Below are 72,089 nucleotides of genomic sequence, written 5' to 3' on the forward strand. Positions count from 1 at the left end.
ATGAAGGTTGGGAGTCGGAGAACACTTCCAGTAGAGGAGTATACAAGCTACCCCATCAAACCTTTGACCAAACACAATAACCTGAGACTTTTTTATCCTTTCCTTACTTAACCATTTCCCAAAGATAGCTTTGATCTTGGCACTTGTCAAATAGCTATAATTTATTGAAGGGTTAATATTGTAATTAATTCTTTGATATCCAATGAACTCTAGTTTTATGATTCGTCTTAATTGTAAAACCATGAAAGTGGCAACATTTTCAAAACTTCTGATTAAACATTTTTCGAAACTCTTTTAATTGATATTTTCATAACTTTGAAAATAAAAGAGAAAGAAAAACATTTTCAAACAAGACAGTCTCTCTAGAGTGGATCTTGGTAAATGACATGTGACTCTCAAACACAAAGCTCATGCTTAGAATCAATGATGAAGCAAGATATGAGGAACATTTGAGGCATCTTTGAAGATTCAACATCAAATATTGGGGCATTTTTGGATATTGGGGCATCTTTGGGGATTCAACATCCTAATGCGAATTATCATACATTTTTCAGGAGATAAAATATAACCAATTCATGTTACATGCATCTTATGCATACATTTACAGCGTCATATTTATCATTTTTTTTCTACATACATAATTTTTACAGCTTTTAGAGCCAAGTTTCGACTTCAAGACGAAGGATACTCGATTCAAAAGCACCTTTAAATATTGATGTTGGTTGCTTAACTCAGCAGCAAGAAGCTACACTTCAACCAACTCGACAGATTGAAAGATCGAAATTCATTTTCAGATTCAACATTTCCAATATAAATTTTGTCTCGCTTGAGACAGTCTCATTTAATGCAGATGATTATCTCACTTGAGATTGCTTTTCTTAAAACAGACTTTGTCTAACTTGAGACTGTTTTACTCGAAAGAAGATTTATTTCATTCAAAATTGTTTTTCTTAAAACAAGATTTTTCTTGCTTGAGACCGTTTTCACTAGAAAGAAGGCATTTCATTTCACTCAAGACTGTTTTTAAAGAAGATTTTATCTCGCTTGAGATAGTTTCCCTTGAAACAAATTTTGTCTCCCTTGAGACAGTTTCTCTTGAAACATAAACTTTGAAAACAATTTCCCTTGAAACAAAATCTTTGAATATGTTTTCCTTCAAACAAATTTTGTCTCCCTTGAGACAGTTTCTCTCGAAACAACACAATTTGCTCGAGAGTATATTTCAACTTCACGACGAAAGATATCTAGCTCAAAGCCAAACTTCACAATAAAGGGGTCTCCACGGTTTCAACTTCACGGCGAAGGGAATTGTGTCCACCCGCAACATACAATACTTGGATTTCAACTTTACGAGAAGGATATTCAAGTCAAGGCTCAACTTCACAACGAAGGGGCCATCCGCGATTTCAACTCCACGACGGAGGATATCATGCCACTCGAGACAACACAAGTTCAACTTCACAACGAAGGGACGACTGGTTGTCAACAAATAATTTCCCAATTTCGGAGCCAATTTCAACTTCACAGCGAAGGATATTAGACTCGAGACAACACAAGTTCAACTTCACAACGAAGGGACGACTGGTTGTCAACAAATAATTTCCCGGTTCCAGAACCAATTTCAACTTCACGGCGGAGGATATTGGACTCGGAATAATACAACTTACTTGGATTTCAACTTCACTACGAAGGATATCCAATTCCATACTCAACTTCACGACGAATGGGTCACCCGCGGTTTCAACTTCACGACGAAGGGAATCGTGCATACAAGCAGCACCCATCTTTAGAGTGGATTTCAACTTCACGGCGAAGGATATTCAACTCAAAGAAGGAGTGTCTGTCAACACACTTTCCAGTTTCAGAGTCAATTTCAACTTCACAACGAAGGATATTGGCCTCGAAACAACGCAACTTGCAGATTTCAACTTCACGACGAATGATATCCAATTCTCAGGCTCAACTTCACGACGAAGAGGCCATATACAATTCCAACTTCACAAACAGATTGACCCAACTTCACAACGAATGAGTCATCTGTAACACAGCAACACCGAAGTCTTTGGGACAAGTTTCACCTTCACGACGAAGTATCTTGAGCCAGAAGACGATCCAAGAGTTACTTTTTGATACTCCGAGTTCGATCTCAACTTCACGACGAAAGATTTCGTGCTCAGAATTTTACAGTTTTTACTCAACCTCACGACGAGGGAGTCAATTCGTGTCTTAAATTGACAATACCAGCCTTAATATCGGATTTCAACTCTACGACAGAGGATATTCGATAGGGACGAAATTTGTGTCTTGTAGTCTTTGCTCTATTTTCGTTATACGATAATGAGTAAAAAGGGGCAACTATCGACACTCATTTTCGTCCGACCACATTATATAATATATTATAAACGTTTCATTATTATGTAAACATATTACATTACACATATTATTATAGTAATGTTTATTTTTGTTTTGGTTTTTATCAGGCCCAACCCGCAACTCTACTGGCCAAACAACCATGCCAGTACGTGTGCAACCCTAGGTAAGTTTGGTTTTTTCTTCTGTTGCCCTTCAACGCCGTACAGTTAGCATGGAAGGGATGAACCACCGTCCAAACTGAGGACTCTTGAGAGTCCTCATGGCAGCTACAACCAATTCACGCTCCGAATCATCCGGCGTATCATGGGTTTCGTGAACCAAATAGACAAATCACGTAGCATTTCAATCCCATCAAAACACTAAAACCGAACCAAAAATAAGGGATTCCTATGCTATAAATTACTGCAGAAACAAGGCAATTGGGGTATAAAAACCACACTGAAAAATATGGGGAAAAAGGAATTGAAGGGAAACAGGAAGCGTTAATTCCAGGGCTACCCGACGAGATCGCAGAGCTTTGTCTTCTTCATCTTCCATATCCATACCAGTTGTTGGCACGATCAGTGTGTTGCTTCTGGAACAAGATCATAACAAGCCCCAGCTTCCTTGTATGATACAATGGCAAGTGATAGACCCGCGATCAAACTGTTGGTTTGTATTACCTTCGATGCCTTGTCCCAAGGCTGTGTGCCCACCGGGGTTTGCTTGTACTTCGAATACACGTCAAGGCCAACTCTACGTTTTAGGCAGTATGCGATCAGACACACAAACTTCCATAAATAAAACGATGGTTTACACCGCATCCTCAAATCAGTGGTCCATAACGTCTCCCATGGTGACCCCATGATCTTTCTTTGCTGCTGGGAATGTCAATGGTAAGATCATTGCTGTCGGTGGAAGTGGGGGCGAGTACAATGACTCAAAAACCTCCGTGGAATGCTATGATCCACATACTGACACGTGGGAGCAAGTTCCTAAAATGCACGTGGAGATGTGCAGCATTTATGGCCATTATTTTAGCTGTTTGTTACGTGAGAATTGAGATTAAACAAATTCATAAGTGGTTTTAAATTTTGGGTAAATCTCACAATCGGTCCCTGTAAGTTGTACCTTTTTAACATGTTGGTCAATGCAGTTTATTTTCAGTATTTTGATTTTGATTTCCAATTTTATGCATACTTTATTTTGGTCACTAATGAAATTTAATTTTTTATTTTTTTATTTCCAGTCTCTTAGTTTTATAATAATTACATTTTAATCACTAATTTTGTGCATCTGATATTTTGTTTAATTGCTAGGTGATCCTTAAACATTTTTTTTTTCATTTTATTAAAGAATTTAACCTTTTGTTATTATTATTATTTTTCCTTCATTTTATTTCGTTTTTATTTATTATTATTATTTATTTTATTTATTATTTATTATTATTATTATTATTATTATTTTCTTATTATTTTTCTTTTTTACTCAATTTTTTTTTATATTTTTTATATTAATATTTTTCTTTTTTTCATATTTATTTCTATTTTCTAACATTTTTTACTTTTTAGGAATGCTTTCAATCGATCAAAGGTAATTAATTCGAATCGAATTTTCAAATTTTAATTTAAATTCTAATTTTCGCAATTAAAGACAACCGACAAATTAATTGGTATCGAAAGGGCGGTTCAAGGGTGCTAATCTTTCCTTGACCGTAACCGACTCTCAAACCCGACACATTTCTGGTAAAACACAGATCAGGTAAGATGGTGTCCGACCCACCTAAATTCGTTTTAAAATGGTCGGTGGCGACTCCAATCCACATTTTTCAAGTCGAAGCCCAATTCCGGGGCCCAACCGAAAGACGGCCGCGACAATCATATCAATTTAAACTATAATAAATTCAAAAAATATTATTACGTATGAATTATATCAATTTAAACTATAACAAAACTATAAGGGTGCGTTTGGTTCACGGAATGTAAGATTACCAGTGGGAATAAAAGATTACAGAGAATATGATTACTGGGAATGTTGTATTTTGTATTTGGTTGATTTAGCAGGAATGTAAGATTATTTTGTTTGGTTAAAGGAATAAAAGATTATTGGAATGTATATTTGACCAAATTGTCCTTATTATATATTTGTTTTTTAACAAGATGGAAAATATGTATATATTTTCTTTAAAAAATTTAAATTCATAAAATTTATATAAATTTTTACTAAATTGAAAATATAATAAGGTTTAATGAAAGGGCAAAATTTTATTTTAACCCCTGAACTTCATATAAAATTTTAATTATTGACTTTTTTTGTAAATCTAAAATAGTTTAAGGATAAATTTGTAATTTAACCTTCGTAGAATTTTTTATTATTCAATGACAGAAGAATAATATTTAAAAAAAATTAAGGGTATTTTAGTCCAAAACGTAGATAATCCAACAATACTTAAGGGAATAGAGGTAATGGCATTCCCTGTAATATACCCCAAAAAAATCCACTATTGGTAATAAAACATTACCTGGAATGACATTCCCGACCAACCAAAAGGGGAACGTGAATTCCATTCCCATGGGAATCTCAGATTCCCTGAACCATCAAGGAATATGAGATTCAAATGGGAATGAAATCCACATTCTCATGTTTTGTTCGTCGGGAATCTCATTTCCAGTAATATTTTATTACCAATAGTAGATTTTTTGGGATATATTATCGAGAATGTCATTACCTCCATTTTCTTAGATATTGTTGGATTACCGACGTTTTGGACTAAAATGCCTTTAAAAAAATTCTTCAAAAATATTATTTTTCTGTCATTGAATAATAAAAATTCTACGAATGTTAAATTAAAAATTTATCCTTAAACTATTTTAGATTTACAAAAAAAATCTATAATTAAAATTTTATATGAAGTTCAGGGATTAAAATAAAATTTTACCCTTTCATTAAACCTTTTTATATTGTCAATTTTGTAAAAAAAATATATATAAATTTTATGAATTTAATTTTTTTTAAATAAAATATATAAATATTTTCAAACTTGTTAAAAAAACAAATATATAATAAAGACAATTTGATCAAATATACATTCTATTAATTTTTTATTCATTTAACCAAACACGGTAATCTTACATTCCTGCTAAACCAACCAAACACAAAATACAACATTCCTAGTAATCCTATTCCCTTACATATCCACTGATAATCTTAGATTCCGTAAACCAAACGCACCCTAAAGAATATAAATATATATATATATATATATAATAATATTTTATATAACTCAATCTTAATATTTTAATATATAAATCAAGAGTATTATTGTTTAAATAATTAAAATATATTATTAAATTATTTTTAAGGAGCCATGCATTATTAAGGGTAATATTATAAATTGTTTCTAAAGACAAATTTAAAAATAAAAAATTAGAAATCTTAATTTTTACTATCAGTTTGAAACCACTGTTTTTACCATAATTTTTTTATCCGTTTTATATTGATTTTTGTGATCAAAATAGACTTTCTTTCTTTTACTAAAAGTGCTTTTAGAAAATATTATCAAACGTAACTCTAATGTACACATAAAACCAAAATATACTCCAAAATACATGAATGAAAAGGTCAGAAGTTGAAACAGCAAAACGCTGGGTCAATTGACTTGCACACATCAAACCAAAATATACTCCAAACATTTATTAACAATAATAATTAAAGATCATAATCCAAAGAACCTACTTAGGAAATCAGATTAGAACAACATCTATAGAACGTATATACGTTGTCGATAGATTAAAAAAAATTCTAAACTGATACTCATGTACCACCTTGTAAAGACTAGAACTTTACAAATTTGCATTACCAGAGAAGCCAAAACACATATAGCCAGCATCAAACCAATATTTTGGACATTAGATGCATCTAAATCTTAATAAAACTTACATAAATCTCTAGCATCGCACAAAAGAAGAAACTTGAACTCTTGTTTTTAAATTCCAACCAGCTAAGAGAAACTCATTAAGCAGTAAGAAATACACATTTCAGTAAACAAGTTAAACATAATAAGAAGAGTAAGGAGAAATATAATAACTAATCATAACATATTAAAATTTCAGTTAAACATAATCAGAACAAGAGAAGAGCAGCAGCTTTGTATCCGTAAAATTCACTAAGAACAGACCTCAAACTAATCACATACCCTCGTGTGAACTCTCTTTCCAGCAGCCCCTTTTTCTCAGATATCGAATTCTTCATCTCTGAGAGCGATTTCAGCAGCCTCTTCATCTTCCTCGTCAAGAATAAAGTATTCACTTTTCTCCACCGGCCTAAACATGTAAAACATAACCAAATAAAATGCGAGACTAGCGGTCTCCTCCGCGGCATTACCAACCCATTGGTACTTGTAATCAGCGATCGTCCTCAAAGCAAACACCACAATTCTTGTGAAAAACAAATACCCGATCACCAAAATGTAAAACTGCCTAAACAGTGTCAACTTCGCCAAATTCCTGGCAGCCTTGCCATCGGTTTTCGAGGTTTCTCTCAGTGATCGAATCGACAAAACAATCAGGAAGATAATGGCGCAGCAGCAGATGATATCAGCCAGCAGAAACAACTGATTCCACATCACCCAATCTTCAATGAACGGTCCGGTTTCTCCGATCACAATCGAAGCAATATTTGCTAAAACTTGAAGCGGAATCACGATCATCAAAACCTTCTTCACCCTTTCTTGTGAAAATGGTTTCAAAAACGACCAGCCGGTGCCGATCAAAATGATGACGGTGAAAAGCAAAACGACACTGATAAATTGAAAAATGTAGAACAAAACATCCCAACCGTGAGGAGTTCCGGTGACCTTAACGAAATGTTTATCTTCGGCGGCGCAGATAAGATTCAATGCTTTGAATAAAAGCAATCCGGAAATCAATAAATGGATCCGGTGTACGGATCGCTTGTTTGTATAACAAACGTAGATCCAATAACCCAAGAAGACCAAGTAGAAGATCGAAAAGATGGTGTAAAGGGAAGGGAGATGGGTTAGACCGGCGGAAAGGTAATCTTTCGAACCGTCGGGTTCGAGGCTGTAGATTTCGGTGCGGACGTTCATTGAAATGCGGGTTTGGGGGGCACAATTGCAGAAAAAGAGGGAGTATTCGTTGGGGGAAGAAACGGGGTAAGTGCGATTGAAACGAGAGAGCGGAGGTGGGGATAGATCGGCGAAGTTTAACAGGTGCTGGATGTAGCGAGAATCGAGGACGCAGAAGAAAGGATTTTGTTGAATCTCGAGGAGGACTTGGAGGAGAGCTTTTTCGGACAGGAGGAAGAAGCCCAGGCGGGAAGCGTCGGGTTCAGGGTCATCGGCGGAGAAAGTGACGGAGACGGAGGAGACGGTGACGGAGACGAATCCATTGTGGGTGAAGCCGAATTTCTCGAAGAGGATCATGGGGCGGGAGTCGGAGGTGATGGTTAGGGTTTTGATCTCGGCGGTGGTGGAGGAAAAGATGGAGAGGAGGAGGAAGATGAGGATTTGCAAGGGTAGTTTCGACATTTTGGGAGGATTCACGGCGGTCGGGTTGGCTTGGACGGGAAGAAAAATGGAGTAAGTGACTGAATTTAAAAGGCTGAGGACATCGATCTGCTTTTTGTTGTTGTTATGATTGTTTTATCAGAGAGAAAGAAAAAAAATTGTAAAAGTCAATGAAATTCCAGACGACGGTCGTTGCGGATAGGGATGAGCAGGTGCTCGAACCCAACGAGATTCCACCCTACCTAATTTGATGGAATCGGATTTTTTTAAAAAATTGAGTTTAAATCGAGGTGTTTTTTTTTGAAAAATCACATGTGATCGATATATTTATCGATCTAACATCGGTTAGATTATATTTCTCGATCTAACACCCGTATCAATAAAGCGCGCTTCTTGTCTCGCGCTATATGCTGATTTGACGTCACGTGTGTTATAGCGCGCCCCCTGTACCGCGCTATACGCTGACATGACTTACACGTAGATATAGCGCGGCCTCTTATCCGTGCTATATATGTTTATCTGACACGTGAGGTATAGCGCGGTACAGGGGCCGAGCTATACCTTTAATTACCCCTCAAATCCTCCTTATAAATGCCCTATCCTCTATTACTTTCATCACACCATATTCTCTCAAATACTCTCTATTTAAGGTATATTTCATAATATTTTTAATATTATGTATTTAATTTATTTAAGCATTTTACTTTATTTAATATTTTACTAATATAATTTTTTTGTAGATATATAATGGAAGGCGGTCTCCTTCGTTTGGATAGAAATCATATATCTCGACACTTTGCTGATACGGTAACATTTTATCGTTTTAATTTAATTTAAATTATTTGTAATAATTTGTTGATTTATTTAATGCATGATTATTAGATTAAGAATTAATTTGTGTAATTATTTAATTTTAGGAGAAGAACCGTGTATTAGATCCTTTTATTAGGAATCTTAAGTTAATGATACCTAGCCGTGTCTTGCCGTATTTAGTAGAGGCTGGATTTGGTTACATAGGTAGATATCAGGGTCACTGTAAGATAGAATTAGACCTTATTTCTGCCTTAGTAGAGCGGTGGAGGCCGGAGACCCACACATTTCATCTTCTGTGTGGAGAGTGCACGATTACACTTGAGGATGTTGCTATGCACCTAGGGCTTCCGGTGGATGGAGATGTGATATCAGGGATCTCGCAAGGTTCCTGAATTACTTTGTGACGAGATAATCTAGGACGTGTCCCGGAAAGTTTTATCGGAGGTAGGATACCATTAAATTGGTTAGATGCCAATTTTCGGGAGTTGAGCGCAGACGCCTCTAAGGATGAAGTTAAGAAGTATGCACGGCCATGCATACTGCAGTTGATAGGAGGGTTGCTGATGCCGGATATATCGCGCAACCTAGTTCACTGCATGTGGTTGCGACATCTTAGCGACTTTCGTCTGGTCAGATCATTCAGTTGGGGCTCGGCAGTTTTGGTTTTGTTGTATATGGAGATGTGTGGAGCCACTGACTACAGGCGTAATGCCATCGACGGATGTCTCCTGCTGCTGCAGTCTTGGGCATGGTATCGATTGCCCTTTTTATGTCCCGTTGTGAAGAACCCATTCGTATTTTCACTACTTCTGAAATAATTATAAAACTGATTTTGTATATTAATAATTTTATACAGCGTATAATAATTTTTTTCTTTGAATAGGTGGTCTACTGATAGGAAAAAATCATCATGAGCTACCTGATTATTTAGAAAAAATTAGGGTGCTAATCGATCAGAAGGCTGGCACACAGGTATGAATTTTAATGTTTAAAAATCGATTTTATATTATAGTTATATAATTAGATTATTATTTTGATAAAAAATTATATAATATTTGTTTTAGTTTGAATGGGTGTCATATTGTACTGATGATGTGAAGGCGGTGATCCCACCTGAGTTGAGGGGCCCATCAGATGTTTGGATGGCGATGGTCCCTCTGATCTGTTATGCGACCGTCGAGTGGCACTCTACTGATCGCGTGCTCCGGCAATTTGGTTGTTTTCAACCAAATCCGGAAGCACCTCGCAATATGGACGAGTTGCATAGCTTAGATAGACGGGGCAAGACAGATACAGATTGGTTGGTGAGGCATCATGAGTGGGTCGTGTTGTGGGAGGATCGACATCGGCGCATTCTCCGTAGAGAGCCCATTTTTTATAACCTCTTGATGTTTGGTAACGGTTATTATGAGTGGTTCAACAGTAACGGGAAACCGTTTCTGCTTCCCGAGGATGCACGAGGGCAGACCTTTCCGCGACGTCGACAGAGACGATCACCGTCACAGTACCATCGTCCCCCGACTTGTGGACGGAGAGCAGGCGCTTCCGATTCATCCCCAGCCGCACCAGCAGGACCTTCATAGCAGCCACCGCATCCATTTATGATGTTGCAGCCATATATGATGCCGCCGCCTTCACCTGGTTTTATGACCCCGCCGCCACCACCGTCACAGATGACCCCTCCTGGAGGCTATTATGGGTCTATGTTTGCAGATCCGACTTAGGGTTCATATGTTGGATATCTGGCGGGTTCAGCCTCATCACTCATAGCCGCAACACAGACACCTCCTGTACAGTTTTCACACTCAGCGATGTCTGGGTTTTATGAGTTTTACCAGTTTTCGCAAGCCTCATCAACCTAATGTACCTACTGTACATTATCAGCTCCTCATCAACCTAATGTACCTACTCAGGACGACGACGACGACGATGGTGATGATGATGACAACGAAGAGTCAGAACCAGTGATACGAAGAAATCCTCCTCGAGACCGATAGCCACCTCCCTGCGGAACACATTCACGTCGCAGGCATCGATAGATTTTTTTATTATATTTTTATTTACTTTATTTTGTTAAATTTGTTAGTCGTCATGTGTCCATATCGATATCCACCATCATATGTGTTCGTCCACATTTCTTTATCGATGAGGATGATGCAATCGTATCCTTCCTCATTCTTCTCCCGCAAATCTTGAAGCATTGATTCAAACGTTCGAGGAAGTAGTTCGTAACTTGATCAAAAAATGTATAACTTACTAACTTGCTTTATTTGCAAAATTAAAACGATTGAAAGAAAATAAACTACATCAGTTTCACTTACCCATCACACAATTAATTGACGCTCATCATTCTTCTTGTACCTTCCATGATAGTTCGCAGCAATGTGTCGGAGACAATACCTATGTTGGACAAAGGGTGGTTGCCACATTGGACCCAAAGACTCTATTGTTTCTTTGATCCCAGCTCCGCGATCTGAAATAACACAAATGTTTTCCCTCATGATAACATGTGCATGTAAATTTCGGAGGAAAAAAGCCCAAGAATCTGTATCTTCTCCTTCGACAAGAGCAAAAGAAACTGGAAGAATGTTGCGATTGCCATCTTGGACAACTGCCAATAATAAAACTTGCTTGTATTTTCCATACAAGAAAGTCTCATCGATCTAGACCACAGGCTTGCAGTATTTGGCAGCATTAACACACTGTGGGTAACTCCAAAAAACCCGATAGAATTTACTTCGATCGCGAAGAACTCGATCATTATGGTATGCATAGGAGGTTTCGAAGTCTAGAATTGTCCCAGGATTCAACGTCCGCACCAGCCTAAACCAACCTGGAATTTCGTTGTAAGATGCATCCCATTCGCCATGAAGTTTGAAAATGACATTTTGTTTTGCCAACCAAGCTTTTTTATAGGAGACAATGTACTCATACTGCGATTGTATAGCTGAAATCAACACTGCAACAACTATATGAGATCTTGTTTTAACCATGGGCATGATGGCTTGGCATATCATTTCAGAGTCCAAGTTGGGATGATCTTGGTTGACCCCTCCAGCACAACATGTGTGAGGACTGTTGTATACTGTTAGTTCTCATATGTTGTTTTTTCTCTTCATTTTCGATACGCGAACCATCCAATTACATCCGTTTTCGCGTCGGGCACAATAGCATACATATTTTTCGGTCTTCGATCGATTGACTCTGGATTGAACAGAATAACGGATATTGTAATTTTTTATAGCCATCACCGCTTCTTCTTTGCTTGAAAACTCCATGCCTAAATATAACTCACCATTATTTATTGATGAGTATTATCCATAGTCACCGAGATGAGGCATATCCGCAAATTCTGGCCCGTACATTGCACCATAATCATCTTCATACATGTGTGCATGAGGGTCAGTTTGTGCCACATTTCCTGGAACTTCATTATCATCGGAGTTGAATTGCGGTGATTCTGGGTGAATGAATAGTCCAGTCTCAGCACCATCCGCACCAGGCTCACGTAGCGGTTATTCTGGTGGAGATGATAGTTTCTCCATGCTCTCCACATTTAGGTCGAAGAACCTACTACTTGCACGCCTTCCCCTTGAACTGGAAGTCATATCGACATTGAGATCGAAAAAGCTCGCAGTTGAATGCCTCCCCCTGGAGCTTGAAGCCATCGTGTCAAATGGAAACTGCACAGATGGTTGCGTCGATGGCATCTCCATATGGTCAAAGAAATTTGCAGATAAATGCCTTCCCCTTGAACTGGACGCGGTGTTGCCATACGGATTGTTCGTGGACCCACCTTGGTACATATCGTAAGGAGTTGCGGATGAATGTCTCTCCATTATGGCATTAAAATCATTACACATTACTGTAGTCGGGTTGTCAACTTGATCAACTTGTTCATCCAGCCCATAGTGGGAGCTTAAAGTTGACCCCGAACAGCACACACTTGAACAAAATGTGCATACATCTCAATAGCGGCGTCTTAATAATTACTTTGAGCATCAACCATCATTTGAACATCATTATTGTTTGAAAGTTCAAACGCTGTATAAGTTAATGACAACAATGATGTTAGAAATATGTACTGCAACGACGATATTCTTCTACTACGTCCAACATGAATCTTCCTCGAAATCTTCGTTATCAGCTCCTCAAGAGTTATGTTTCTCTTGAATGATATTTTAACACGCTCATTTGATACGAAAACAACGCTGGTTTCATCTTCTCGAATTTCACCATCATAATAAACAATAGCTGAAAGTTGCGTCATTTTTTGAGTTTAAAAGTGCAGTAATATTATATCTGCAAAAAAAAACTAAAACAAACATGATTAAATAAATTATATATGAACGAAAATATAACACAATAAATTTTTTACACATCAACGTAAATAATTTAAATAATATAATTTTATATTATTACTTGTACCGCAAAACTATTTTGACGTATGTTCATGCTTTTCAATTTTACAAACACAAAAATTAATTGAAAATAATTAGTATAATATTTTTTCAAATAATCATAATAAACAATAAGTATAATAAAAAATTTATAACAAATTTTATAACGAAAAATCGTACGAACTTCTAAATCAAATATGAGAAAATTACCAAAATTATTACTCGTTGACGGAATTCTTGTATTAATTTATAAGTTAGAGGAGAGAGATGTGAGAAACTTAATGGGGAGCGAAGGGTATTTATAACCATATAAGGCGTGGTACCTGCACCGCGCTATATGTAATTATTCAGATAAAGGTATAGCGCGGACCAGGGTCCGCACTAAATATAATTCATACCCAGGTATAATGCTGAACATGGGCAGTGCTATACCCTTACGTGGCGTATAGCGCGGATCAGGGGTCGTGCTATACCCACGTGTAAGACATGTCAGCGTATAGCGCGGTACAGGGGGCGCGCTATACCCTACGTGGCGCCAAATCATCATATAGCGCAGGACAGGGAGCACGCTTTACTGCTACGGGTGTTAAATCGAGAAATATAATCTGACTGGTGTTAGATCGGTAAATATACCGATCACCGGTGATTTTTCAGGAAAAACGCCTTAAATCGAATCGGGTCAATTTTTTTAGAGGTTGTGTTTGGGAAGGGGCCGGTTCGATTTTAAGGTAAACATTTTCAACTCAAACTCGACCCAAAAAAATATAATTTTTATATTTAGATATAATTATAATAATACCCCTCTATATATTATTTTTTTCAATTAAATTAATATTTTTATTGAATAAAAATAATATTTTTTTAATAAATATATTATTTTGGGTCTGATTGGGTCGACTTCAGATTTTATCTCAAAAAATCGGGCCAGGTTTAAGTCGAGTGGAGGATGTAAAATTTTCATACCAAGTCGGGTCAAGTGGGGGATTTTAAAATTTTTGGATTGGGTTTGGTTGACCGACATCCGAACCAAACTTGACCCACGACCATCCTTAGTTGCGGAACCAAAAATAGGCAATTTTATTACTCCTTATATCTCACTAAATATTTCAATTATTAATTTTTTAGTCTAATTTTTTTAACTTTAACTCTTTATTATTTAAAATATATTATTGATAAAAATATAAAAAATATATATTTTAAAATTCTTAAATTAAGTAATTTTTAAATATATATTTTATAAAAATTAATTGTTTAAAATATTTAAAATAATCATAGTCAAAATTTAAAAATTTATTTTTTTAAAAGTTAATAATAGACCCATTTAATAAGACGGAATAAGTGTTAGTATTATAATATCTATTTAAAAATTAGGATAAAGTATATAGATTACTTTTTATTATAATCTATTAGTTTATTTAGTCTAATGATTATTAAAATTTACATTATATTCTCCAACTTTAAGTTTCTATTTTGTTTAATCTTCAACTATTAAGAATTAGAAAAAATTATAAAATTAAAATAATCACTCGATTATTTATATGTTATGAAATTATCCTTTTTATATTAAAAAATAATAATCATTTAAATTAAACATTAAACTGATATAAATATAAATAAAGACGAAACATCATTAAAACTAGTGAGACCATGACCCCTTAAAATATTGGAACAATAATATAACTAGTGAGACCATGACCCCTTAAAATATTGGAACAATAATATATATATATATATATATATATATATATGAAATTATCAAGTTTTACTTTTTCAATAAATATATATATAATAAATTATTAAATTTAATTATTTTAAAAAATTTATAATACTTTGTTTTGGATTAAAAGATGTTAGTGTTATTAAAAATGAAAATATTTAAAATTAAAGTAAGAGTTTACAACTATCATCATAAATCAAATACATAATTTGGACTTTTCCTATAACATTGAAACTAGCCATATAAGGATCATACATAGAAAATATTAAAAACTCAACGAAAAGACTCGAAAAAAAGTAGTTACGAATAAATCAGATTGCACTGATAAACGAACCAAAAAAAAGAAATTAGGCTATTAAAAGCCTAATGAGAATCGTAAACCAGAATCGAGCATTATAGGAAACTATCTACGAACGTAAAATTGTGCATTCAAATTCAATCCGAAAGTTCATAGCATGAAAGATCAATAAGATTTCAAATAAGCGTCACCTTAATCAGTCATGGCGTCATCAAATCCTACCATGAGAAAACATAAATAAATAAAAACGACTAAGCGACCGAGAAAAAAATGAAAAATTTACCATAAAGGTAGAGATAAATGTGTCATAAATATAACACATTTAACTCGTATATGTCTCGATATACGAGTCAAAGATGTCACATCAACTTAAAAACATTTACTGAACTTAAATTTGCCTAAAAATTTGTTTCATTTGAAAACACTCGTATTCTAACTTTAAAAATCTATTTTAAAGTATATGACAATCTATAATATATTTCTTTATCACATGAAAATAAATTCATTTGTTAATCAGTAATTTTACTAAACCATATCTTTTTGTGAAATCTTTTAAAAACATAATAACATAATATATTCTTTTCACGCATAAATACTGATAAAACTAAACTAAGTAAAATAAACTAAAATAGTTCTAATTTACTATTACATATTATTTAAAATAAATACGATAAATAAAAACTACTGACATAATGATACATGTCACTACTAGGTAAAAGAAACTTCAATGATGTCTTACTGATACTGGTATTATAGATGATCTGCACATGATGCTTAGAAGGCTCCTCATAAAACGTCTGTATCTCAATCATACCCTACGCATGAAAATCATCACGCGCTAAGTATAACTTAGTGAGGCAGTAATACTAAAGGTGAGAACAAATAAATAAAGTATCAATATATATTAATTTATTTAAAATCAAATAAACAAACTTTCAGAATTTCAAACCGCATATCTCATGCTGAACTTTATTAGAAACCTAAAAAAATCATCTTATCATTTTCACAAAATCATAATAAATCAGATCAGATAGAATAATCAGTACATATTCTTTTGTAATAAGACATTTTTCAGAACTTTCGCATTTCATTTTTATAGCCCAAAGTATATTTTAAGAGAATATAAGTTACGTGAGTCAGACAAGTGTGCGCAATACATATCTCAGATCATCAGAGTCGAAACAGATAAGAACACACAGTGTTATCACATCAGAAATAACAATATACACACAAAGTGCATTCAAATCAGACTATATATACTAGTGTACACTCCGGTACACCACATTATATTAGAATCAGAACAGATAATCACTCCACCTCATGGCATGCCAATTGTACCTTTGACTCTTAATATAACATACAGTGGGCTTTCAGTTCATTTTGTAATCATTTGGTAAACATCATATCAGAATCAGAAATATATTTAATTCACATTCGTAAAAAGTGACATGGGCAATTCATACCCAAAATCATTCATAAAACTTATTAAAAATATTATGGATATAATTCCATAATCAAAACATAATTCATATTTTTGAAACAAACAAGGTGAGGTTGACTTATTGCAAGTCGTCCTCGATCAAAATAATTAAATAAATAAACTGCACTCACCTTTGCCTCACTGCAGAACTTGTATATAATAATCCTAGTCACGAGCTTTGTCATTTCCTTTCGAATCGTTTGGATTGCTAGATTTAACATAGTATGACAATACCAAATTATAACACAAAAATTGTGTGAACTACATATTAGTATCGTACTAATATAAGCTCATTTTAACATTTGAAAATCTATATAAATAAAATCGATAACTAAATCGATATAAACCAAACTCATAACTCCATTATAACTTCAAACTTATCGAAACACTTATTGAATTCCATAAATAACTATTCCCAACATGATTCTTCAACTTTTACCAATTATAAAATCAACCCACATATTTTAAATTCTTTCTAGAATTCAACTCAACTTTTCCTTTAATTCATAATGGTCCTTCACCATTATGATAATTGTACATTAATTACTAAAATTCCAACACTTGAATAAAATACCCAAATCAATTCTTCAATATTCAAAACATTATAAATTTCAACCCAAACTTTCCTAAACTTTCGATTTTCAACACTTAACTTTATAAATTTGTAATTCAACCTCAACTCAATATTTAATTCAAAATTCAGCATACTAATAAATTTTCTAGCATTCAATAATTTACTCAAATAATACTTCTTCATTTAAGAACTTGCAAACAAGTCCTCAAAGTTTTAGAACCTTTCGAATTCCACCATCTAACCATTAAAATGAATTCTTTTAGAATTCTTCTCAAGATTTCCAATTTATTAAAAATGGTCTCTTACCATTTAACTTCAATTCCAAGCATCCAAAAATATACTCAACATTTAAACATTACTCTTCATCTTCTAATCCATTTCAACTTAAATTCTAAAATTTCCATATTCAGACAACTTGCACTATCTTTAAATAATAAGTATTATGTATTGATATACACACTGTAATTTAATTTCGTTTATTCCATTGAAAACTAGACTCGAATACGAATCTATCCATATAAATAAATCCTTCTAATTCATTATGTACAATTTTTATGGTGAATTTTCAAAGTTGACCGACAGAATCTGTTTTGTACAGAATCCGCTGCCCGTTTTTCTGACATTTCCTCGGTTAAAAATTCATATATTTTTGTATACACCTTGAAATTGATCCACGTTTGTTTTAAACAAAACTTAATTGATATACGAACACAATATATAAAAATCACCTCCAAATAATTTTATAGAAATTCTGGTGAATTTTCAAACTCAATGCCATATTCGAAAATCTAAAATGTTTGCATTAACTTCATTTTTAGGTTCTTCATCAATTCTTACAACCAATTCTTAAAATCATTTAACTCTTCATAACCCCTAAAACACAAGAAATCAACATCCCCTTCATCAACTCAAGATGAACTTGAACATAAACCCTCGTGATATTCATGTCAAAACGTAACGAACTGAACGTAGAACATTTTTCCTAACTACACAGAAATATAATTCTCAAGAAAATAACTTAAAAAATCGAAAATAAAAATCCTTACCTTGTTAGGACTTGAACTTCCGGCAAAATGAAGGAAGAAGCTGATAATGCTCAAGTTTCTTGAAAATTCTAATATTAATTAGCCTTAACACATGGCTAAATACCATTAAAATGGAATTTTTTATTCAATTATTAAAAAATTCTATTTTTTTTCATTAATGAAACTTAAAAATTACCAATTGCCATTGTTATCTTTTCCAGCAAAATATTCCTTGGTCAAAGTGAATCAATTTGACTTTGACTTTTGAAATTGGCCATGCAATTTTCAAAAATTGTATTTTGGTCACTAAAATTCCACTGTTTTAGACAAATCTGAAAAATTGCACAGTTCTAAGCTAAACCTCTCTGATCTAAAATATTAAAATAATATTTACCACCATTTCCTAATATCCTTCAAATTCTCATAAAATTTTGATTCGATCTGAATATTCGATTTCAATATCGAACTTTACTACTTTATAGCTTTTAACACAAATCCCGTACAAAAAAATCTGATTCCCACTAAAATCTTTGTTTTAATCCAAACTGTTCATTTACATGCTAAAATATATACTTTTTAAAAATTACAAATTTTTATCCCTACACTTTTCAAAGTTTATACTTTAGAAACTAAACTTTCAAAATTTATATTTTAGTCACTGGTCAAAATTTTGGGGTATTACAATAAAAATATAATAATTATTATTAAAAACAAAAAAAGAATTAACGGTCGATAATTAACATCAAAATTAATGTCGTCATCGATTAATCAAAATTAAAGACGAAAAAATTAATATAATCTATAAAAAAATACACAAACTCAAAACCAACAGGAAAAAAAATTAAGAAAAGAGGAAATGTAGGAAAAGAGAAGAGCAGCTAGGAAAAAGGGAGAGTGGCAAGGGTAAGGTATAAAACATTCATATTACTTTAAAATTTATAAAATAATTAAATATTATTTATTTAAAAAAAGTTAACATCCAACTTTAATATTATTATTTTATTTTTAAATGAATATTTTTTTTTATTTTTTATTGTAAGATAAAAAAAATCTTTGTATTTATTTTTTATGTTTGGTTCTACATTTTCTTTGATCTTTGAGATGGTATATTTTTTGAGTTGAGGATTTCAATCAAGTTATTAAATATTAAAATATTAAAAAATATTTTTAACTCAATTAATATTTATAATTTTATTTTAAATATATATATATATATATATATATATGAAAAATATTTTTAAAGTACTTCTAAATATATTGATTATATAAATATAATTTTATAATTTATTGATTAAATTTGTATATTATATGAGTTATTATGAGATTAAATTGATATATTTTATGATTATATGTTACAAGTTGTGTTAGCTTATGGGGGGAAAAGATTGGATGAATTTTATTTCTTTAAAATTTTATGTAAATGGATGAATTTTAAAAATTTTCTTTTATTAGTATGACATTTTTATATATAATTTATATTAATAAAAATACTAAAATATTTTAATTGTTATCTATAATTTTTTTTAAAATAACCTCTCCAAAAATTAATGTTGAGTTCAGTCATTGAATAAAAATTATATAAACACTAATTGTAAATTAATTAAGATTATGAAATAAAAGAGTTCATTCAACCATGAGAAAAATAAAAATAATAATTAATTAATATTTCAATTATTAAAATAATATAAACTAATATAAATTAAATAAAAAAATAAAAAAAATAATTAAATATTACTATTTTCGATAGAAGGTTCATATTGCAATCCACGTCTTTATATTTAGTTACTAAAAAGAATGTAAATTTTTAAAATATTGTTAGAGATACTATTACCATAATTAATTTTTAATAAATATTATTTTCATAAAATTGTTCTTCCATAATTTTTTAATAGTCTAAAATGATTATAAGATAATATATATTTAAAATTTTTCTTAATCATTGGCAACACGCATGCTGTAAATAAAACTGTTGAAAAATAAAATCACAAGAAAAACAATATTCATTGTCCCATCATACTTCGATTACCTATCCTATTAGCATTTTTATTATAGTATACATAAAATTTTATCAATCGATGTTTGAATAAATAAAGCTTTCCTTGTCTTCTTGCTCTTTTGGTTGTTGCACCTTCAACACCATTTCCTTCTCAAGCAACAAACTTTAAAGTCAAGTTGCCATTTTTACAATTTTTATCTTTTAGTTTGTGTTTTGGTTGTTTGCAAGAAAAATTATTGTTTGTCAACTCCACAGGAGTTGCCAGTAAAGTGAAATGGTCAATAAACGTATTAAAATTTTTATTTCAAGTATATGAAAGGATATTTTTCCTTTTATTGTAATCATTGATGTTTAAATATACGACTTCTAAAAATAATAACGATTTCTTTAACAATTGAAATACTATTATCATTTGATGTTAAGGCATGGATTATGGTTGTTATAGGTATTTTATTCCTTTTCATTTAAATGGAGAGTCGGAGTTAATGATTTGGTAAAGGACGATGAGTCAATGATTATGAGTGATATCTCATTAAGAGAGAATTTAACCTTAAGTCTTATGCGAGGGGTTTATAGAATGATTTTTCTTAATACTTGTGTCAGGTTTAAGAACATGATAATTATTTATTAATTAACAATGCGAATTGATATGATCGTTTGATGATAGATTTAACTTCAACATATCACGTACGCCTGTCATAGGTCATGACAAATGATTGTGGAGATCATAGGATGCGTGACTATAAAAGATTTGATCAGTATATGAGTTCATCCAAAAGTATTAATAGACTGAGGAGTGATAACGAAAACACGCGACTTATGAAAGAGACCCGACTAAGTATAATATTTATATACTTAGTTGAGACAATATCATGAAGTAATTTGAATCGAAACTTACATATAAAATCATTTATTATTTAAATAAAAATAATAAAATGTTAATAAATTAAATCGATAATATTATTTAAAATTCATATAAAACCCATTTAATTTTTTTAAAAAATATATCATTATTTTAAATAGAAAGGTTTAAGAATGAGTGTTACATCAATCATGCTTTTCCATTTATTCTAATTAATTTTTTTTGAAAGAATGATGCTAATTAAATATTTGTCTCTTCTGATCCGGTATATCACATAAACAAAAGGTGTATCCAGACACGTCTTCCCAAAACATGATTAACTGAGTGTGTTTTTTGTTTTCATAGTATACCTTGTTAGAAAGTAAGTACTTCCAAATTTTATGGACGTGTTTATCTCGTCATCTATAGTTTCAATAAAACAATTATAAATTTTAAAATAATTTTTAAGTAACAACTTATTTTTGTTTCTATAAAAGAAAGTGATGAATATTCGCATCGAAAAAAATGAGGTGGACAAATATTTTTGGTTGAGATTATGGATGACGTAGTGAGCTGAAATCATTTAATAATTTCTCATCTGTCCCATAAAATAGATGTCTATTATTAATTATTTTGGTATTTTTTTTAAATTTTTTTTGACTAATTATTATTTAAAATTAAAAATATATAAAAATATATTTTAAAAACTTTTAATTAAATAGTTTTCAAATATATATTTTATAAAATCTAATTATTTAAAATAAACAAGGTCAAAGTTTAAAATTTTAACTTTTTAAAAGTCAATAAGGGATATTTTTTATGGGACGAAAGGACTGTTATTTTTATAATTAATTTTTTAATGTTATTTCGTTAAATAATTATAAAATATTATTTTAATAAAATTGTTAAATGTTAGAGGAAAAGAAAAAGAGGGGGGGCATTATTTAACCAGAGAAGCGTATTTTATCTACATGAGTTTTTAATATTTTGAAAGGATGTGATCAATAAATCATATCTTTAAATAAATGGAAATATTTATTGATTAAGATGTTATGTAACATAAAAACTGTCTTATATCAATTATATTTTTACCTTATGTGACAGAAATAATTGTGCCCACGTTTCCACCCACGTTTCTAGCGTGCCCATTTTAGTTTTGATCATTGAGTTTGATGTCCTGTAATTAGCAAAATAGATTTAGATTCATTGCTGTCTCTCTATCAATTCCTTTGACAGCCTTGATTCTACAATCAACTCTTGTTTTCTGTTTCAGTGCCGAGAAAATTGGCGGAATAAGTAATTCCAGTTGTTCTTGTTTCCAAAATTTTAACTTGTTTTGTTTTTCTTCCTTTTTCTATTCTAAGGAACATGTTACGACATTCTGTACTGGGTTCATTTATGAAACATGATTTCAAGATTTTGAATGAAACTGGTACCTGATAGATTCCTGGGATTTCCTTTCCTTTTTTTTAAATAATTTTCTTGCTGATCAAAGGGGAGCATTGTGTTTTTGGTTTAATTTTCCAGATACCAGAAAATAAAGAGTGAAAACCATTGGGAGGAACGGAAGTTATTGGATTTCTTTGGAAAATAAAGAATCCGACAAAGGGTTCTTGTTATTTTTCCTTGAATTTCGTTTAATTTGATTGCAAAAAAGGATTACATTTCGACAAATGAATGTGGTTGGCAAAGTTGGGAGTTTAATTTCACAAGGTGTATATTCTGTTGCTACCCCTTTCCATCCCTTCGGCGGGGCTATTGATGTGATCGTTGTTCAACAGAAAGATGGGACGTTCCGAAGCACGCCGTGGTATGTTCGGTTCGGCAAATTTCAGGGTGTTTTGAAAGGGGCTGAGAAGGTTGTTGGTATAACTGTCAATGGCGTTGAAGCCGATTTTCATATGTGTCTCGACAACTCCGGGGAAGCGTATTTCGTGAGGGAGGTCGATGCCGGTAATGGATTCGATACGAATGGAGGGATAACAGATTCAGGTTGTCAAGTGACACAGGATGATGGAAATAAGCACAATGCTCAAATTTGTAGACTTGAACATAGCTTCTCGGAGTCCAGGGTGGATGTGTTGAGGGACGAATTAGACGCCATTAGTCTGAAACGGTTCGAGAGGACGGAATCCGATACTAGGTTCTATGAATTTCAAGATGATCAGTCCACTCTAGAGGATTCGGTGGCGCCTGGTCAGTGCAAGGATTTGGATGGTAATTGTCATGGTGAAGCACAAGATGTAGATTCAGAAGTTTTGTTGTTCAGTGTGGATGGCCATGTACTTACGGCTCCTTCCTCGGAATCAGAACAGAATGCTGAAGACATGCAATTAAGCACACCCAGGTTCCATATAGGACCAGATGAAGGACCTGAGTGCTTCGACCGTAATGAGGAGATCATTTCAGGTTACAATGTGTGTGCTACTGATTGTACTAATAAGCTCAGTTCAGTAGAGGATAAGGGTTCCTCTCATGACATTTGCGGTGCTGCAGATAGCGATTCAACTGCTTTGAGATGCCATTCAGAAGTTAGTCAAGATGGCTGTCGATCGGAAGAAACTCCAGGCGTTCCTAACAATCAAAATGAATTTAACAGGCCAAGTGATGTTGGAGATGAATCAGTAATTATAAAAAGGGGGGAGGCTTATAAGAGCTGCCTCGAACTATCTGAATTCAGCAGACATAGTGAAAACAGTGATCCTGGGGATACAGATAGGCCGTTGAAAGATTACATTTCTCAAGATAAACCTTCTTGCATCCTTTCAGGCTTTAATGAAAACAAACATGGAGCTGTTGGTGAATCCAAAATTGAAGATGTGTTGTCTTCCTCCAACGATAATGGACCTATTGGTAATGAGTCTCAAAGGAGCGTTGAACGGTTTGGCGCATCAGTGTCAACTGAAGGGATAAATAGCAGTCTACAAAGTCCTGAACCTAAGAATAATAATAGCACAAGTGAGAATGTCGAAACTGAACATACTTCTGGTAAAGAGACAGTAGATTATGCTAATCCGGGTAAGGAACCAAGGACCTTTTCCCTCTTCTATCTTGCTTTGGTTCTCATGGAATACTTAGTTTTTCTTGTTCAATTTGTCTTTCCAGGATTTGAGATGTCTCTTTGTTGAAAAAAACTTCATGCAGGTATGGGATTAGAGGATGTTGGTGCAGCAGTCCTTGAAGCACACCACATATCAAATAAGGAATATAAAAATAATGCAAGTTCAGTTACTAAGAATGCATCTGGTTCACAGTCGATCGTTGAGCCCCAAGATACCGTCCCTGTTGAACGGGTTGAGCCATCAAACCCAAAGGGTGATGGTTCTACACTCACTTCTACAGCTTCTACCTGCAGATGGAAGCTGTGGCCTATTCCCTTCATGAAAGGCAAAAATGTTGAGAACACTGATACCAATTCATCAAATGGGGAGGCATTTGTTGATACTAAACCTGATACACAAAATTCACAAGCAGGTTCAACTCTTGATTCTACCCGCAAGCAATTTATTAGAACAAATGTTCCCACTACTGAGCAGATAGCTTCCTTGAATTTAAAAGATGGTCAAAATATGGTTATTTTCAGTTTCTCCACCAGGGTTTTCGGAAACCAACAGGTTTCAGTTCTCTATTACTCTATTCTTCTTGCAGGTTTGTGTTTGCTCAGTCTGTAAAACATATGCACTTTAACAGGTTGATGCTCATCTTTACTTGTGGAAGTGGAACGATAAGGTTGTAATCTCAGATGTCGACGGAACTATTACCAAGTAGGTATTTTTTTTTCTCCTGATGTTATCTCTGCATTATTTAATGTGTTCTTGTTTCACTCATTTAGCAACCTGTCTAAACTCACCTCTAGTTTATATTGTCATATATAATGGATCGGTTCCTTTCTATGCATGATTATGATGAGTATGACAAGGGAACCACAAATTAAAATGGATTATAAAAGAAGAGGAGATAAATAAGCCATCTGCTTATTTTTGAAGCTGCGATAGGCATTTTTAGAAGTTGTCATTCGCCGATTGGTTTATGGTGAAATCATTGTTTTGAACATGTTTCGATCGTGTCTAGGATTAAAAGAAGGTAAGGTGTGCCTCTCGATAATCTAGACACATTTCTTTCAGGTCTGACGTTTTAGGCCAGTTTATGCCATTAGTTGGCAGGGATTGGACACAATCTGGTGTAGCTAAACTTTTCTCTGCTATTAAGGTGTGCTTTCTCTCATATGTTTTACTGTTCAACTTGATTTGATCGAGCCTTTATTCTGTTCCGAATTGTCGTGCAAAACTAGACCCATGAAATGATTTGTGCAGTATTCCTTTCCTTTCGTATACACAAACATGTGCAAGTGATGGTATATTCTTCAAAATTAGATCATTAGGATGCAAACATTATTCCGATATGATTATGCTCCTTAACTCTCTCTTACTACCATGTTTTTCGCATACATAAACATGATATTGTTTCTACGGAACACTGTCAATATCGAGTCTCTTCTTCGAGTTATTTCATTGACTAACAAATGTTTACATGCATGTTAACAAAGTGATTTCATTGGTTACATACAATACTGAATTGTGTTCACAACAGGAGAATGGATATCAGCTGCTATTTCTTAGCGCACGTGCAATTGTTCAAGCATATATAACCAGAAACTTTTTACTCAACCTGAAACAGGTTTTTGTGCACTCAACTTGTTATTTCAATGACTTTGAAATTATGAGTTCATGATCACTTTTTAACAGGAACAGACGCAGGATTTTAAGTTAAGGGGGACGAACTTGGACTTATAAAATTTCAGGGGACGAAAATAGATTTTCAATAGAAAAAATCTAAAATATATCCTAGGTACATCCCTGCTTTTTAACTAATTGCTTTGTTTATGCAGGACGGAAAAGCTTTACCAAGTGGACCTGTTGTTATTTCCCCTGATGGTTTGTTCCCTTCGTTGTACCGTGAAGGTAAGGTTAGCTTTTTTTTCAATTTTTTGGATTGACATTGTTTATTGATTTATCCATCTTCTTGTTTCAAGTTTGCATCACAACTTTGTAGCTTCAGTAACTCGAGGGACCTTACATCCCATGAGTGATAGAAGTTTCTGCAGTTTTGATCTTATTTATATCAGAATCTTTAGACTGTATCGTGCAGTTACGCACTTGCATGTATCATCCTTCGACTTCATCCCTTTTCTCCATTTTCATCTTAGCTGTCCTTCTGATTTGTCGACAATGTCCTCCTAATTAATGGCAGTGATACGACGAGCACCTCACGAATTCAAAATAGCTTGTTTAGAGGTAAATTCTGAGATACTAAACCCTGTTTCTCAGAAACTATTACTATGAGGGGATCAGTTTTTCACCTCGGATTTCTTTCTTATATATGCATTGTAGGATATCAAGAAACTTTTCCCTTCCGATCATAATCCGTTTTATGCTGGCTTTGGAAACAGAGACACGGATGAACTCAGTTACCGAAAAATAGGGATCCCAAAGGGCAAGATCTTTATAATTAACCCCAAGGTACAACAACAATATGGTACGAGAAAAAAGAGTGAAAAATGAACCGAAACCTACCATGCGGTTGCTACCATCTTTCTAAATCTCTCTCTTAAACTTGCAGGGTGAGGTGGCTATTAGTCATTGTGTCAACAATGCAAGGTCTTACACATCGTTGCATACTCTTGTCGACGACATGTTTCCACCGGCCTCGTTGGTTGAGCAAGTAAGGAGTATATTTCTCTCCTCTCTACTCATAAACTTGCAGGATGATGTGGCTTTTAGAGCCTTCGATGCTATCCCTAAATCTAATATCCCAACACCTTTGCAGGAGGATTATAACCAATGGAATTTCTGGAAAGTGCCATTACCGGATATTTAGCGAGATAGTTGGTGGCTTAAAGGGATATAGTTTTACTTGTACCAATCAGTTAATGGAGGTACTGATGATGAACAGATTGTTGTGGACATTCATCATGTTTTCCACACATATAATATCATCTGTAATGTAACCTTCAAAATCAAAATCAAAATCATTGCCTCCCATTGCTGTATGTACCATAGAGATGAAAAGCATTGTTTGTTGATTTCTATGATATTATATATATGCAAAAATTTACCAGGAAAAGCTGGATGTACGATGGCACTTCTGTCAACAGGTTTTATTTCAGTAACAATATCGTCTTTGAAAACCCATTGCAACAAAATATTCCTGAAAAGAATGCATTCAATAACAAGTGTCTACGAGGTTGATCAAGTCTATGGTATATGAAAAAAAAGACTTCGCTTGGTACTGATTGAGATTAAGTCTTTTATATTTAATTTTTAACAGTAATGGATTAATTTATTATTTTCTGAAACAAATTATCATTTTATATTATATTATAATCATCTTATAATCGAAAACTCAATAAAAATATGTTCTATAATCAAGAGTTTATTTGCATTTTTTTGTCCTGCAGTTCTAAGGCTTAGCCCTAATTAATCTGAACCGACTCGAGTCGCACACATAACTTTGATAGGTTAGTCCCAACAAAAATTTTCCGCATGCATAAGTATTTGAACATGAATTTGCTTAAACAATATCAAACTGCTTACCACTTGAACTAACCCCTTTAACATTTGTACTCTTTATTCAATTATTTTTATCATTGTGTCACGTTGTGCCGATGTCATCATTTTCTAAAAATTGTTATAATATAGTTATCGTATTATATCATTAATTTAATATTTATAATATAATATGATGAGTATAATATAATATATGTTTAAAATATTTTTAATTATTGATAATGCACGTAACTATAAACAGGATAGACACATGACTTTATGTTAAGAGACAAACTTAACTTAAGGAGATGAATTAAAATTACTGGGAGCGAACTAAAATTCTAGTTGAGCAAAATAAATTTTCAATAAGAAATAAATAAATAAAAATTAAAATATATAGTAATTTTAAATTTTCCATGGCGTCTCCTCCCAAGTTCATCCCTTCTACAAATGCAATTATTCAAATGCAAGACGTTTAGGGAGAACAACGGTCCCTACTACCATTAAGATCATTTAATGAATACAATAATAATAATCAGTGGCAAAGTCACGGATTGGTCATTGTGGGCACGTGCCCATCTTGAAATTCAAATTTTCTTCGATTATTTACTTATTTCACTGATGATGACAACCTAAAATTTTACGTGCTCACCCACATATCCACCTTGAAATCTAATTTTTTTTTCGATTAATTAATTATTTTACTGATAGTCAACGAAATTTTATATACCTATCTTGAAATATGAATTTTTTATACATAATTAACATATATGTGCTTACACTCAAGAATATTTCTGAATCAGTGGCTAATAGTAGTTTTCTCTTTCTCTTTCTCTTTCTCTTGGCCTCTAATTTATCAGAGTATTGAATGGTAAAGCTTGACGGTGCTAAAAACCAGGTTCGGAAACAGGGCTGCTGGCTGCCTACCTGGTTTTCCCTTTTTCTTCAAACACTCAAGAATATTTCTGAATCAGTGGCTAATAGTAATTTTCTCTTTCTCTTTCTCTTTCTCTTGGCCTCTAATTTATCAGAGTATTGAATGGTAAAGCTTGACGGTGCTAAAAACCAGGTTTCGGAAACAGGGCTGTCTGGCTGCCTACCTGGTTTTTCCCTTTTTCTTCAAATTTAAATTATGTTGCGGTGAATGAAGTTCGTGGATGTGCATAAACCAACAACCCTATTTTATAATTGGTTTTATTCAGTAAATATCTTGTTTTCTATTTCTTTTTCTTTTTTAGGAAAAAAAGGGTTCAATCCACAATATTCTTGAATACAAGTTAAGACGCAGGTAGACAGGCAACAGATGCTTAAATCCTTGAGAATTCCAAGTGGATACACTATCATATCATCATGCGTGTCATTATCATATAATTTCAAATCCATATGAGCTCTTTTGATCTATTCTTTGTTCTACTTTCATCTTCTTCAACACTATTGAAAGAGATATGTATGCAGCCGCTTACAATGAAACTTCCAACCAAAACAAAGGGAACTGTCACCTTCTTCTTTCTGGTGGTATATTTTGGAAGATTCTTACACATCCTGTACCACATTTTTCAAGTTCAAAGTATATAAAGCACGGGGTTTCACTAAACAACAGTTTCTTGACTTATAGGGATTTGATCACATGGTTCCAAGCTCATTGGTTAATGATTTTAAATAACTATGGTAATCACAAGATTCTTTGCTTTCTTCAGTTTCAGAATTGGTAAATGATGTAAAAGAGTAAAATACTAAGTTCATTTTGATGAAGAGTTGAAGACAAAAAAACAAAAAAAACAAATACTACATAAATTGAAGGGAAAAATCCAGACTTTTTTCCTGCCATTTTATTGTTTGGAACCATTCAAGATATTATAAGGGAGAAAAAGGAAATGCAAAAGATCTGACAACTCCTTATGATATTTTTTCTATCTAACTTGGCTCCATCTTCACTTTAAAGGATACCCCGTCTTTCATCACCAAGCTCACCTTCCCATAAGCTCAAAACAATTGAGAAACTCAGAAAAGTGAGGTTTTTGAGAGCTAAAATGATGGCCAGTTACCCTGTAGGTGAATATTACATTGATATGGAAGTAAGCTCGCCCTCCAACTATTTGTGTTATTCTATATGCTCTCCATCTCAAAGTAGAGAGTTTGAGTTCCAAATGTGTTCAGTTTCTCCAAATGGAGAATTCACTTCAACTAATCCAGCTGATGAACTGTTCTACAAGGGCAAGCTCCTTCCTCTCCAACTCCCTCCCCGCCTGCAAATGGTTCAGAAGCTAACGCAGAGTTCCGATAACTCTGCCTATGCAAAACTCAAGCACCCATTGAAGAAAACTCAAGCATCTCACCATCAGAATCCTGTAGGGTGAGTAGTGAACTTAATGCAGATGACTACTTTTTCGAATGCTCGACTGAAATGAATGGTTTCATCGATGATTCGGTTTCGAAGACTTCTTGTCCCGGAAGCTCAAGAAGATCAAGCAATCCTCGATAAGCCGAAAGGCGTCTCGGGTTATGGAAGGCACTGGAGGAGAAATTTTTGAAGAAAACCGGTCAGAACAAACTCTACATGAAAAAGAGATTGTTCCGCTTCAACTATGTACCAGGTACCACTATGAATGATCACATTACTAGCTTTAATCAGCTGGTGACTGATCTGATGAATATGGACGTGACTTTTGAAGACGAAGATCTGGCTCTGATGTTGATGGGATCACTTCTTGATGAGTTTGAGTATCTTGAAACTACTCTACTTCATGGGAAGGTTGATGTGTCTCTCAGTGAAGTAACTGTTGCCTTGTATAGTTAAGAATTGAGAAAGAAAGACAAACAAGAAAACACAAGTGTCGAAGCAGAAGCTCTTGTTGTTAGAGGCCGTTCCAAGAGTCAGAATAAAGGAAGCAGAGGGAGGTCGAAGTCAAAGTCCAGATTGAGCAAAGATGAATGTGCCTTTTGTCGAGAAAAAGGGCACTGGAAGAAAGAATGTCCCAGGCTAAAGAATAAAGGCAAACCTGAAAGGGGGAAGGCTGTCTCAGAATCAATGTGGTCGAGTATGATGGATATTCAGATTTCGCATTCGCTGCTACGCCATCAACCAGCTGTTCCAGTTTATGGCTGTTAGATTCAGCTTGTAGCCACCATATGACCCCCAATAGAGAATGGTTCTTTGATTTTAAAGAACTAAAAGGTGGAATTGTCTACACAACAAATAATTCCCCTCTTGACACACTTGGGATTGGTTCAGTTCGCTTGAGGAATCAGGATGGATCAATCAGAACCTTAACAGGTGTCCATTATGTACCAGATTTAATGAGAAAATCTCATCTCTGTGGGAACCTTAGAGTCAAAAGGTTTAGAAGTGAGGGCAAAAGATGGGATTATGAGGATTATCTCTGGTGCACTGGTGATAATGAAGGGAATCAGAAAAAGAAACAATGTGTATTACTTTCTGGGTAGTATAATTGTTGGGACAGCAGCAGTGGCAGCTTCTACTGATGAACAGGAGTCAGAAGCAACCATATGCGCTTTGGGGCATGTTGGTGAAAAATCCTTGAAATTACTAATAGATCAGGGATTATTGAAGGGTGCTCGGGCTTGCAAATTAGCTTTTTGTGAGCATTGCATCAAAGGGAAGAAGACAGGGTGAAATTTGGAACAGCAATCCATGACTAAAGGTATTTGGATATGTTCTTCAGATGTATGGGGGCCTTCCAAGACAACTTCATTGGGAGGAACACACTATTATGTCACCTTGTTTATGATTTTTCCCGGAGAGTTTGGGTGTATCAAATGAAGACAAAGGATGAGGTGCTAGATTTTTCCTTAAATGGAAAAAGATGATGGAGACTCAAACAGGCAGAAAAATCAAACGTCTCCGTACAGACAATGGTGGAGAGTACAAAAATGATCCATTCTGAAAGTCTGTGAAGAGGAAGGTATTGTTAGGCACTTCACTGTCAGAGGTACACCACAACAGAATGGGTGGCAGAGCGTATGAACCAGACATTAGTGGAGAAGGTTCGGTGTATGTTGTCTAATGCTAGGTTAGCAAAGAATGGGCTGAGGCTTTGGTCTATGCTTGTCACCTTGTCAAACCGCTTACCATCGACTACTATTGGTGGTAAAACACCATTAGAGAAAGGTTTTGGGGTACCTGCTACAGATTATGATTCCTTACATGGTTTGGTTCCACTGCATACTACCATGTTAGGAGTCAAAGCTGGATCCAAGAGCAAAGAAGGCGATCTTTATGGGGATCACCTCTGGTGTGAAAGGCTATCGTCTTTGGTGTCTAGAAACAAAGAAAATAATCTTCAGCAGGGATGTTACCTTTGATGATCTACCATTTGAGAAAGGTGACTTCAGAAAAATTAGAGCAGACAGATGAAACTCCCAAACAGGTGGAGTTTGAAGGAAGCAAATTTGTCCCAACTAGTAAAGAAACTGATGTTGACTCTCCTATGGTAGAAGAAGAGTCAGATGAAGAAGAGGTTCAGACCCAAGAACCTCCAACAACATGAATCAATTGCACTCAGAAAGGAAGAGGACCATTAGACAACCTGCTCGTTATGCTGATATGGTCTTTTGCATCACCAATTGCAATTGATGACGTTCCTGCCACTTTTAATGAAGCAGTTCAAAGTTCATAACATAAAAGTGGAGGATCGCCATGAATGAAGAAATACAATCCCTTAAAAAGAATCAGACGTGGAAACTAGCTAGTCTTCCGAAGGGAAAGAAGCAATTGGGTGCAAGGGTATGCAAAGAAAGATGGATTTCCTGACAAAAATAGCATCCGCTACAAAGCAAGATTGGTGGCTAAAGGCTACGCTCAAACGGAGGGAGTTGATTATAATGAAGTATTTTCTCCATTGTAAAACATTCCTCCATCAGAATTTTGTTGGCTTTGGTAGCGTATTAGAATTGGAACTAGTTCAGATGGATGTAAAACTGCATTTTACATGGAGACTTGATGAGGAAATCTACATGACTCAGCCAGATGGATTCAAAGTTGCTGAAAAGAAGAGATGGTGTGCAAATTAGAAAAATCACTGTACGGATTGAAGCAATCTCCAAGGCAGTGGTACAAGCGATTTGACAAGTTTTATGATAGGGCAGAAGTACACAGAAGTAAATATGATCATTATGTGTATTTACGCGAGCTAGAAGACGGATCCTATATATCTTTTTTTATGTTGATGATGTTGATAGCTTCCAGGAGTCAGACAGAAATTACGAAACTAAGACTCAATTGACAGGGAGTTTGAGATAGGATCTTGGTGAAGCGAAGAAGATTCTAGGCATGGAGATATAAAGGGATAAGAAATTGAGGAGGCTTTGTTTGTCTCAGAAAGAATATCTGAGGAGGTACTAAAATGTTTTGGCATAAATGAGATGTCAAACCAATTAGTACACCTCTTGCTCCTCATTTCAAGCTCAGTGCATCCATGTCACCTAAGGATGATGCAGAACGGGAATACATGTCAAAGGTTCCGTATGCAAGTGCTGTTGGTAGCTTGATGTATGCAATGGTGTGTACGAGACCCGATATTTCACATGCAATTGGGGTTGTGAGCAGGTATATGCATGATCCTGGAAAGGAGCATTGGCAAGCTGTGAAATGGATTCTGCGGTATATTCTGAACCGTAGATGTTGGTTTGGTCTTTCAGCAGGACAAACAAGATGGTCAGTGTGTAGTTGGGTATTGTGATTCAGACTATGCAGGTGATTTGGACAAGCGTCGATCAACTACTGTTATGTGTTTATATTTGCAAAGGCACCAGTCAGTTGGAAGTCCACCTTACAGTCAACAGTGGCTTTGTCTACTACAAGGAGTATATGGCAGTACAGAGGCTGTGAAGGAGGCAATTTGGCTTCAAGGGTTGCTTGGTGAATTGGGAATGGAACAAAAGCACATCAAAGTGCACTGTGATAGTCAGAGTGCTATTCATTTAGCAAAGAACCAGGTTTACCATGCAAGGACGAAGCACATCGATGTTCGATATCACTTTGTACGAGAGATTCTAGAAGAAGGTGGAGTCATAATCCAGAAGATTCGGACCACTAAGAATCCTGCTAATATGTTAACAAAAGTGGTAACTGTTGTCAAGTTTAAACATTGTTTAGACTTGGTCAATATTGTTACAAATTAAAAGATTGTTTTTTTTAGAGATGTGTGGAATTTGCCTAGGTGGAGATTTGTTGGTTTTTTGGCAAAAGTCCCACATTGGTTGTGTATAAGGAGGAGGGGAAATTCTTTTGTTATAAATAAAGCCCTCCTCCTCCTTAGTTAATCATCCCACAAATATAAGCCTTCTTCTATTTTAAAGGCTATTTGTATTCTTTCTCTCTTTGTAATATTTCCTCTATTAGTGAATATTTGGTGTTCTTTTATGTCTATTTAATAGCTATTGTCGGGTATAGTTGTTCTTAATTATTGTCCTATTAAAATTACTTGTCTTGGTAGTTCTGTCTAAGGAAAGTGGGTTTTAAGAGGGACCATTGTGACCCCTCCTCTTTCCTGGGAATCTACCTTGGGGTGATTTTTAGTACAATCATTTTCACACTAGTCACCTAGATAATAGTTTTCAAGGTGAATTGTTATTGGTGGAAATTAACCCAAATTTCACAACACCAAGCTCATTGGTTAATGATTTTAAATAACTATGGTAATCACAAGATTCTTTGCTTTCTTCAGTTTCAGAATTGGTAAATGATGTAAAAGAGTAAAATACTAAGTTCATTTTGATGAAGAGTTGAAGACAAAAAAAATAAAAAAAAACAAATACTACATAAATTGAAGGGAAAAATCCAGACTTTTTTCCTGCCATTTTATTGTTTGGAACCATTCAAGATATTATAAGGGAGAAAAAGGAAATGCAAAAGATCTGACAACTCCTTATGATATTTTTTCTATCTAACTTGGCTCCATCTTCACTTTAAAGGATACCCCGTCTTTCATCACCAAGCTCACCTTCCCATAAGCTCAAAACAATTGAGAAACTCAGAAAAGTGAGGTTTTTGAGAGCTAAAATGATGGCCAGTTACCCTGTAGGTGAATATTACATTGATATGGAAGTAAGCTCGCCCTCCAACTATTTGTGTTATTCTATATGCTCTCCATCTCAAAGTAGAGAGTTTGAGTTCCAAATGTGTTCAGTTTCTCCAAATGGAGAATTCACTTCAACTAATCCAGCTGATGAACTGTTCTACAAGGGCAAGCTCCTTCCTCTCCAACTCCCTCCCCGCTGTTAGAGTATTGAATCAACTAAGTATTGAATGAATAAAGTGGAAACAATATGCATTCTTTCATAATAGGAAAAGTTCATCAATTACAGTAAACACTCACTGACTTATATACACAAAAGGAAGGAATCTAAAGAACGTTGGAGATGAGAGAGAGAGAGTTTGTTAGCTCTAACAGCTTTAACCAACTCACACTCTTCACACATGCACACATGCACATGTATGAAATACATGCATACATCATACACTAACATTCCCCTTACTAATCCAATCTTTACTCTGCTTCCCTTACTCCATAGACACTAACATTTCCCATACTGCTTCAAACTTCATGCTTTAAAACTCCACATTGTAGCTGAACAATCAACAGTTTCTGTCTATGTTTCATAAACAACGGTGCTGACAGAGGTTTAGTTAAAATGTCAGCAACCTTTCATATGCAGGGACCTCAAGAACCTGTAGTTTCCCTGCTGCAACCATTTCGCGAACAAAGAAAAGATCAAGTTCTACATGTTTGAATTTCGAGTGCAAAACTGGATTGACACAAACAGCAACAGCACTTGAGTTGTCACACCACAACTTAGGTTTCCCATGAGGAACAATATGCAGTTCACTCAACAAGGATTCAAGCCATATCATTTCAGTAGCTGCATATGCAACACTTCTATATTCTGCTTCAGCTGTTGAACGAGCTACAACTTGCTGTTTCCTGAACTCCATGCAACTAGATTTCCTCCAAAGTAAATACAGTACCCAGATGTAGATCTTCTATCATCAACATCTGCTCCCCAACTCGCATCAGCAAAGCCTGTCAAAGACAATCTAGAAGAGGCCAGAAATGCAAACCAAAATCAATTGTCCCTTGTAAATAACGTAAGATGCGTTTTACTGCTTGAAAATGAGTTGAAGAGAGCTTGCATGAATTGACACACACGATTAACAGCAAATGCAATGTCTGGACGAGTGATCACACACATATTGTAGTGCTCCCACAATGCTGCGAATTGAGAAATATTCTCAACAGGATTTCCATCAGTGGCAGAAAGCTTACAGTTGGTAACCATAGGTGTAGGAAGACCATTCGCATTTTGAAACCATTGCGACTTAGTAGCTCAGTTATATATTTCTGCTGACTCAAAATAACACCACCAGAATTATAACTGACTTCAATGCCTAAGAAAAAATTGAGAGAACCCAGATCTTTTAAGGCAAATCTTTCATGCAGTTTGTCAATAACCACCTGCACCTCACTTGTTTTATCACCCGTGAGTATTATATCATCAACGTAGACAAGTAGATAAATCAAACAATCTTCCTTCTTTCGAACAAAAAGAGAAGAATCAGATTTTGATATCACAAAACCTTCAGTTTCAAGATAGCTCCTCAGACTATCAAACCAAGCACGTGGTGCTTGTTTAATCCATAAATGGCCTTATGTAATTTGCAAACCAATTGATTACCACCAAACTCAAAACCTGGAGGCTGAGTCATATAAACTTCTTCTTTAAGCACACCATTTAGGAAAGCATTATTAATGTCTATTTGTCTAAGTTGCCATCCTTTCGATAATGCCAAGGTCAGAATAACTCGAACCGTTACTGGTTTAACAACCGGACTAAACACCTCATGAAAATCAACACCTGGCTGCTGAAGAAAACCTTTTGCCACTAATCTTGCCTTATAGCGAGCAATTGAACCATCTGAATTTTTCTTTATTTTGAACAGCCATTTACACGTTATGCTGTTCGATCAGGCGGTAGTGACACGAGGGACCAGGTTTTATTTCTCATCAAAGCTTCATACCTCCTGAACAGCAGTTTTCCAATGCGGACTAGTTAAAGCTTGCTTGATGTTATGTGGTTCTTCATTAGTCCAAGCTATAGCTTGAAAAATTTTAGGCTTCGAAATCCCACTCTTACTCCTCGTTTGCATTGGATGAACGTTCAAATTGGAGTCGCATTCAACTGCAGCAGCTGGTTGACTAGGAATATTAGTAGGAACAACAGTAGAGCTTGACACAGATTGTGTAGTACCTACACTATTTTCTTCATGAACATGAGAACTACCAGCTCCTTCCTCATTGTGCTCACTAGTTGTAGGTGATACATCATTTCCAGCCAGACCATAATCACCACATCCTTGCTGAGTTCGAACTTGTGGTGCAAAAACAAGTGGCAACTCCCTCGTTAAAACGTGCGAATCTGCCCGATCATGACTCTTTAACCTGCAAGCTTCATACGGAAATTTTCCCTCATCAAAAATAACATGTCTAGAAATAAACATTCTCCCATCATCATCTAGACAACGATACCCCTTGTGTGATGGACTGTACCCCAGAAAAATACATTGCTTAGATCGATACTCAAGTTTATGGTGATTAAACGGTCGTATCAAAGGAAAACATGCACAACCAAACACCCTTAACATTGAATAATCAATAGGTTGTTGATGTAAGACTTCAAAAGGTGACTTTCCATGTAATACTCCTGTAGGTAATCGATTAATTAGGAACACAGCTGAGGTAAAAGCATAACTCCAGAATTTTAAAGGCAAAGAGGCTTGAGATAGTAATGCCAACCCCATTTCAACAATATGACGATGCTTTCGTTCAGCTTTTCCATTTTGCTCAGATGTACTTGGACAAGATATTCGATGCTGAACTCCATTAGCTAAAAACCATCCTTTCAACGCCTGATACTCTCCACCCCATCACTCTGTAATATCTTAATCTTGACACCAAACTGAACCTCAACAAGTTTATAAAAATTGAGGAAACATTCCATAACTTCTGACTTTCGCTTAATCAAATAGAGCCATGTAAATCTGCTGTAAACATTAATAAATGATACATAATAGGCAAAACCATCACTTGAAATAATAGGGGATGGTCCCCAAACATCAGAGACAATTAATTGGAAAGGAGCAGTGTACTCAGTAATTGATGTCGAAAAAGGAAGCTTGTGAGCTTTACTTTGTAGACAGGCATTACAAACAGAAGATAAAGAGTTTTCATTGACAGCAATATTACATGATTTCATTACTGTTTTAACCACACTAAGAGCTGCATGCCCTAATCTTTTGTGCCATAGTTCTAATAGGCCACATGACTTGGAGATATTATTTAATTGCATGTGCTTTATATTAGGTGACAGAAGCTGATATAATCCATCATCCGTGAGCTTCCCTTTCAGTAACACGGTCTGCGTCCGAGCATCCTTCACGAAACATTCAAAAGGATGAAATTCAATAAAGACGTTATTATCCCGAGTAAGCTGAGAAACAGATAATAAGTTTTTCTGAATATCAGGCACATGCAAGACATTTTGCAAAACTAATGGCTTCATTTTAGAGGGCAAACAACTTTGACCAACATTAGAAATTTTAACTCCTTCTCCATTCCCCATATGAAGGCAATGATTACCTGTATAAGCCATACTAGTATTAAGAAGAGACACATCATTAGCAACATGATGTGTTGCCCCCGTATCGGATACCATACTGAATGACTATTACCAGTGGACATAGTTGTCTGAGGTGCGTGAGAAGTGGAAACAAAAGCAGCTGATGGATTCACAAATCCTTGAGAATTTTAACCGACTCTAGCCCACCATAAACTTGCATTGGAGGGTACCATGGTACCCCTGGACAAAAAGATCCTGAACTAGGCATCATGAAATGCGGATTAGAATAAAAGAATCCATGAGGAGAGGAAAAGATGCACCCGTTGCATGAGTAAATGCTTGAGCATTCGAAGAAAACTGCTGCTTATTTCCAGAATTTTGTGATGACCTCCACTCTTCACTGCTTCGATCATCAGTGGAGACACCAGTAAAGTTTCTATCAAAGCGATGATAGCATTTTTGCACTGTATGGCCAAATTTACCACAAAGCTGACATTTAGGACGATTCGAATTATCAAACCGTCCTCGACCACGCCCACGATAAGTATTACCAGATTGTCCTCGCATAGCATCATCTTGCTTGGTAGTAACAGTAACCTCAGTAGGTCCAACGTCACGCTCCGTAGTATTAGTAGATCTAGAGACCAGGTTAGCTGAAATTCCTTCAGTGAGAAAAGCCTTATGTCGCGTCTCACAATCAAGCAGCATTTCAGTGAGCACATCTAACGACAAACTATCACGAGAAGCAATAGCAGTAACAGATTCAAATTCCATGGACAGACCAGCAAGAATGACACTGACCTGCTCGTGTTCAGTAATTGGACTACCTGCAGCACATACAAATCACAAATGGACTTGACTTTGGCAAGAAACTCACTCACTGTCTGGCCAGCTTTGTGCTGAGAGTGAAGACTATGTCGAAGGGATGATATCTTGGCACTAGATCTAGTACCAAATAATCGAGCAATAGTGGTCCAAATAGCATAAGCAGAAGTAAGTCCAGTAAGATGAGGTAATATTTCAGTACTAACCGTAGTGAGCAACCACGATGCTAACAGCTTATCTTGCTTCTGATAGATATTAATTGTCGAAGTATCCGCAGCATGACCTGATTCCGTTGTTGTAACAGTCACAGGAGGCTCTCCATCATCCGAAATAAAACGAAGCAAACCATATCCATCAATAATAAGAGATACCTGATGTTTCCATAGTAAATAGGTACCCTCAGAAAGTTTAATCACATCTTGTTTAGGTATGTGTTGCACGGAGGAGATCTCCATTATACACAACTACACGCAGCAGTAGACTAACGACGCTGGAGCTCCCAACCCTTGGCGACTGATACCATGTTAGAGTATTGAATCAACTAAGTATTGAATGAATAAAGTGGAAACAATATGCATTCTTTCATAATAGGAAAAGTTCATCAATTTACAGTAAACACTCACTGACTTATATACACAAAAGGAAGGAATCTAAAGAACGTTGGAGATGAGAGAGAGAGAGTTTGTTAGCTCTAACAGCTTTAACCAACTCACACTCTTCACACATGCACACATGCACATGTATGAAATACATGCATACATCATACACTAACATTCCCCTTACTAATCCAATCTTTACTCTGCTTCCCTTACTCCATAGACACTAACACCCGCCTGCAAATGGTTCAGAAGCTAACGCAGAGTTCCGATAACTCTGCCTATGCAAAACTCAAGCACCCATTGAAGAAAACTCAAGCATCTCACCATCAGAATCCTGTAGGGTGAGTAGTGAACTTAATGCAGATGACTACTTTTTCGAATGCTCGACTGAAATGAATGGTTTCATCGATGATGATTCGGTTTCGAAGACTTCTTAGTCCCGGAAGCTCAAGAAGATCAAGCAATCCTCGATAAGCCGAAAGCTCAAGGCGTCTCGGGCGTATCTCAAGTCTTTGTTTAGCAAGTCTGGCTGTTCGGATGAATTTTGTGCAAAAGCAGCATGCAATGTGGAAGCAGGTAATGTTTCGAAAAACAAAGATTGTGTCAACAAGTAAATGAAGATGTCAAAGAAAAATTTATATGGGAAGATTGATAACGACAAATATAAGATATTGAATCTTATCATCAATAGCATTGATAAGGAGCTAGCTGAGGATGCTGCAAACAGCCATAGGCGGTCTTTCTCAGGAGTAATTCAAAAGCATTCTACAGCGAAGTCTTCATCTACATCAATATCTTCATCGAATTCCTCATCTTCGTCTTCATTTTTTTCATTCAGTTCAAGCGGATTCTATGATTTACAGTTTCTGAAAAGAATTACCAGCACGAATTTGGAGATCGAAAATTCAATCGAGGGAGCAATTGCTCACTGTAAGCAGTCTCTGCAGCTGTCTGGTTCAAGAAAGACTGCAACTAAACTTGGGCTTTGTTAACTCTCTGCAAAGATTTCAGTTACTGGGGACCAAGAAAAACCAGTACTTTGCACAATATGTACATGAAAATAGGAAAAACACTGAAAATTGTAGCCAGTTTCTGTTACATTCTTCCAAGGTGTGTCATTTTCAGATCAATTTAATGTTCCTGTAATAGGTTTATGTGGAAGAACATACTGAAAACCCATTATTGTTCAAATAACAATGAAAAACAGTGGAGATTCTTCCATGGAAGTTTATCATTCAAAATCAATAGTCGTTATACGGCTTTCCCGTTTGTGCTGCTCAATATATTGCATGATTGGAGTTGATTGAATCCAGCAACTGTTTGTTTGAATTCTCCTTTCCCCCTTGGACTGGGACAAAAACATTCTCTTTTACAAGGACTTTCCAGTTCCCATGGAGCATCTTTTGGCATTTGACAATGATCTTTTACCACTTAATCAAGTTTTTTACTGATGCTAAGTTGAAAAAGTCAATTCCTGTTGAAAACAAAGAAACCCAAAGTTTTTTAAATACAACTTTTCCAATAAGAGCCCCAGAACATTAAATCAGTAGATTCTGTTAAAACTTTGTATTTTACAAGTAGTTTCTTTCTTTACATGAAGCTTTTCCCAGAAATAGATATTTTTTTTAATTACTGTTTCAGCCCTTTTTATATACAAAACTGAAATCTCCCAGTTTTCTACATTCCAGAAAATGAGGACTACTTTTCTGTTTAGTAAAAGTAAGTTCTTACAAAATATATATTTTTGTTTTCATCTAATCTAAACAAGCCAATAACAATAAGTGATCTTTCTTTTACTGGTCAAATAACTCACTTAGCATCAAAGAGAGAGACTTTAAAAAGTGGGTTTAAATTACATTTTGATACCTTGAAAATAAGTTGATTGAAGGAACAAACAGATGCTTTATTCAGGATAAGCATGATCACTCCACCCGTTGAGCACCATGGTTTACTACAAATTAAGGCTAAACCATACCAAAAGCTTTATGTCATTTGCAACTATATACTATTATGAAATGATTTTGATCACTGGATATATAGTCTTTCTTGCCTGTTTGAACACTGAAAACGAAATGACCCGAACTTTAGCTGTGTCTAAACAAAGAAAATAGTTTCTTTCTATCTTATTGTTATTTTTTCTAGTGATTTCGACCAACTATTAAACTAAAACAAAACATGCCCGCTAGATTTTTGACAAGAAGGGAAAGGAAATATCGAAATTGCATAGCAGATAATTTGATAGATGTTAAGCACTAGGAGTACAGACAAGACTTGAAAAGTAACTCCTTTTCCCTACCTGTATGGCCACGTTTTTTTTTCCCATTTGGTTAGTACAGGAAGTGCAAGGCTCTAACACTTTGTAAGCTGGTAAAATGGATCTTTATTCCAATGGAGACTCGAACTATTTCTGCAAAAAAGACGGGTAACATTTTCTCTTCTTTTCAAAATATCGTGTTAGTATGATGAAACAGATCAGATTTACAGATATCTTACCATTGCATTCAATAATAGCATCCTATACAAGTTTCGGTAATGAACTCTTTGAAAGTTCTGCTTTGGGACCATTGTCAACAAGTGAAGCATGTGAGAAAATGTCAGGATAGATTCAAGGCATCAATATTATATCCTCAAGAAAAGATATTGGAATTATATATATATATATAACAATCTGTAAGTAACTTGTCATATTTCCTGCAGATTGTTCAGAAGCACAATATACCTTCAGCATAATGTTGCCATGTATAAAATAATCAAACGATTCTCTCAAGTCATTTAAAGTAAACTTTATAATCTCGTTCTCGTTTGTTGGGAAATAAACCGAGAACGAGTAATTTTCCTATAACCAGATTAGTGAGAAAGCGAAATAAAAGCGGAAAAATAATACCCGAAATTGATAACGGAGTTCAACCAATTTTGCCTACGTCTCGGACTACTGCAGATCTTTTACTAAGAGAGAAAAATTACAGGTGCTTACAAAACACTCACTACTCACAAGAAAACTCTCTAGTATTGGGAGAAATAAATTATTTGAGATTTTGAGATGATTTTGAAGCTAAATGGGTTAGGGTATTTATAGTAGAAGCTTAAGGACTAATCTTTGTAAATACCCTAAAGTCCAATGACTAAAAATAATTCTCATGTCTAAAATTCAACAAAATTCAGTCCCCTAATTTTTTTTCAAACAGTCGGCTGCTAAAGAATTAGCAGCCCATGTGCTGTTGAATTTTCAACAATCTCCCACTTGATGACCGATTTTAATCTGTCTTCACACCTTGATCAATGCAGCATCATTTCTGGTATTTTATTCTAGCATGCCAACTGAAGCTGAACACAACTTCAGTTTGTCCATAGTCACCGTCTTTGTCAACATGTCTGCCGGATTTTGAGCTCCATTGATCTTTTCAAGTTTCAAAATCCATCTTCCAGAAAAGACCGGATAAAATGATATCTTAATTGTATGTGCTTCGTCCTGAAATGAAAAGATGGATTCTTTGCTAGATGTATACACTTTGACTATCGCAATACAAAACATTGTTCTCTTGTTTCTTGCCTAACTCTTCCAAGAAACTTTGGAGCCAAACCATCTCCTTGCTGACTTACGTAACAGTAACATATTCTGCTTCAGTTGTGGAGAAAGCAACTATCTTCTGTAGTTGAGAAACTCAACTCACTGCAGTACCTCCTAGAGTATAAACATACCCTGTAGTGCTCCTTCTGATGTCAACATTTTCGGCTAAGTTAGCATCTACATAGTCTGTCAGTATCGTATCTCCACCTTTGAAACAAAGTGCTTTGTTTGTGGTACCCCGCAGATATCTGAGGATCCATTTGACTGCTTCCCAGTGTACCTTGCCCGGATTATTCATGTACCTGCTAACAGCTCCCACTGCTTGAGCAATATCTGGTCTGGTACAAACCATGGTATACATCAGACTTCCAATTGCTGAGGCATATGGCACCTTCTCCATGTGTGCAAGTTCTTCCTCCGTCTTTGGTGACTGTTCTTTGGAAAGTCTGAAATGAACACCTAAAGGTGTACTTACTGGTTTAGCATCTTGCATGTTGAACCTGGAGAGTACTTTGTTGATGTACTCAGCCTGTGATAACATCAAAGTCCCCGACTTTGTGTCTCTCTTGATCCTCATCCCAAGAATCTGTTTTGCAGCGCCCAGATTTTTCATTGCAAACTGCTTCGACAATTTTTGCTTCAAGTTTATAATCTCTTGATGTCTGAGTCTGCAACGAGCATGTCATCAACAATGATCTTCTTGACATCTGGTAAAACCACTGCTACTCATGAAACTATCAAACTTCTTGTACCATTGTCTAGGAGCTTGTTTTAAACCATACAAGCTCTTCTTCAACCTGCATACCAGGCTTTTCTTGCCTGCCTCTATGAAGCCTTCTGGCTGCCTCATAGAGATTTCTTCCTCCAAATCACCATGAAGGAAAATTGTCTTTACATCTATCTGCTTAAGATGTAGATTTTCTGCAGCTACAATTTTCAACACCAGTCTGATTGTAGACAGTTTTACGACTGGAGAGAATTTCATTGTAGTCAATACATTCTTTTTGCTGAAAACCTTTGACAACCAATCTTCTTTGTAGCGTTTGCTCTCATCATGCTCTTCTTTGATCCTGTAAATCCACTTGTTGTGGATCGCTTTCTTGTCTGGTGGTAATTCAGCTAATTCCCATGTCTGATTTGACATAAGCGAGGTCATCTCATCTTTCATGGAAGACTCTCACTTGACTGAATCCTCCACTTGCATTGCTTCATCATAGCACTCTGATTCACCATTGTCAGTTAGCAATAAGTAGTGAAAAGAAGGTGAATAACACTGGGTTGGTTTAGGAATTCTGGAGGAACGTCTCAGTTCTGGTGTGCCTGATTCTTCTTGAACTGCTTTAGGACTGATTTGAACATCATTTCCAGAAATCTCCTCGAACTCAGCAAATTCCTTTGTTTCAGCTTCGGTATTTGAGCTACTTGATTCTATGGTTGCCCTGTCTTTGTACATCACATTTTCATTGAAAATAACATCTCTGCTTCTGATGATCTTCCGATTTTCATAGTCCCAAAATCGATAACCGAACTCATCACCACCATAACCAACAAAAACACATTTGTTGGACTTAGCATCAAGTTTACTTCTTTCAGCAGAATCTATGTGTACATAAGAAATAGAACCAAACACTCTTAAGTGTGAAAAGTTTATTTCTTTCTTGCTCCAAACTTCCTCTGGTATTTGTTATCCAAAGGAACTGAGGGCCCACGTTTATCAAGTAAGCTGCAGTGTTGATAGCTTCAGCCCATAGAAATTTGAGTAATCCGGCATGTATCATCACGCTTCTGGCACGTTCATTCAGAGTTCTGTTCATTCAGAGTTCTGTTCATACGCTCTGTTGCAGTGTCATGGGAAATATTGTCTCCATCTTGATCCCATTGTTTGCGCAGAAATCTCTGAATCTACAATTTCTGTACTCTTCTTATTGTCAGATCTCAACCGCTTGACTTTCAGATCAATCTCATTTTCCACCATGGCTTTCCATTTTCTAAAGGTATCAAAGACTTCTGATTTTTTCTTCAGAAAATAAACTCACACCTTCCTTGTAGAATCATCGATGAAGGTGACATAATATAATGAGCCTGCAAGAGATGGAACTGGAGATGGTCTCATATATCAGTATGAACCAACTCTAACTTTTTAGCCTTGGGTGTCTTACCAATCTTTGCAAAGCTGACTTTCTTTTGTTTGCCAAAGATGCAATCCTCGCATAGTCCGACATTTACACTCTTTAGATCCGACAACTTCCCTTTTGACAAAAGTATCCTCATCCCTTTCTCGCTCATATGGCCAAGCCTTTGGTGCCATAGGTTTGATTTTCCATCAGCATCTGCTACTGCAATGATATTCTCTAAATTTGAGGTTACATAGAGAGTATCAGTCTTCTTACCACGAGCAATGACGAGTGCTCCTTTGGTAATCTTCCATTCACAACCTGAAAAGGTTGTGCTATATCCTTCTCCATCAAGCTGTCCTACAGAAATCAGATTTCTTTTGAGGCCAAAAATATGTCTCACTCCTTTCAGCGTCCAGGTGGTCTGGTTTGGCAACTTTAGTCGGATGTCTTCTTTTCTGACGATCTTCAAGGTTTCATCATCAGCTAGATGAACCTTCCCAAAATTACCACTGACATAGTTCTCCATGATTTCTCGGCATGGGATGGAGTGGAAAGATGCCCCTGAATCCAAGATCCATGATTCAATCGGACTGTTAACGCTTAAAATCATGGCATCACCTGTCTCCTTTGTCACGTTTGCAGATTCATGCGCGCCGGTATTTTTCTTCGGTGCTCGGCAATCTCTTTTAAAGTGACCTTTCTTGCCGCAGTTATAACAGGTAAAATATTTCTTTCCCGTTCTTGATTTTCCCATTCTGGATTTTGATCTGCCACGATTTGAATTTCTTTCTGAAGTTCTCCCCATGGACTCCATGTGCAAGGCTGAGGAGGTTGATGCTTCACCCGATTCTCTCCGTCGAATTTTTTCACTCAATACCAGATCCCGAACATCGTCGAATTTAATTTGCTGTTTCCCGAAGAACTGCTGACTATTGTAACAGTAGTATTCCAACTGTCTGGTAGAGATGATAAGAGAATTAAAGCTCAAACTTCATCATCGAATTTAATTTCCACTGAACTCAACTGGATTGTGATTGTGTTGAGTTCATTTAGGTATTGAGCCACTGATGCCCCTTCCGCCATCCGCAAATTGAATAATCATCATCAAATGAACTTTGTTTGAGGCCGATGGCTTCTCGTACATACTGGAGAGAGCCGCCATAAGGCCCGCCGTGGTCTTTTCCTTTGCTATGTTGAAAGCAACATTGCGGGATAACGTCAGTCGGATAACTGCGAGGGCTTGTCTGTCGAGAAGAGCCCAGTCTTCATTCTTCATGCCCTTTGATTGCTTTCCTGAGAGAAGTTGATATAGATTTTTCTGGTACAGAAAATCTTCAATTTGCATCTTCCAAAAGCCAAAGTCCTCACCATCAAACTTCTCAATTTTCACATTCCCTTCGTCTGCAGACATCGCTCCCACTCAAATCTGGCTTCGTTTGGATCGTTCCGACAATTTTTGCGAACCGTCGTGTATTAGAACACCTCCGTCGACAAATTCGTATCGCCGACAAAATTTTACTATTCACGAAATTCACTATTCACGTGAATAGTAACCTCGCAAAAAATTGACAAAATTCACAACCAAAAGCTCTGATTACCAGTTGTTGTGAAATAAACCAAGAACGAGTAATTTCCCTATAACCAGATTAATGAGAAAGCGAAATAAAAGCGGAAAAATAATACCCGAGATTGATAACGGAGTTCAGTCAATTTTGCCTACGTCTCCGGACTGCTGAAGATCTTTTACTAAGAGAGAAAAATTATAGGTGTTTACAAAAAACTCACCACTCACAAGAAAACTCTCTAGTATTGGGAGAAAGAAATGATTTGAGATTTTAGGATGATTTTGAAGCTAAATGGTTAGGGTATTTATAGTAGAAGCTTAAGGACTAATATTTGTAAATACCCTAAAGTCCAATGTAATTTTTCCATGCCTAAAATTCAACAAAATTCAGCCTCCTAAATTTTTTTTCAAGCAGTCGGCTGCTAAAGAATTAGCAGCCCACGTTCTGATGAACGTAGTTATCAATATGACAGATAAGTAGCATGGAAAAGCCTATTGCTCATTATGATGTAAACTCAAGCACTTTATTAATCGGAAAGTTGGAAACCAAAGATGAAAGTGCATTAGCGGGTCGTTTATGCATTGTCTTCTTAAACAAGAAACAATACGTTTATAAAGAAAAACAAAAAGAAGTAAATACAATCTAATGAGACCAACTTGTCTTTTCAATATGGTATATCATAACTTCTTTTATTAGCAGTTTTTAGCTTGCACTTCTAGGTAACCCCTTTATAAAAAATTCCAAGCTCTTTCATAATTAAGACAGAATGACAAAAAGTGAAAGCAATTACAGAAAATTTGAGACAAGGAGGCAGGACATGTCTTTTTCACATTGAAATTTAGAAGGAAAAAGAAAAGAGTAAATATTATCTTTTTAAATAGCCAAAACAAAGAACATGTCACATCCAAGTCTAGAAACTATTGGTTGGTCATCCTAATGCTGGACATGGTGATATTTAAGCATTATTCTAGGAAGATCGAATGATAAGAAGAATAGCAATAAAGACAGTTCATAAGCAACAGATATTTTTATTTGCAATGAATGTGGTAAAAGGTTTTGGTTATCTATGGCACTAATTATGCCATGAAGGCATCGATTCAGAAGGAAACTATGCAGGAAAATCACTGCGATACTCACCAGTCACAGTACCTTTGTTGTCTTGCAAGAGAAGGAGCTCTGTTACACAGGGAATTTTGTACATCTGACCTGGGAAAATCACAGTATAATAGAGGCATGTATTATTATACTCATTTGAAAGATGTTTAGTTTATGTAGTTAAGTGTAATGTAGTGATATGTTTTGGGATTATCTTTGGAACGAAAGTAATCAGCAAGTTCCAAGGTTAGAGTGACTGTCAGCTGGCACATTAGGACATAAAAGCAATTAGATGCATTACGAATGTAACAAATAATCTAGACAATGAAGCCAGATTAATGACTAATTGATCTCGTTGATCAGTTGAACTACAAAAAGGAATGTCTATATATATATATATGCTGTTATACTATCTGTATAAAGCTCAATCTTGCAGTTTTGCTTCAGTGAAAAGCACTAGGCTAACATTCTGCTCCAGTTAGTGAGATCCATGTACATATGAGTGAAGAGTGAAGCCGAGGATATAAGGCGCATCAGAGCTCAAACTGCATAGAATTTCTTGTGTTCATTGTTCAGCATCTCCGTGTCAGACATATATGACATTGACATGGATTGAGATCTGCTATTCATTGAAGACCTGCGGATGCCCCGTAATTTTGAGGCCTTGACGCGGTTCACAATCACCCAATAACACAATGTCCCCAATGTTGACACCATGATAACAGATCCTATTCCGGTAACTAGATTAGCTAACCACTTCTCTTCTTCTCCAACCACGATATACGAAAGGGCCAGAAATGCAACTGAAATCAGTATGCAAGCCAACCACATGAGCTTATTAATAATAGCCATCATCTGCTTCTTTGCTTTTCTCTGTATAACTACAACTGAGGTCTGAACGACCACAACAGCCAATGATATGAATAGGGATATAGCGTCAAAGACAACAAAAATCATAAATGGCAGTTTTGGAGCAATTCTCGCTTGTCCAGGAGAGACTCCTGGTGAAATATCTTCAGGACTGTCAGCATATTGGCCTGGTACACTGAATATGGCAGCAAATGCAATAGTGGCAATAAGGACAGCCACCACTGTGGTTGAGTTGATTGCATTATTGAGGCTTTCGACTTGGATTTTGTTGAGCCTGTTAGCTATACCTTGCATGCGTTTTCTTGTTTGGCGTGTGTGCTCAAGCTGATGATGAACCCCATGCTTTATATCACTTACGGTTTGTTTTAGTTCTCGAGCCGAATTTGTAGGTTGTGTCTTGATGAATTTGGCACATTGGACTCCATGCTCTTTTAAGATGCCTGCAATAGCTGATAGTTTGTGTTTTTCTGCAATGTCAAGAGCCGTTTCCCCGGACTTGTTGATGACTGATTTGTGATCGCCACTTTGATCCAGAAGCTTTTGAACAATCTGAAAGATTGAATTAGTTATTAGAAAAACTACAGTCTTTTCAACAATATAAGAGGGACTAGAAGTTCTATCACCAAAATTCATTCCTAACTACCTGAATCCGACCCTTTCGAATCCCTATATGCAAAGCAGTGTTTCCCTTAGTATCAACCATATTTATTAAACTAGGATCAGAATTTAACAGCTCATCTACCACTTCAACATTATGCCCTTTAACTGCCATATGCAGAGCCGTCAGCCCCTTCTTGTCCATTCTCGTCGTGATTCCAGGCTCTTTAGACAAAAGAGCCTTTACAATCTCTAGATGTCCATTCCTTGCTGCAGAATGCAAGGCAGTCTTCCCGTTGCTCCTTGCTATTGCTACCACGCTGCCGGCTTTTTCCAAGAGAAAACTCACCACTTCAGCGTGGCCTTGTGTTGCAGCAGTGTGCAAAGCTGTGGTGTTATAAGCATCACAAGTCATTGAAAGATCAACATTGGCCTCCATGAGGATCTTCAATACCTCTGATAGTACACACACACACACACACACGAAGATAATCAGAACGCAAATACACGAACAAAGAACCAATGACACTTAAACATATTTCAACTTATACAGATCAAATGACTTTCAAAAACATGATAACCTTTACTAAAATACATTATTTCATAGATTATTCGATATAGAAATCGCAGTATCGGACATTAATACCGATATTATCAAGCTAGAGAACTCACCCAAATCGCCTTGCTTGGCAGCAATATGAAAAGCATCATAGCCATTCCTTGCTTTAATACCAGCCAAAACAATATCATAACACTTCATCAATTCCTTCACTAAATCAACATTACCACACTCAGCAGCAACATACAAGGCAGTTTCACCAGATTGATTCTGCTTACACAAAATATCCTTCAATTCTCCATCTCCAGCGCCCCTAATCATTTCCAAAACCAGTTCCAGATCCCCTGCTCTCACAGCTGAGTGAAGTGGCGTATCATCCCTTTTGCCTGTCAACTGCTTCGCCATCTTCTTTTTCTGAAAATTCTTCTCTTCCCCCATAGATTTCTTGCCCCTTTTTTTGTTTCCTTTAATGCGAACTTCCAAAACAACAATGGCGTTCCCCCCCCCCCCCTCTTCCTTTTGATGGTTTGGATTTATATAGCGGCCCGTTATAGGAATAACGACAGCAAATGTGATGGAAATCGTGATTTAAATCCGCGATTGAACCAATAACTCCAATTATCCACCATACAGACGGATCGAAACTTCATCCCGAGCATGAAAGCAAAAATCAATATAGAAATATAAGATGATTCAGAAGACTGACGAGGCACGTGGGAAAACCATTTTGTCTCCCCATTCCTAATTATAATATCCACACAGTTGCATATATCTATATAATTGTTAGCACAAATCATGCCAAAATGTATGAAAGAAAGAAAACCATTGGATAAAAGTTGGAATCTTTATCTTCATTTAATAAATCAAAGAGAGCAATCGGGTACTTAAAATTGAACGCCAACCATAAAGAAATGATCTTTAATGTTTAACTCACCTTGGTTCTTAACTCTGAAAAAAAAGGGACCAAAGAAGAATAAAAGAAGGTAAATTAGAAGCAAAAGAAACAGTGATGGTTCACTCACTGTAAATAAAAAAGCTAGTAAGCAGGTATAACAAACGCCATTGAAAATGTGAAACCTGCCTTAAAATCTCACTAGAGTTGGGATCCTACGTGCAAATTAAGTAGCAATCATGTTATTCCACGTCATCAGTCAAAATCAATACTCGGGCCCACCATCCCCGCGGGTGATTTTTGGCCTTTCGTACGTTATAGCCGTGTGGAGCATAGCGATTAGGACCGGCTAGCAGAAAACTTTGTAGGAATCTTACACGTGCCGTCCCTTGTTCAGGTTTGGACACGAAGACCCCACGTGCCGGTTCTCAACACGTTGTCCTAAGATTTCTTGTCGACGCATGATCACGACCGTTTAATAACCTATATATGATCATCACCTGTTCGATTTATGATTCCTTCAATTTTTATAATTTTCAGAAAATTATTTGCATGGTAAATTCTTCTATTTGTCTTCTTACTGTCAACAAATTATATATTTAGTTTTCTAAAAACAAATTAGAGTATATATTTAGTCCATATATTTTGATTTAATTATAAATACATCCGAATAAAAAAATTTAAGCTTAAACCAATCTAAACTCAAAATTACACCGGTTCAAAAAATGAAAATTCGTCTAAATTTACGACTCAACCCAGTCCTCCAAACCCCATCAACCCTAAAATTCTCCATTTGAGTCTATTTCCCTTAACTTGATCAGTACTCCCCAACTATCCTTAAAATCTCTTTTCCCCCTCCCCGATAAATTTGGACCGCTTTTCAAATTTTCTATTTTATCTGTTGCACACAAGGTCTCTGAGGAGTGAAATCATCTTAATTATGATCCTCGAGTTACACATTTATTTTACATGGATAATGACTTCTTGTTTGTGCGTAATTCCCAGCAAGAGATTCGTAGACTACGGGAGATTTCACATGTTTATAAAATGGCTTTAGGTCAAAAAGTAAATTGTGCAAAGTTTAGTGTTTATTTCAGCCTCATACCCCCATTGGATTACCGCAATCTTCTCTGTGATTTCTTGGACATAGTCGAGGGTGATGATCCCGACATATATTTGGGAATAGGGTGTTCATTCGGTTAAAACGGTGGCCGATCGAACTGAACTACTCTTAATCGAATTAACTGAACTTTTTTTTCTTTAACCGTTAATCGAACCGAATTTTTTTTCAAACATATTAACCGAACCGAATTAATTTCGGTTAACTCGGTTAATTTTCGAATTAACCGAATTTTTTTAAAATTTTCTAATTTATATAAAAATTAAATATTTTTAATTCAAAAAAAGTTTATAATTAATTTAAATAATATATAATTATAAAATAAAAATTCCAGATAAATTTTTTAATTAATTAATATTGATTTAGATTTAAAAGTTATTGGATCTTAAATTATTAATTGAGTTTTAAATTGTTTGGGCTTAGCCCAAATGTTATATATAATATATTTAATATTTTTTAATTAAAAAAACAGTTTACAATTAATTTAAATAATATATAATTATAAAATAAAAAATTTACATAATTTTTTTAATTAATTAATATTGATTTAGGTTTAAAAGTTATTGGATCTTAAATTATTAATTGGGTTTTAAATGGTTTGGGCTGAGCCCATATGTTATATATAATATATTTAATATTTAAAATTTAATTTCGGTTAATTCGGTTAATTCAGTTAATTAACCGAATTCGAACCGAATTAACCGTTAACCGAATTCTAAAAATTTTCTTAACCGTTAACCGACCGAACTAATTCGATAATCGAACCGAATTAACCAAACTAATTCGGTTCGGTCGATTAACCGAATTAGTTCGGTTATTTGAACACCCCTATTTGGGAATGTCTCTACCGGTTGGCCTTACTATTTTTTTAATAAAAAAACCCTAAAATTTATTTATTTAAAAAGTAACCTCAAATGGTATTAACTAAAAAAATACCCCACAAGCTGACAACTCAGGACGACCTCACATTTTATGAAAAGTTAACTCGTGTTCTACGAAAAATGAGTTTTATGCATTTATTGTTGTTTTTATCCAAAAAATAAATAAATGAGTTTATTTGAAAAATAGATGAATCTCGCGTCTAATAACGTGAGGTTCATTGAACACATTTTGTAAAACACAAGTAATTCTACGTGGATAGTTTGGGGGTATATTTTCAATTAATGTTGTTTGAGGGTTACTTTTTCAATAAATGAATTTTTGAGGGTTTTTAAAAAAATAAAAACACTTGGTCCAAATAAAAGGGTAAATTATAAATTTGGTAACTGAATTTTACTCTTTCACCTATTTCACTCGCTGTACTTTATCTTTTCAATTTCCTCACTGAACTTATATTGGGTTATTTTGATCGTTCGACCATTAAATAGTTAACGACGCTAAAATGGGTTATTATATAGATACAAATAACTTCGTTTTGGTGAAAATTTATTTTTTTAAAACGACATCATTTTAAACGTTGTTAATTATTTAACAATAGAGTGACCAAAATAGGAGAGAGTAAAGTTCAATGACCAAACAAACCCAATAAATTAAGTTCACTAAGAAAAATAGGAGGAGAGTAAAGTTCAATGATGAAATTTGTAATTTACGTCAAATAAAATTGTGGCATTCGAATCTGTACGAGATAAGATCATTGCACGTGTGCAGAACTGGACGAAAAATCTTGTCTTATGGAGAACAAAAAGTATTTATCAAGTCTGTTGGTCAAGCCTTAACCACGTACATTATGGGATGTTGTTCTAGAAGAGCTACTTGATGAAACTACTTAGGTGATTCACTATTATCGATGGTCTAGGTGTCTTACCAAAAGAGGTTAGTCGTATCAAAGGTAAAGATTAGATTAATCAATTATGTCAAACTACTCATGTTTTTGTTGAATTATTTGCCTCACATTTTGTTGTTAATGATCAACCCTCATAAACTCATCTTCTTCAAGGCAATAAAATTGGTGGTTTCTATTATGTTCCATGATCTTTTCTTCCTCAAGTCAATTCAATCAGTTGTTTATTTGTGTATCAGCTACATCACAAGTTTTTTCATCCGTCAAATAATGTCTTAATCTTTATATTAAGCACATATAATATACCTTATGACTCCGTTAACTTGAAAGAATTTCGTTGTTCTTCATGTCATATCAACAAAAGTCATACATATTATGTGTTGCTTGATGATCATTTCACCAAGTGTAGCTGGTTATACTCAATGAAGAAAAAAAATCTTATATTGCAGTAATTTTTTCTCACTTCAAAAGGTATGTTGAAAAATTTTCAACCGGACCGTTATGTCCCTATTCTCTGGTAATGGATGTGAGTTTGTTAAGCTCTTGCCCATTCTGAATTTAGATGGTATTTCACACTTCACTTCACCATCTCATACTCTTGAACATAATTGGACTATTGAACGGAGACATTATCACATAGTGGAGACTGGTCTGTCTTTATTTCACTTTGTATCTCTTCCAATAGAATATTAGCCTTATGTTTTTCAGGCGGTTGTTTATCTTATCAATCGAATGCCAGCATCGATATTGAATAATATGTATACATACTCCCTACTTTATCAACATTCATCGAATTATGAAAAGCTTCAACTATTCAGATGTTTATGTTTTCTTTGCTACGACAGTACACAAATCATAAACTTGAACCATGGTTGGTTAAATGTGTTTTACTTGGATACTCCATGACACAGTCTGTATATAAATGCTTGGATTTAAACACTAACAAAATTTGTCTCTCGTCATATTTTTTTTATTCTTCATATTTTTTCGTTTACTACACAAAATGTAATCACTGTACCACAGCATTCTTCTTTGACATTATTCTGTGTTGCCTCAACAACCTCTCCTATAACATTATTGGTTGATATATCGCGATAAAATGAAAAATTAGTTGTAATGCCAACACCCTTGCGTAACATACCACAACAACTTGATGATCCACCTGAAGCACTAGTACCCTTGGTTGATATATCAGAGCATAATGATGTACCTGTTATACAATATATCTCTTGCCACATGAAAATACTCATCAACCATGCACTTGTCGGCCAAATCCGAGGTATTTTGGTCATTCATTTATTAATATCATTATATGGCATCCTTTGTCTTCCACGTTAGAGCTGAAAACTATTACTCAGGCTTTTAAAGATCCATTATGGAGGCAAGCTATGGAAGATGAGTTTACTGCCTTCATATGTGGGATCTTGTTTCGCGGTCTAAGTAATCTATCGTAAGGTGCAAATGGGTGTTCTACGTGAAAAGGCGTCCAGATGGCTCTCTTGCTCGATACAAAGCCAAATTAGTAGCAAAATGATATTTTTAAGAGGTTGGTCGAGACTATTTTGAGACTTTTAGTCATGTGGTTAAGCCTGTTATGGTATACATTATCTTTACTCTTGTACTTCATTATGTGTAAACTTTTAAGCAACTTGATATCAATAATGAGGAAGACTATCCAAAACAACCTCCGAGATATGTTGATCCTACAAAACCTTCTCATTTTTTCAGTTATGTAAGGCCTTATATGGACTAAAATAAGCACCAAGGGCAAGATACATTGAGTTTTCTCAATTTCTTCTTCAATTTGACTTTCAGAAATCCAAGACTAATGCATCACTCTTCATTTACAATACAAAGGGAGTCATTTTGTATCTTCTAGTATATATGGATGATATTGTGCTTATTGGTAATAGCACTAACTTCGTTTCTCATTAAGGAGTGATTAAGTTACTATATGGACTGATATGACTCGATTGTTTCTTGACAAGTTCCTTCTTGCGGCAAAAACGAGCTAATTAAGGGGTAACATCCTAGGAGTCTAACAAAAAGACAATGAGTCATTATATGACTATTGAGGACGATTCAAGAAGATTTGCACTAGTTATCCACATCACAGTTTAACTGAACATAATCTTCTTCAATATTTCTATGAAAGTCTACTTCCTATGGAGATGAAGATGATCGACACGAGTAGATGGGCTCTTGTCAATATGACTCCTGCTGTAGTCAGAAATCTGATTTCAACTATGGCCGCAATTTCTTAGCACTGTCGTCTATCCAATGAACCAACTCATCGGGTTCACGAGATAATTACTCATTCAATAGAAGATAAAATTAATAAATTAACTAACATGGTTCAATTTCTTCATGCAAGTAAAATAGGTCCAGCTAGATTATGTGGAATCTACATGATGTCAAATCATGCCACGGACTGTTGTCCGATGCTTCAAGAAGATACTTCACTAAATTATTGGTGTTGTTGTACTCCTTTTGGAATCCACGTAATCTATTTCTACATGAGGGTCGACTGCTGTTTGGGTGGTATCTTCTATCTAATAACCATTCATTGCAATAAGCATGGATAATAACTAGGGTCGGTCCTGACTATTTTTTGGCTCGGAATGAAATTTAAAAAATGACCCCTAATTTAAAAAAAATATGTAATATAAAATTTTATTAATTTTTTTATTAAATTAAGCCAATAATAATTTATTACAATCTCAAAAATTTCAAAAACATATTTAATCATACAAATACTTATATAAAAAAGCATTGTCTTTGAGCATTTCTTGATGCAAAATCATTGATGATAGTGTCAACATCAATGTTTTCTAACATATTTTTCTTAATACATATAATAACTAGTTCATTTAATCTTTCGTGTGACATTGTTGACCTCAAGTAATTTTTCAATAATTTCAGCTTCGAAAAACTTCTTTTTGGCGGATGCTACCATCACAGACATTGTTAATAGGACTCAATAAAAAACTTAAACATTAGGATAACACTTTGTAGCTTTAACAAACTCAAGAATTTCAAGAACTAACATGAACACATTTGGCAAAGTCAATTGCAACACTTACATTTAAAAAAAAAATCATTTGCATCAATATTCAAAAAATTATAATAAGAAAAAACAATATAAAATTATTGCAATATTCTCTTAATTTATTATCATCCAAAGAATTCAACCTTATAGAATCAATTAAAATCCAAAACAATTTTCAAAAATCTTTAGCTACTCAAATCTATCTTTTGAAGAAGCAATCGTTATATCAACAACAACAACCAAAAAAATAATTAACTCTAAAAGACTCATCTATCGATTGCATTTCTTCATCACTATCATTCTTATCAAATTATAATTTTATAAAAATACGAAACTTGGTCAAAACATTGGGTCTATGTTCATATCCAATGTAAGACTTGTGACAATATTTATACTAGCTTCAAACCTTTTATTTCTATAGTTTTCAAAATATGACATTACACCTTTCAACTCCTTTATGGTAGAATCAATGCACGATGATTTCGATTGCAATTTCTTACACACCATGTTGATAGCAAATAAAATATCATACCACATAATCATTTCAAGTAAGAATTCAAAACTTTGAATGGAACTAACTAAACTTTCTACTTCACTTTTTTCTATAGTATCATTACCACAAGATTCATATAATTGTAATAAAGCTAACCTTATTTCAAGAGCATGGCATTTAATAGCTTTGACACTTTTAATTTGATTTTCATCGAATATATATAAAGATTTCACAATTTTCGAAATATTATCACATAAAAATTTTCATATGTTGGTAGAACTTATGAATAATGTGTGTGTATATATATATATATATATACACACACGTTGCACAATCCCAAAAGATGAAATAACTTTTACACAAGAACGTGTCATATCAAAAAGAGAAGGATTAAGATTATGACAAGTGCATGATATATATAAACCTCTAGGATTTATTTTAAATAATTTTTTTTGAAGACTTTAGTGTTTTCCTTTCATATTAGAACCATTATCATATCCTTAACCCTCACATTATAAGCATTCAATCCAAGAGACTGCAATGTATTTACTAATTCATTAAAAAAGTCTCAATCCAGATGCTTCATCCACTTTCAAAAACTCTAAGTACTCCTCTATTTTTATTTTTTTGTTTGGTATATTTACACATCACACTATTAGATTCATTTGTTCTTGATGGCTTACATCAGGGGCACAATCAAGAATAATAGAGAAATACTTTACCTTCGGGATGATCTTTAGAATAGAAGTTTTGTTACAACAGGTTGAGAGAGATTAGTCCATTTTGAATTTTAAGACCAAGATAATTATAATGAATATTTTCGTTTTGAATAAGTCTAATATGATCTTGCATAGGCAAATCAAATTAAACAATCATTTCAATTAAATCCAAAAAAAATATTACTCTCATCGTAAATTTTTTCTCTAGATCTTTGAAAAACTAAATTATTTTTAGCAAGATATTTTACAACACAAATTATTCTTATTAAAACTTGCCTCTAACATTCGTTCTCTTTTGAAATTCCATGTTGTAAATCTTTATCAAGTGTTTGACTAAATTTTAATATCACTCTTAATTCACTCCAAACTTTCATGTTAGTCATATGATCACTACTATTTTCATATTGTTCGAGTCTCTCACTAAGATGGTTCCAATCATTTAATCCATCATTTGCTAAATAACTTTTGTTATTTTGCTATATAAATAATTTACAAAAAAACAATAAATTGTATCTACATGTTTAGAGTTGACCAATCATTTTCTATCGCTAATCTCTCCATTATTCAACTTTCTAGAAAATAAGTATATGAAAAATGCTTAGAATTATTGATTAAGAGAAATTTTAAATTCAATTTTCTTATTGACCATTTTTCAATTAAAATGTCTCTGGATTTATTATCGATATTACCTCAATTTTTAGGATCATAAATGTTCAAAGGAGGAACTAAATGTTGATCAATAGCAATATCTTCGCTATTATACTCATTTTGTGCATAATTATGGTCATTTAAATTAGAAATGTCATCATAGATATGATTTAGGATATTATCATGGTCATTTGCATCTGTAGAACACACATTGGTATAATTTGAAGAACTATTAAGATTATTTAAATTCACAACACCATTTAATTTTTTATTGGAAGGCTCTCTTACTCTATTTTAAAGAACTTGTCAAAGGTTCCTTTTTAAGTTCTATTAACTCATCCCATTGTTTTTTTCACTACCAGACAAATGTTTCTTAGGTGACAGTATATGACAATACAACTAACATATAAAAGCACAATAGCACCTATAAAATGGGTAGATCCTCTATCGAAATATTTATATACCAAATTTGTAACACCGCAATGACTGAACTCTAAAATTAAATAAATAATTTACATTAAAATTTTAAAAATTAAATCCTCGATCGTAGTACCTTTATTTAACTAAACAAAATTATAATTCAATAAAATATATTTTAAAAACAAACCCAACAAGTTGGTGCTGGTAAATATAATAAATACAAAATAAAATCAATAAAAAGAAACCCCAAAATAAATAAATTCCAACAAAAAATTTACTTTTAGAGTTATGTTTTAACTTGGAACTGAATTGACGTGGACCAACTAAGGAAGATGGATAACTGTTTATCCACATTTGACATTTCATATCCAAACTTTATTAAACAAAAATAAAAGAACAATTTTATCCAAAATTTAGAAATATATAGAAATATGATTTTTTGGAAATATGATTTTAGTTAAAATTTTAAGAACAATATTTAATTTGATTCAAGCACCACAATTGATTATAAGTAATTATAACTTTGTTTTTGTAAAAAAAATGTAAGAAATTAAAAAGTAAGAGAAACAATTTTCAGATGTATTTTAAGGATCGAGATTTTTGGGAGATGGAAGCTCCTACGAATTCAAGCTGGCTTCTAAGGAAAATTATGAATTATCGATCCTGCTCGTCCTATTCTCGACTCAAGAGCAATGAATATAAAGCAAATTTGGGAAGAGTTTCGAATGAAAAGCAATAAAGTGCCATGGCAGAAGCTGATATGGTTTTCTTCCCACATACCCAAATATAATCTTATCTCTTGGATGGCCATTTTAGATCATCTCCCCACAAAGGACAGACTTCAAAGATTCAGTATTGAAACGAATGACATATGCATTCTTTGTTCCGAAGCCAGTGAATCAAGAAACCACCTATTTGCTGATTGTAAGTTTACTGCAACAATCTGGAATTCTATTCTTCAGCTCGTAGGCTTACAAAAACCATAGCAAACTTGGGAAGATCTGCTGGTATGGGCAACAAATACATGGAAAGGTAAATCTTTACTTACTTTGATCATGAAGATTTCTTAATGCACTCTCAATTATACAATTTGGGAAGAAAGAAACTGAAGATTATTTAGAGGAACTTACAGAAATGAGAATGCAATTCTGGAATCTATCAAGCAAATTGTAGGAATTCAACTTAGTAATAGGAATGTTAATAGATTAGATAGAACTAATCTTTCTCTCTGTTATAACTGGGTATAGATTGATTTTGTTGTAATTAGGATCCCCTCCTTCTTGCTCTATGGACTGTAATTGTTTTGTAGCAGGTTATTGCTATCATTTGGGTAATAAAAGCTTAATTATCCAAAAAAAAATTCTCCTCTTATTTAGTTTGAAAGAGAGAAAAATAACCGTTAATAAAATTTTAAGAATTTGTAAAGACCAAATTTAAAAAGATTTAACTGTGTTTTTTTTAAATTTTGGAAAAATATTGAATTAGAGTTTTATGGAAATTAAAATACTTGATTAACGTTAATATAAAATTCTAATAATGATAATTTATGGGAAACTAACGTTTATTAGATTTTTTAGATTTTATTAACTTTTGACAATTTATTAAAGTCTATGGCGAGTTAACGTTTTATATGAATTAGAATTTACGGGTCTTGGGTGGAAGCCATCCTGTCTCGGCCTAGAGTCGGCCCTGATAATAACATCTATGTAGGATCCTTTCTCACCTGACGTTGTATTGTTGTTCCGCTGACGTAATTCACCATCAGATACTCTGAAGGTGAATGTTGATATAACTTGTCCAACAAGACCTGGTGCAACGTCAATTGGGGTCATTGCTCACTACGATCAAGGGTTGGTTCACGTTGGCTATATGTTGTCTGTAACTGATCTCGATGATACGAGTGCCGTTGAGGCTCAGGTTATTACGTTGGTATTCGTTTACCGATTGAATTAGATGTGCCACGTGTAATCATCAATAAATATTAAATTAAATATAATTATTTATTAGTAAATGATCAAATACTGAGTTTGATTAAGAAGTAAATATGTGTTTATTCTCCATCTCATGTCTATGCAATTATCAAATTATATTTAATTAAAATATTAAGATTAAATTGATAAAATACGTAAATAATGAGGATAAAATATATAATTGTATTAATTAGTCTAACTATCTCATCAATATTTATGTTAATAATTAACTATCATTGACTTAATTAAAATTATTATGATAGTTTAAATGTTTAATGGTCAAAATAAATTCTATGATTTAATTGACTTAAGTATAGTAAATAATTTTTAGAAAAAAAATCTCGTAAAATATATCAATTACATTAATAATTTAAAATAGAAAAACTAAACATACGAAATATAAAAAGAATAAAAGACCAAAAATTATAAGATAATTTTTTACCAAAAATATTAAAAGCATGTTAACATTTTTTATAACATCTTTTATTTATTATATATTAGACTATCGCACGTAATACTTCCTCTAGTTAAAGATGATAAGATGAAACTTATAATTGAAAAGGGGATAGTGGGGAATTAACTGAAAGGTCAAAACCGAGTATAGGGAAAATTGGACGAGGCCCGCCATTGACCAGAAAATTTTGGATAAATTATAGGTCTAATATTTAAATTAATTTTATATTCTATTTTGATATCTAAAGTTTATTTATTTTAAAATTATATTTAATTTTTAGTTTAAATTTTAATTTGATATTCTGTCGTTAAAAATTAACAGAGTATTAATGTATCATTTTTTATTTTTTAATGATAACATGATATTACTTTACGGTGATGTTGGCAAATAAAATTTAAATATAAAAAAATAAAAGTAATAATTTAAATATTACATAGATAGTTTATCTTAAACTTTTATGCTCGTATTTTCTCAAAAAAATTTAAAGTTTATTTCCCGGTATTTAAATCACGTTATATCCCTTCGTGATGACACTGGTGGGATATTTTCACAATAAGCACTAAAAATGGGGAGAATATGTTATAAATTTTAATGAATTTAGATGTCTTTTTATTTATTTATTTTTAGATATTTGACCTTTATCTCATTGTAACATCTTTTACATCTATAATTTTGATTTTATAATTAGTGGTTTTATAAAATTTATAATACACAAATAATTTAAAAGTAATATTATTTTTATATTATTATTTTTTGTATTATATTTTTCTTTTAATTTTGATATAAACTTTATAGTTTTATAATAAGGCATTTGTCTCCTCAAGTTTCTTTCCTCCATGTATGATACTCGAATCTGTTGGTATTTCATTTTATGTACGTCGTTGCTTCACTTGTTAATGGTTTTGTTTATCAGACTATTCCTAAACGATCATTGTTATATTTTATTTTCGATAGTCACGACTGTATTTGTTCAATATGTACTTAATAAGTCGTTTGTTTATACGCCTTTTGATAGATAAAATATCTTGGTTATTTTCCAAAACAAAAATGTGTATATCCTTCCACCATCTATTTTTATAGACTCTTGATCTAGACTATTAAAAAAATTTAATCAAATCACATTTAAAAATTCATTTATAATTTTAAATTATTAAAATACAATAAATTATAATTCAAATAAAGAATTAAGGCAAAAAGACATCATAGGCCCTTAAATTTTCAAAAAAATCAATGTGGCCCTCGTCCTTTTTTTCGATCAATGTGGTCCACCAACTTGAAAAAAGGTTCCAATGTGACCCTTTGACCAACGTTTTCCGTCATTAACCAATGATCCGTTAATTTTTGTTGTTATAAATTGGGTGAACTACACCATTAATCATTCAACTATTTTCTTCTATTCTATTTTGGTTACTAAACTCCAAAAGTTTTCAATTTTGGAAACTTAGAGACTTTAGGGACTAAGTTTGAAGTTAACCCATTTTATTTTAAAGGGTAAACTACATAAATGGTCACTTTTGTTTCAAGGATAAATTACTAATGTAACACCCTAGACCTGTACGACACACAATCGATCGATCTGAATGCCACACGAAACTATCAGAGTGGCTAACCAAATTTTTTCTTTAATTTTTAAATCTGAAATGATTATTTGTAAATACTCATGCCAAGATAAATCAATCACAATTTAATAAATAGTTTACATCAGGAGCTCCCAAAATAATAATTCAAATCACACATACCATCATTTAAAATAAGTTACGACTCGAATATACAAATATACATGCCCTTTAAAGATGAACTTGAGATGTACTATGCATTAGTCTGGTCTGGAACACTGATGGCAAAAAGGGCCCTCCAATTGCACCTCGACTAACCTGCGTAAGGAAACTAATTCCAAACGCTAAGTTAACTAGCCCAGTGCCACACGAACAACTAATTCATACTAAAAGTGTTCATGACAAGCTCAAACTAACTAATAATACTGAAATAGTGAATATACTCATATACTGCAATGTCTACTCTATGGTAGACATCATGGTGCGGCTGAAGGTTCTACATCTCAGAGCTCACACGCCCCTCTAGTCTACTGAGGATGAGGCCCAAAATCTCTACATCGGACAAAACACACTCAACTAACCTACCCCTCGCGAGTGTCGGCCCTCAGCCCTAGTTAGTCTGTTTAAAGTGCCTCGCGCACTACGTAAGGATATCCAGACTTATTCTATACTTCAACACCATAATCTCACTAAAGGAACTCGGGTGTCTTAATCGTTTCATGAGCATTAATCAAGGCTAGTTTTATATGTCCCCTAATTGATCTTGTTTCTAATTGTAATTAAGCAATATTAATGTTTTTACTTGTAGTCTTATTGTTGGTATATTGAAGTGTTGGGTACCTCGAGTTTAACCCCTTAAAATTGGGCTTTCTTGCCCAAAATAGATTGTTGGTATCGATGTTGAAGGGTCAATATCGATACCCATGACTTAGTTTTGATACTCTATGGAAGTATCGAAGCTAAAATGGCTACTGGAATTTTGGTCTCAATACCAAACCTAGGGGTCTCGAGATCGTGACCCCAGTATCGATACTCTTGAATAGGTATTGACACCACTGCCCATAAATTCATGAATTTGCCCAAAAAATGAAGAACATTCTTAATATTAGCCCTCCAGCATCGAGACCCAACCTGTAGAGTACACTATTTTAGCATGAAAAACTCTATCTTCCTATCTCAAAGACCCTAAAGAGGTCCCTAGACAATATTAATGTTTTAAGTATGAAAAAGGATCATAAAGAAGGCTTTATAACATGCTTAAACCTCAAAAAATAAATTCTACCATAATCATACTCAACATGCTTTAATCTAAACCATTATGCCATATTACACTTCTAGTGACTCGCTAAAAGTATAAAAGAGTTTCGAATGTGTTATCTTGTTTTTTTATGGCTAGAACTCTCCTCAATCAACCAAGGTTCAATTTTTCTTTTCCTCTAGCTTGTGAGCTTTCTCCTACCTCATTCACTAAAAAAGTGAGAAAGAGGATTACTAATCCATCTAGGGATTGAATACAATCTCAATAAACTCCCTATAACCAAAATCACCCCCTATAGTCTACTATATAGTAGACATCATGGTGCGACTGAGGGTTCTACATCTCAGAGCTCACACGCTCCTCTAGTCTACCGAGGATAAGGTCCAAAATCTCTACATCGGACACCACACACTCAACTAACCCACCCCTCGCGAATGTAGGCCCTCAGCCCTAATTAGTCGGTTTAAAGTGCCTTGTGCACTACGTAAGGATATCCAGACTGATTCTATACTTCAACACCATAATCTCACTAAAGGAACTCGGGTGTCCTAATCGATACCTATGACTTAGTTTTGATACTCTATGGAAGTATCGAAGCTAGAATGGCTAATAGAATTTTGGTCTCAATACCAAACCTAGGGGTCTCAAGATCGTGACCCCAGTATCGATACTCTTGAATAGGTATCGACACCACTGCCCATAAATTCATGAATTTGCCCAAAAAATGAAGAGCAATCTCAATACTGGCCCTCCAGCATCAAGACCCAACCTGTAGAGTACACTATTTTAGCATGAAAAACTCTATCTTCATATCCCAAAGACCCTAAAGAGGTCCCTAGACAATATTAATGTTTTGAGTATGAAAACGGATCATAAAGAAGGCTTTATAACATGCTTAAACCTCAAAAAATAAATTATACCATAATCATACTCAACATGCTTTAATCTAAACCATTATGCCATATTACACTTCTAGTGACTCGCTAAAAGTATAGAAGAGTTATGAATGTGTTATCTTGCTTTTTTTATGGCTAGAACTCTCCTCAATCAACCAAGGTTCAATTTTTCTTTTCCTCTAGCTTGTGAACTTTCTTCTACCTCATTCACTAAAAAAATGAGAAAAGGGATTACTAATCCATCTAGGGGTTGGATACAATCTCAATAAACTCCCTATAACCCAAATCACCCCCTATAGTCTACTCTATTGTAGACATCATGGTGCGGCTGAGGGTTCTACATCTCAGAGCTCACATGCCTCTCTAGTCTACCGAGGATGAGGCCCAAAATCTCTACATCGAACACAACTCACTCAACTAACTCACCCCTCGCGAGTGTCGGCCCTCAGCCATAATTAGTCGGTTTAAAGTGCCTCACGCACTACGTAAGGACATCCTGACTAATTCTATACTTCAACACCATAATCTCACTAAAGGAGCTCGGGTGTCCTAATCGTTTCCTGAGCATCAATCAAAGCTAGTTTTATATGTCCCCTAATTAATCTTGTTTCTAATTGTAATTAAGCAACATTAATGTTTTTAATTGTAGCCTTATTGTTGGTATATTGAAGTGTTGGGTACCTCGAGTTTAACCCCTTAAAATTGAGCTTTATTGCCCAAAATAGATTGTTGGTATCGATGCCGAAGGGTCAATATCGATACCTATGACTTAGTTTTGATACTCTATGAAAGTATCGAAGCTAAAATGGCTACTGGAATTTTGGTCTCAATACAAACCTAGGGGTCTCAAGATCGTGACCCAGTATCGATACTCTTGAATAGGTATCGACACCACTGCCCATAAATTCATGAATTTGCCCAAAAAATGAAGAACAGTCTCAATACTGGCCCTCCAGCATCGAGACCCAATCTGTAGAGTACACTATTTTAGCATGAAAAACTATATCTTCCTATCCCAAAGACCCTAAAGAGGTCCCTAGACAATATTAATGTTTTAAGTATGAAAAAGGATCATAAAGAAGGCTTTATAACATGCTTAAACCTCAAAAAATAAATTCTACCATAATCATACTCAACGTGCTTTAATCTAAACCATTATGCCATATTACACTTCTAGTGACTCGTTAAAAGTATAGAAGAGTTACGAATGTGTTATCTTGCTTTTTTTATGGCTAGAACTATCCTCAATCAACCAAGGTTCAATTTTTCTTTTCCTATAACTTGTGAGCTTTCTCCTATCTCATTCACTAAAAAAATGAGAAAGGGGATTACTAATCCATCTAGGGGTTGGATACAATCTCAATAAACTCCCTATATCCCAAATCACCCCCTATAGTCTACTCTATAGTAGACATCATGGTGCGGCTGAGAGTTCTATATCTCAGAGCTCACACGCTCCTCTAGTCTACCAAGGATGAGGCCCAAAATCTCTACATCGGACACAACACACTCAACTAAACCACCCCTCGCGAGTGTAGGCCCTCAGCCTTAATTAGTAAGTTTAAAGTGCCTCGCGCACTACGTAAGGATATCCAAACTTATTCTATACTTCAACACCATAATCTCACTAAAGGAACTCGTGTGTCCTAATCATTTCCTAAGCATCAATCAAGGCTAGTTTTATATGGCCCCTAATTGATCTTGTTTCTAATTGTAATTAAGCAACATTAATGTTTTTACTTGTAGTCTTATTGTTGGTATATTGAAGTGTTGGGTACCTCGAGTTTAACCCCTTAAATTTGGGCTTTATTACCCAAAATAGACTATTGGTATCGATGTTGAAGGGTCAATATCGATACCTATGACTTAGTTTTGATACTCTATGGAAGTATCGAAGCTAAAATGGCTACTGGAATTTTGGTCTCAATACCAAACCTAGGGGTCTCGAGATCGTGACCCCAGTATCGATACTCTTGAATAGGTATCGAAACCACTGCCTCTAAATTCATGAATTTGCCCAAATCATGAAGAACAATCTCAATAATGGCCCTCCAACATCGAGACCCAACCTGTAGAGTACACTATTTTAGCGTGAAAAACTCTATCTTCCTGTCCTAAAGACCCTAAAGAGGTCCCTAGATAATATTAATATTTTAAGTATGAAAAAGGATCATAAAGAATGCTTTATAACATGATTAAACCTCAAAAAATAAATTCTACCATAATCATACTCAACATGCTTTAATCTAAACCATTATGCCATATTACACTTCTAGTGACTCGCTAAAAGTATAGAAGAGTTACGATTGTGTTATCTTGCTTTTTTTTATGGCTAGAACTCTCCTCAATCAACCAAGGTTCAATTTTTCTTTTCCTCTAGCTTGTGAGCTTTCTCCTACCTCATTCACTAAAAAAAATGAGAAAGGGGATTACTAATCCATCTAGGGGTTGGATACAATCTCAATAAACACCCTATAACCCAAATCACCCACTATAGTCTACTATATTGTAGATATCATGGTGCGGCTGAGGGTTCTATATCTCAGAGCTCACACATCCCTCTAGTCTACCGAGGATGAGGCCCAAAATCTCTACATCGGACACAATACACTCAACTAACCCACCCCTCGCGAGTGTCGACCCTTAGCCCTAATTAGTCGATTTAAAGTGCCTCGCGCACTACATAAGGATATCCAGACTAATTCTATACTTCAACGTCATAATCTCACTAAAGGAACTCGGGTATCCTAATCGTTTCCTGAGCATCAATCAAGGCTAGTTTTATATATCCCCTAATTGATCTTGTTTCTATTTGTAATTAAGCAACATTAATGTTTTTACTTGTAGTCTTATTGTTGGTATATTGAAGTGTTGGGTACATCGAGTTTAACCCCTTAAAATTGGGCTTTATTGCCCAAAATAGATTGTTGGCATCGATGTTGAAGGGTCAATATCAATACCTATGACTTAGTTTTGATACTCTATAGAAGTATCGAAGTTAAAATGGCTACTGGAATTTTGGTCTCAATACCAAACCTAGGGATCTCGAGATCTTGACCCTAGTATCGATACTCTTGAATACATATTGACACCACTGCCCATAAATTCATAAATTTGCCCAAAAAAATGAAGAACAGACTCAATATTGGCCCTCCAGCATCGAGACCCAACCTGTAGAGTATACTATTTTAGCATGAAAAACTCTATCTTCCTATCCCAATGACCCTAAAGAGGTCCCTAGACAATATTAATGTTTTAAGTATGAAAAATGATCATAAAGAAGGCTTTATAACATACTTAAACCTCAAAAAATAAATTCTACCATAATCATACTCAACATGCTTTAATCTAAACCATTATGCCATATTACACTTCTAGTGACTCGTTAAAAGTATAGAAGAGTTACGAATGTGTTATCTTGCTTTTTTTATGGCTAGAACTCTCCTCAATCAACCAAGGTTCAATTTTTCTTTTCCTCTAGCTTGTGAGCTTTCTCCTACCTCATTCATTAAAAAAAGTGAGAAAGGGGATTAATAATATATCTAGGGGTTGGATATAATCTCAATAAACTCCCTATAACCAAAATCACCCCAAAACATAGCTAGAGTCCATATATTCCAATAAGCCTCTCAAAACCCAGTTTTGGTTATATGCTTCAAAACTTGTGAAATGGAATTCAGAATGAAGCTAGAGGGATGAGGATTAATAATCTCACTTTAGATTGACCTAACTAGGCTTGAATTTCTTTGAGTTTCTCACTATAGGAAGGATAAAGAAGAGAGAAATATTATAAGAGTATTTGATGAGCTAAGGAAAGGGGTGATTCATGCGAAAATCATAATATAAGGAGGGTTTCCAGATTTTAAAACATCAGGGGAATATTGCACTTTTAGTCCCTCAACTTTCTAACTCATAAAACACTCATAACCAACCATTAAAACTCTTGGGCCCAATCCAAGCCCACTAACACTAAACTTGGTCCAATTATCTTATAGGGTCCATTGGGCTCAAACGTTTAGGTGTCGGGTTGACCCTAACTATTAACCCGGGATTCAGGGCGTTACAACACTCCCTTCCTAATAAGAAATTTCATCTTGAAAAGTTACCTTGATATAAAATATACGGATACTGAAGCTTCATTTCTTCCTCTATTTCCCAAGTAGCTCCATCGACCCTATGATTCCTCCAAAGTATTTTTACTAAGGAAATCCTCTTGCTCCTTAGATCCTTTACTTTTTTTGCTAGAATTCTGATCGTTTGTTCCTCATAAGTCAAGTTAGGGCTCAACTTAACTTGTTTTAAGGATAGAACATGCGATGGGTAGGAACGGTATCTTCGAAGCATGGACACATGGAACACATTATAGCTCTAGAGGTAGGGCTAGACGATAGTATACTGGTTTGATTCTCTAAAGCACCTCATAAGGACCGATGAAAAGCTAAGTCAACTTCTGTTTTCATCCAAACCAAAGTACATTTTTTCAATGAGTCACTTTGAGGAATACTTTATCACCCACAACAAACTCAATTTCATTTCGCTTTAAACTTGCATACAATTTTTTTCTATCTGATGCCTCCTTTAACCTACTATGGATTATTCTGACCTTTTTTTATTACCCTAATTAAATCTGAACCCACTATCTTTTCTTTGCTAAGCTTCGTGCAGAAGAGATGAGTTCTACACTTGCACCCATACAAAGCTTTATACGAGGCTATCTGGATGCTCGACTAATAAATATTATTGTATGAGAACTCTAATAAAGGTAGGTGATCCTCCCAACTACCTTAAAAATCAATAATAACACATCTAAGCATGTCCTCAATAATCTAAATGAAACGCTCTGACTGACCATCTGTTTAAGGGTAAAACACGATGCTGAAATGAAATTTGGTACCTACGAAGTCATGAAGAGCTTCCCAAAACCGAGAAGTGAATCTAGGGTCTTAGTCTGAGATGATCGAAGTCAGAACTCCATACAATCTCACTATATCACGAATGTAGAGCTATGCTAGCCTCTCCAAGGTGAAGTTCATTATAACATGTAAAAAATGGGCAGACTTGATTAACTGATCCACTATAACCCAAACTACACTATGCTTGCGTCTCGACATGGGTAACTCGATCACAAAATCCATCATTACTCTGTCCTACATCCACTGCGGTAGCTTAATCGGTTGGAGTAACCCCGAGGGAACCTAATGTTCCGCTTTAACTTGCTGGCACACTAGACATTTTATAATAAACTCAGACACCTTTCTCTTCATCCCCGACCAAAAGTACAATAGTCGAAGCTCTTGGTACATCGTGTTGCTACCAGGATGAACTAAAAGTGGACTACAATGAGCTTCATGGATGATATTGTTACGTAATTGCTTTTGCTTGGGTATACAAAGATAACCCCTAAAATATAACGCATCTCTCTCACCCAACTCAAACCCTAAGGCCTTACTTTGGAGGAATTGCTCTACTCAAACCCTTAACTGACTATAAGAACTTTATAGTCTTTTAACTTCACTCACTAACTCGGGTTCCACTCGGAGCTCGACTAACAGACCTCTATCACTGGATATACTCAAGCGCACTAACAAGGCTCTCAGATCTGACATCGACTTTGGACTCAACGTATTTGCTACAACGTTTGCTTTTCTTGGGTGGTAATCGATAACACTGTCACAATCCTTTAACAACTCAACCCATCTACGCTACCTCAAATTTAACTTTTTATGGGTAAGTAGATAATTTAAACTCTTGTGGTTGGTGAAGATGTGGCATTTCCCCCCAAACAGATGGTGCCTCCAAATCTTAAGCGCAAAGACTATAACTGTAATCTCTAGATCGTTGGTGGGATAATTCTGCTCGTGAGACTTAAGGTAACATAATGCATAAGCTACTACATTTCTCTCTTGCATCAGAATGCATCCAAGATGATTTAGTGAAGCATCGTATACACGGTGAACTCTTTTCTCAGATTGGGTTAAGACTGGGGCTTAGGTCAAAAGAGTTTTTAACTGTTTGAAACTATTTTAATATTTCTCGCCCCACACAAACGACAATCTTTTTTAAAGTAACTTAGTCATCGGGGATGTTATCATCGAAAAACCTTTTATGAAATGACGACAATAGCCCACAAGACCTAAGAAACTGTGCAACTTGGTTACTCTCTTGGGAAACTCTCAAACAAGTACCGAACTTTATGAGGATCAATGTAGATATCATCCGCTGCCACTACATGTCCAAAAAATGATACCTCAGACAACCAGAACTCGTACTTCCCAAACTTAGCAAACAAGTGACGGTCTCAAAGAGTCTAAAGAACTATTCAGAGATATCTATCGTGCTCTTCTTTTGACTGCGAGTATACCAAAATATCATCAATGAATATCACCTTGATCTGATCCAAGTATGGGTGGAAAAATCAGTACATGAATGTCGTCGGGGCATTGGTGAGTCCAAACTTTTTACAAGGAACTCATAGTGATCGTATCTTACCATGAACGTTATCTTTGTTATATATGCTTCTTTAATTTTTAACTGGTAGTACCTGGATCTCAGGTCTATCTTGGAGAAAACACACGCTCCCTTGAGATGATCAAAGAAGTTATCGATTTTGGGTAAGGGATAACGGTTCCTGATGGTAACCTGTTAAATTGCTAGTAATCGATGCACAACCTCATCGATTCGTCATTCTTCTTGACGAAGAGAATCGATGCTCCCCAAAGAGAAATACTTGGCCAGATAAACCCTTTCTCGAGCAACTCTTGAATTTGCGACTTCAATTCTTTTAGTTTAGTAGGTTTGCAGTAAGGAGCAATGAACATCAGAGCGAAACCTGAAAT

The 72,089-nt window shown here is 34.7% G+C and overlaps 2 protein-coding genes and 2 pseudogenes across 2 annotated transcripts; 2 read left to right on the top strand and 2 right to left on the bottom strand.

Moving 5' to 3' along the window:
* Positions 1-6,071: 6,071 nt before the first annotated feature.
* Positions 6,072-8,060, bottom strand: LOC120124060 (protein CANDIDATE G-PROTEIN COUPLED RECEPTOR 7-like). Its single transcript, XM_039142816.1, has 2 exons — positions 6,548-8,060; positions 6,072-6,083 (listed from the first exon to the last, which is right to left on the bottom strand). The coding sequence occupies exon 1, from the start codon at positions 7,898-7,900 to the stop codon at positions 6,584-6,586; it is 1,317 nt and encodes a 438-aa protein (XP_038998747.1). The 5' UTR covers positions 7,901-8,060; the 3' UTR covers positions 6,072-6,083; positions 6,548-6,583.
* Positions 8,061-22,679: 14,619 nt separating this feature from the next.
* On the top strand, positions 22,680-26,900 carry LOC120124049 (annotated as a pseudogene).
* Positions 26,901-29,601: 2,701 nt separating this feature from the next.
* LOC120124025 lies at positions 29,602-40,685 on the top strand (annotated as a pseudogene).
* A 7,626-nt stretch (positions 40,686-48,311) lies between these two features.
* On the bottom strand, positions 48,312-50,745 carry LOC120124004 (ankyrin repeat-containing protein At5g02620-like). Its single transcript, XM_039142780.1, has 3 exons — positions 50,112-50,745; positions 49,486-49,895; positions 48,312-49,391 (listed from the first exon to the last, which is right to left on the bottom strand). The coding sequence occupies exons 1-3, from the start codon at positions 50,434-50,436 to the stop codon at positions 48,513-48,515; spliced, it is 1,614 nt and encodes a 537-aa protein (XP_038998711.1). The 5' UTR covers positions 50,437-50,745; the 3' UTR covers positions 48,312-48,512.
* Positions 50,746-72,089: the final 21,344 nt, after the last annotated feature.

The sequence above is a fragment of the Hibiscus syriacus genome, unplaced genomic scaffold (assembly GCF_006381635.1).
Source record: "Hibiscus syriacus cultivar Baekdansim isolate YM2019G1 unplaced genomic scaffold, ASM638163v2 tig00110410_pilon, whole genome shotgun sequence".
Taxonomy (NCBI): domain Eukaryota; kingdom Viridiplantae; phylum Streptophyta; class Magnoliopsida; order Malvales; family Malvaceae; genus Hibiscus; species Hibiscus syriacus.

Excerpts from the sequence above, each read along its gene's own strand:
- LOC120124004 (XM_039142780.1), bottom strand. The coding sequence starts at position 50,436 with ATGGGGGAAGAGAAGAATTTTCAGAAAAAGAAGATGGCGAAGCAGTTG. Across the intron at positions 49,896-50,111 it reads TGCCAAGCAAGGCGATTTGG|AGGTATTGAAGATCCTCATG; the intron begins GTGAGTTCTCTA and ends GTGTACTATCAG. Across the intron at positions 49,392-49,485 it reads TTCGAAAGGGTCGGATTCAG|ATTGTTCAAAAGCTTCTGGA; the intron begins GTAGTTAGGAAT and ends TCAATCTTTCAG.
- LOC120124060 (XM_039142816.1), bottom strand. The coding sequence starts at position 7,900 with ATGTCGAAACTACCCTTGCAAATCCTCATCTTCCTCCTCCTCTCCATC.